The 51,066-nt window shown below is 47.4% G+C and overlaps 2 protein-coding genes across 3 annotated transcripts in view; one reads left to right on the top strand and one right to left on the bottom strand.

The window, feature by feature from the left end:
• Nucleotides 1-7,323: 7,323 nt before the first annotated feature.
• angl1 (Angiopoietin-related protein 1) lies at nucleotides 7,324-43,552 on the bottom strand. Its single transcript, NM_001173952.1, is given in 4 exon segments — nucleotides 7,324-8,210; nucleotides 8,344-9,361; nucleotides 21,280-22,146; nucleotides 43,465-43,552. Coding segments are annotated over 2 exon segments (1,032 nt in total). The 5' UTR covers nucleotides 22,082-22,146; nucleotides 43,465-43,552; the 3' UTR covers nucleotides 7,324-8,210; nucleotides 8,344-9,131.
• A 6,737-nt stretch (nucleotides 43,553-50,289) lies between these two features.
• Nucleotides 50,290-51,066, top strand: part of LOC106600410 (transcriptional adapter 1-like) — a 19,596-nt gene continuing 18,819 nt past the window's right edge. The window contains exon 1 of one of the 2 annotated variants that reach the window (XM_045714770.1): nucleotides 50,290-50,396. In XM_045714770.1, the coding sequence (XP_045570726.1) occupies nucleotides 50,290-50,396 (107 nt within the window). The remainder of the gene's footprint in view (nucleotides 50,397-51,066) is intronic. The other variant, XM_045714771.1, reaches the window with a different exon arrangement.

Below are 51,066 nucleotides of genomic sequence, written 5' to 3'. Positions count from 1 at the left end.
TGGTAATCCATGTTTCTGTCAGCGCCAGGAAGTCTAGGGACTGGAGGGTAGCATAGGCTGAGATGAACTCAGCCTTGTTGGCCGCAGACCGGCAGTTCCAGAGGCTGCCGGAGACCTGGAACTCCACTCCATTATCTATGTCCTCACATATTTCTAGGGACTGGAACTACACAAATGTACATGCCCTATCCAGAATAGCCTGCAATCTCCCTTCTTTGACAGCTGGTGCTGCTATCCTTTCATTCTCTTCCATGGCTGTTAGCTAGCTACATACAAATGCATTTGGAATTTGTTTTCAATTTACAATGATAAATGCATCAAGATAGCTAGCAAATATGAAGTTAGGTGGCTGGGGATATTTAAATCACTTAGCTAGCTATACAGTATGTGAAGTTGGCTAGCTAGCTATGTTAGCAGCTCATTTGAGTTAGCTACAGTGCAGGCTAACTAGATAATAATACATTGTTTTTTTGTACATTTTCAAAATATATTTACTTACTTGAATAGGTTCTCCAATCCAGGGGGACAATCCAGAGGTGGTCTGCCAATCACTGGGATGACAACCCAACTTGGGATGTGGGGGGGTTGTGGAGAGAGTGAACCAGGATGTGGGCAGGTTTCTGCGGTCCTATTGCCAGGACCGGCCGTGGGAGTGGGCGGAGTTCGTGCCCTGGGCCGAGATTGCACAGAACTCACTCCGCCACTCCTCCACTAACATCTCTCTCTTCCAGTGCATACTGGGGTACCAGCCGGTTCTGGCGCCTTGGCATCAGGGTCAGACTGAGGTTCCTGCGGTGGACGACTGGTTCAGGCGCGAGGAGGAGACATGGGAAGCCGTCAGTGTTCACCTTCAGCAGGCCGTGACGCGTAACCCCTCATTCCATGTGTCTCTCCTCAGGCCGGTGGTGGCTGGCCCGCTCCAGGAGTCTGAGGTGCGGGATGTTCCTCCGCCCCCTCTGGATATCGGGGGGCCCCGGCGTACTCCGTTCGCTCCATACTGGATTCGAGGCGCCGGGCGAGGGGCCTTCAGTATCTCGTGGAGTGGGAGGGGTACGGTCCGGAGGAGAGGTGCTGGGTTCCGGTCGAGGACGTGTTGGACCCATCTATGCTGCAGGAGTTCCAAAAGTTCGTCCGGATCACCCTGCGCCTCGCCCTCCGGGTTGTCCCCGAGGCCGGTGTCGACACGCTGCTGGAGCCGTGAATGGGGGGGGGGTACTGTCACGACTTCCGCTGAAGTTGGTCCCTCTCCTTGTTCGGGCGGCGTTTGGCGGTCGAAGTCGCCGACCTTCTAGCCATCGCTGATCCTCTTTTTATTTTCCTTTGGTTTTGTCTTGTCTTCTATCACACCTGGTTCCAATCCCATTCATTACATGTTGTGTATTTAACCCTCTGTTCCCCCTCATTGTCCTTGTCGGTGATTGTTTGTTTTGTAAGCTATGTGCAAGATATGTTCTGGTGTGCGACGGGTTTTGTACCCACTTGTATTATTTTGTATATTTTGGTTTTCAGAGTTTTTGAGCACTTATTAAACTGCTCCTTTTTATACCAAGTTCGATCTCCTGCGCCTGACTTCCCTGCCACCAGCACACACCCTTACAGTCCTTATTGACTTGCTAAAACTATAGTTTGTTAACAAGAAGTTTGGAGTGGTTGAAAAACAAGTTTTAATGACTCCAACCTAAGTGTATGTAAACTTCTGACTTTAACTGTATATACTGTATATACAAAAATATATATGGGGGATTCGAAATTATGCAGACAATTACATTGATGGAATCTACAATCTATAGTCACTATTAAGCTGATCTATCCCCTAATTATTAATAATAATTATTATTAAAAAAAAGGTTATCCCAGCCATGTGGACGATTGGAGACAGGCCAACAAAGTTTGTTTGTTGGTTTAGAGCGTTTGACTACTTACCTGTGTATAAATTAATTAAACAGAGAATGGATTAAACTATTTACCCATATAATAACCAGACCTTCATACAAACTTGCTATGCTGAATTCTTGATGCACAATCGAACGTGGTGCTATATGCTGTGAAGCCTCTGGATGCATGCAGAGGCCAAATCGAGCTCTGTACTGCATCACCGCGCACCTCTCAAATTTTGTAACAATGCAGAGCTCCGTAGTTCCACATTGACATTATTCGTTGATGGTTGGTTGGGGCAGTACGTCCTGTATAAACACAATCTCACTTCCTTGACAACTTCCTTCACAATAACTCGGCTCTGCCCCACTGAGCGCAAGAACTATGAAAGCCCTAACGTCTGCGGAGACTGCATCGCAGTAAATACCGTACGGTCACTTCAGATTGACCATGCATAGCCTTTTACTCAAGGCATAACAACGTGTGCATCATTCAGAGTCACACAGTGATAGAGTGGGTGCCATAGGATCTGCGACATTAACCACAACAGACAAGGCACATTTATATTCCTTTTAAATTACATTCTAATCCTACAGATGTCTTTAACAAAGTGGACAAAAGCAAGGCGCTTGCTAATGTACTATTTGACAGGGACAGTATGGTAATACGTCATTGATTTTGGTGGGGGTAATAACTCGCCGCTTTTTTAATTGCAAGACTGTCTTTTGTCTTGGATATTTACATGAATATTCAGTTCATTTCCCGTCTGTTGACAGAAGTAGAATCCAGTTACAAAGTATATACTGATAATCAAATGACCGTTGAGTGTTAATACAGTGGCAGGAGTAGATCCACCGCGCGCTGTCTTACCGCTTAGTAGTAGGTCAGCAGAAGTCAAACGTCATCCAATGGCAACTTCACTTCAAAGCAGGTGGGATACACTAATCATTTTCTGTGCTACAACATTACAGATTGTCGTTTTATTTGCATTCGATAATAGAATGCAGAATTATTTATTCATTGGGATTTAGTACCATTTGTTCAGTAGCCTATCTGATGTAGGCCTATGTAATGTTTTTGAAGAAGGCAAGTAACTAGTTTTGCCACAAGGAGGGGCCACTGGCTTCAGGGAAAATATTATCGGTAGGCTACTGTTTATACATTCTTCATGACCGTTACTTCAGCTGTTTGGACTTAACTTGGCCATAAAAACAGCTGAGCAATAAGCAGGAGGGCAGTATTGGCTCTATTACCAGGGGCCAGACAGACATACAGGCATCTAGCCCCAAATGTGATTCTTATTATGTCACACAGTAAGGAGTCACATTAGGGGCAAGCAGACACTTAGGCCACTGCCAAGTGACAAAGCTGTCTGCCCAACTGAATGAAGATCAAACTTCTGTTTAAACGATTGATGTTCTCCGGGTTTCATGGTTTGGGGAATAACATTTCGTAAAAAAATATATGAAAATGTGTTGTTTTATCTAGCATCATCTACAATTGCATGCCATGCTCTGGCTGTTGAGGGAGCAAACATAATATATATGTTTATGTATAGGGACTGTGGAAAGCTCTTGCTGACAACTGATATGCTTTGAAGGACAGCTAATAGACGTCTAATAGACTAAATACCTTCTAAATGGCAGCCGAAACTTGGCTTGAAGAGACGAGAAACGCTCTTTTCATGGCTCAAGGCTCTCTTTTATTTGTTGTCCTTGGATACGTTTTCTGTGCTTGGATTTGCTCTTGTGTGCTATTAAAATAAATTGAATTGAACCTTGGCAAAGGCTCCTGTGTTTCACATCTCACTGAAATATCATACCACGTTTTAATGTTATTTGAGTGAGAGGAAAACTCCTCCGGCAGCTGCCTTTAAATGAAACTTCCCAGCTCTCACTGGATGACTAGGAACTAAAACTGTATGTCTTAATGGAGGAGTTGCTCAGTCCAGACTCCAGACAGAAATGAGCTCTGTTAGCTAATTGGTTATATTTTTATACAGGGATATTTTGATTGTCGGTGTGCTGCCTGTGACAAGTTTAAGAACAACTAGGCCGGGATGGATAAATGGATCTCTATGGAGATTCCCAACTGTCACCAGGAACCTGTTGGTTGAAGGTTCCACAATTATTTTCCGCTTAGCACTGTCATGGTGGTCAAAGACTCTTTTCACCCCTGAAAGCACTGATGGTTTCCTGGAAGACCACCAGCCGTCTCCAGAGCCTGGCTGTAGCCAGTGCCTGAGTGTGTTCTCCTCACAGGACCAAGGATCTCACCTTTTCCCTTCAGGCTCCTGACAGCAGTGGCTCTCTGGCAGAGGGTGGCAGGTGTGTGGCTAACTGGCTATGTAAAGTTTGAGGGTTTAAGGTGCAGACAGAGTGACGGGAAGATTCAGGGTGGATGTGTTTTACAAACGGTGGACGTGAGCACACACACACACACACACACACACACACACACACACACACACACACACACACACACACACACACACACACACACACACACACACACACACACACACACAAAGAAAGTGTACAGTACAGTGTAAAGCTGTGGAATCTGAGTATGTTAACAGCTGCACCAGCCTCATTCATACACACACACACCTTTAGGAGAGGCCCCAGCGCCATCCAATGCAAATATTAGAGAATCTGTAAAAAAAAAAATGTACAGTACCTCAGGCCTCCGGTGGAAATCTCTTTCTCTCTTCCCCACTGTACCATACCACTGCACACAGCGCACACAGAGACGCAAGCAACCCATGCAAATCAGTTGAGGGCGAGAAGGTCTCAGAATGTAGATCACGGTAATGCTCAATCTGCTGAAATACATATAGAACTGACCTGTTCTCACATAAAGAGAATAACCTTGGATGACCTCTCTTAGTCGTCCACTCCCTTGTTGTCTTAAGCTGCCGTATTTTGGGGGATTTTTCCCATTAGAAGCAAAGTGTCCCACGTCATCTGTTCCAATGGGCTTCTAAAGGGCGAATCGGCAGTTGAAACAATAACAAAGTAGTCACCCACCTCTTTTTTTGGTAAGAAGCTGGGGATGGGAGTGGAGAAACGAAACCACTCGGAAGTTCATAGACAGGGCTAAATATGCAAGAATTGGCCATCCGTTATATCAAAATTCAAGTTTTAACTATGTTTTGAAGCTATACCGTGTTTGTTTACATTTGCAATGTTTACAAACATTGGAGTAAAACAAGCTTATATTTTGGGTTCTGACTGGGTGTGACAGTTGAACTAACCTCATGAGGCATTTATAAGACATGTTCTTCAAGAATCAATGGGTATATAATTCATTTTCAAAAATGGATGTAGAATTTAAGGGGTGGCAGGTAATCTAGTGGTTAAGAGTGTTGGGCCAGTAACCCAGAAGTTGCTGCTTCGAATCCCTGAGCTGACAATTCTGTCAATGTGCCCTTGAGCCAGGCACTTACTCCTAATTGTTCCTGTAAGTCACTCTGGATAAGAGCGTCTAGTAAATGTAAAACACTGTTGTAATAGTTTGTGAGTAAGCATTGTTGCGGCATAATTGGGGTGAGCTGTTTTAACTTCTCAAGGGCTATGTTCTGCTCTGTGTTGGACTGTGATATTATGCATTTCATAGACTCCTGTTATCTCTGCAGCCTAACACAAGGACATTGTGTTCTGGAATTGTTGCTTGTATAAAATAACTGTTGCGTAGACAACATGATTGTATTATCACCTCCCACTATATAAGGGACATTGAAGGGGTTAAACCAAGGCCTGATACCTTTTAAAAGGTTAATAAATTGTGTTATGATAAACTGTAAAGTCTCCTCTTTAGGAGACCTCTGTGTGTGTGTAAACACCTGTTTTGAGTGTTGTGCCCTTCAGACACTATCGGAAGACGGAAACTACCTACGCTCATATTCTTCCTGTCTGGGCCCCACTGTGGCTATCTGAGATTCTGAGAATATCACTGGTTTTCTGAGAACACAAGGCCTGATGAAACCAGCCCCCTGTCAGAAGATGCTTAGACTTGTTCACCTTGTTATGACCCGATACTTGTGATGAAAGTTCAAGTTTCGGTCAAACCCACTTCTGAGCTTTTAATTGCTGACAAGATGGTTGCTGCTGTCAGGGTTAGATGTATTAAAATGTTGTTGCCAGGGAAACTCACGCAAGTAGGACTGGGGAGGCTATATGAGTTACAGGATGTCTCAGACACTTTGCAGAACCTGGAGAGAGCTATCATATACTGTACTCTGTTCCAACTTCTGCCTACAATTGTATTACTAAAGGATAATTTTAATACTTAAACAAAGAGTCTGTGTTTCCATTCTACTACTAATATACAGTTGAAGTTGGAAGTTTATATACACCTTAGCCAAATAGTAAAAATTCCCTGTCTTAGGTCAGTTAGGATCACCACTTTATTTTAAGAATGTGAAATGTCAGAATAATAGTACAGAAAATGATTTGTTTCAGCTTTTATTTCTTTCATCACATTCCCAGTGGGTCAGAAGTTTACATACACTCAATTAGTATTTGGTAGCATTGCCTTTAAATTGTTTAACTTACACTTAGGTTGGAGAATTTAAGTTTATGTAAACTTCCGACTTCAACTGTATATAAGTTTGATAATTATATAGATCTGATCATCTGTTGAAGAAATTGACTAACAACATGTAACCAGTTACTCTTCGAGCTCCTTCCCTGACTGAGATCAGAGAGGGATCTACCTTCCAGCTGCTTGCATTAAAAGATTCACTATTATACTTTAAATTTGTCTCTGCCTTAATCTTTGGATTGAGTATTGGCTCTGAGTTTTTGGTCTGTAAACATGTCTATAAAACAGTACAAAGAGCCTGTTTGGTTCATTCTGACTGGTTTATATTAAAGTCTGGTGACTTAAACTTGAATATTACCCTTCATCTTGTGTCCATGTGTGACAAAAATACAGCAAAGCTCATTATAATCGTATGTTTTGTTGAAGTTTATGCATGTCTCTTTCCCATTGACTTTAATGTGTGATACAGTATGTCTTTAGTAGTGTGCCATGTGCTGCAGACCCATCAGTCAGAGGAACCCCCTGGTCTCTCCTTTGGGGTCAGTTTCCCTCCAGATCTAGCCTGTTCTACCGGTGATTACAGACCACAGGGAGTCGTGACTTTTTCAATGAAAAATAATTAAAAAACATACAGCCCAAGCACTTTTGTACGGAAAGAATGTACGTTTCTCTGTATTTAAAAGGAAGAAAAAAAGATCACTTGAAAATGTGGACAGAATCCATCCCAGTCCCTCCCTCACTACCCCTTTCTCTTTCCCTCTCCCCCTCTCTCCCTTCTTCCCTTCACTCTATCCTGTGGCTTTCAGCCATGTGTTTCTCGTTGTTTGTTCCGATACTTCATACTAACTCTCTGCTTCGTGTGCATTTTTTAAATCTCCAAAAACCACACAAAACAAACCGTAATTCCTTTCCTTTTTTTTCTTGTTTTGTCTCTGGCTCGTATTGAGATTTAATCAACTGCAAAATGAGAAAAACATTCATACAGGCTACAGTACATAAATCAGCTGTGAAAGCACAATAAATGGTGCATGATCCACAAATATAGACAGTGAATAGAAAACCCAATGTTTTCTATAGGATAATTTACAGCTTCTCCCTGGTTTATTTCAAATACATGAAAAAATATCTTGAGGGATGCAAATCATAAAGCATCTCAAGATGGAGAAGTTGAAACAAAGTAGATTGAATGCTTATATAAGATGTTATTAATATATTTACACACCTCTAAAATAGGCAAGCTTTTACCTCTAGTAACATACACAGATATCAATTCCATACCATATGGTCAGTTGTTTTGCTCTCCATGGTAACCGATAGGTCTGGCACTCCTTGCTCTAAGTCTAGTGCTGCCAGTGAAGCCCAGACATTAGTAGTCTCTACAGGAAGTGCTGAGGGTCTCGAGGCCTACAGAAAAAACCTTTCGTCTGCCTGCAAATTAGCTTCACATGTAAAATACCTTACCACCTCACAATACTTTACCATCCCACAATGAGGTCAGACAATGTTTGTACTCAATCTCTGTGAGTGAGTAGGTCTGAGATAGGCAATACTGTACATGTGTTGGTTGAGGGATAGGATGGTCATGTCTCTCCCTCTGTAGTCTCAGTCTATAGGTCTAATCATCATGCGGACTCCCTTCATAGAGTAGAATCCTCCGCCGTAGTCTGCCCAGAACATTCCGTCCTGGAACTTGCTGCGGTAGACCCCGCCAGTGTACCAAACACCGTTCAGATTGGCCTGGCCACAGGAGTTGTACCACCAGCCTCCCTTAAGGAAGTGTGCACAGTTACCTGCATAGAGATAAAGTAAATAGCCCATTTTTTTGTCTCATGTGCTTTCTTTAGGACCTACTGTATATCTTATGTATTTAGCCAACAGTATATGAATTGATTGATTGATCAACCGGTTGATTGATTGACCCACCTGAGAAGGCATCCTTGTCTCTGTCCAGTGTGGTGAACTGCTTGCCGTTGTGGCTGCTGAGTGAGTCGCCAGCGTTTCCCTGGTAGTTGCCCAACCTCAGGCGGTAGCCCTCGTTCTCATGCTCCAGGTGGAAGCTGCTGTAATCAGCATACACCTTCTTCCCCACCCAGTCCTCCAGCTCCACTCGAAGTCTGTAGTCTCCCTGCTTCCCTAAATTGTAGATCCCCAGCAGCCCCAGCCAGTACTCCCCATCTATGTTGCCAAATCCATTCTAAGAAAGATCAATTAAAAGTTAGTTGTTGGTTTTGTATAGTCTGAGTGGTTTAAAAAGAGGAACGTTAAAAAAAGGAATACTATAAATCAATTTTTGTCAGGAAGTACCTTTGGAAGACAAATGCATCTACATCACTTTTTGGTCTGTTCAGGTGAACAGCTTTAATCTCTTTGGCCATGATAATATATAAGACAAACAATAATTAGAGAGTTCACTTCAGATTGAATTAGTGCACTGTAATTAAAGAAGATGTACTTAGCAGAGCTGTGGTAGTTTGGAAGTAAACTTTGGAGATTGAGCGGTGGAATATACCTTCTTGTTGGGTCTTCACTTCATTCATAATGGAAATCTCAAACTAAATCACTTCAGCAATAATACACTGACACACACAGAATAATTTATATTATAAGTGAAAACACAAGGGGTCCAGGCCTTGGAAAGGATCCTGAGACACCAGACCAGACAAGTTTCTTTGGATAGGTCATATAACGGCGCCGTTGTTGTCTCTGGCTTATTAGATTTCGGTGTCGTTTGTCTTTTTCATCATCACCTTGTAGGCGTCCCAGTTCCTGAAAAAGTTGACAGAGCCGTCCCTCCTGCTCTGGATGACGGTCCAGCCTCCGTTGTCCAGGCCCTGCTCACACCACACCTGCATGGGCCTCTCCGCTTCACCAGGTTTCAGCAGGTACATACCGCTGGTGCCATGGCCAGCCTCCTGGGCCTGGAGACAGTCACTGAAAGGACCTGGGGGAGGATGGAGGGTGGGATGGGGGGAGAGATGGAGGGAGAGATGGAGGCATAAAGGGAGAGATGGAGGGATGAAGGGAGAGATGGAGGGATGGGGAAAGAGATGAAGGGACAAAGGTAGAGATGGAGAGATTTATCAGTTACAAACTGTTAATCAAATCAAATTGTATTGGTCACATACACATACACTGCTCAAAAAAACAAAGGGAACACTTAAACAACACAATGTAACTCCAAGTCAATCACACTTCTGTGAAATCAAACTGTCCACTTAGGAAGCAACACTGATTGACAATACATTTCGTATGCTGTTGTGCAAATGGAATAGACAACAGGTGGAAATTATAGGCAATTAGCAAGACACCCCCAATAAAGGAGTGGTTCTGCAGGTGGGGACCACAGACCACTTCTCAGTTCCTATGCTTCCTGGCTGATGTTTTGGTCACTTTTGAATGCTGGCGGTGCTTTCACTCTAGTGGTAGCATGAGACGGAGTCTACAACCCACACAAGTGGCTCAGGTAGTGCAGCTCATCCAGGATGGCACATCAATGCGAGCTATGGCAAGAAGGTTTGCTGTGTCTGTCAGCGTAGTGTCCAGAGCATGGAGGCGCTACCAGGAGACAGGCCAGTACATCAGGAGACGTGGAGGAGGCCGTAGGAGGGCAACAACCCAGCAGCAGGACCGCTACCTCCGCCTTTGTGCAAGGAGGAGCAGGAGAAGCACTGCCAGAGCCCTGTAAAATGACCTCCAGCAGGCCACAAATGTGCATGTGTCTGCTCAAACGGTCAGAAACAGACTCCATGAGGGTGGTATGAGGGCCCGACGTCCACAGGTGGGGGTTGTGCTTACAGCCCAACACCGTGCAGGACGTTTGGCATTTGCCAGAGAACACCAAGATTGGCAAATTCTCCACTGGCGCCCTGTGCTCTTCACAGATGAAAGCAGGTTCACACTGAGCACGTGACAGACGTGACAGAGTCTGGAGACGCCGTGGAGAACATTCTGCTGCCTGCAACATCCTCCAGCATGACCGGTTTGGCGGTGGGTCAGTCATGGTGTGGGGTGGCATTTCTTTGGGGGGCCGCACAGCCCTCCATGTGCTCGCCAGAGGTAGCCTGACTGCCATTAGTTACCGAGATGAGATCCTCAGACCCCTTGTGAGACCATATGCTGGTGCGGTTGGCCCTGGGTTCCTCCTAATGCAAGACAATACTAGACCTCATGTGGCTGGAGTGTGTCAGCAGTTCCTGCAAGAGGAAGGCATTGATGCTATGGACTGGCCCACCCATTCCCCAGACCTGAATCCAATTGAGCACATCTGGGACATCATGTCTCGCTCCATCCACCAACGCCACGTTGCACCACAGACTGTCCAGGAGTTGGCGGATGCTTTAGTCCAGGTCTGGGAGGAGATCCCTCAGGAGACCCTCCGCCACCTCATCAGGAGCATGCCCAGGCGTTGTAGGGAGGTCATTCAGGCACGTGGAGGCCACACACACTACTGAGCCTCATTTTGACTTGTTTTAAGGACATTAAATCAAAGTTGGATCAGCCTGTAGTGTGGTTTTCCACTTTAATTTTGAGTGTGACTCCAAATCCAGACCTCCATGGGTTGATAAATTGGATTTCCATTGATTATTTTTGTGTGATTTTGTTGTCAGCACATTCAACTATGTAAAGAAAAAAGTATTTAATAAGATTATTTCTTTCATTCAGATCTAGGATGTGCTGTTTAAGTGTTCCCTTTATTTTTTTGAGCAGTATATTTAGCAGATGTTATTGCGGGTGTAGCGAAATGCTGGTATGTAACGGTCGTCGTATGTAGTAGACCAAGGCGCAGCGGGTTGAGTGCTCATCTTAAACTTTTATTGAACACTTTCAAAAACAAAACAAGAAAACGAACGAACTCACAGTATTGCAGGCTACACACACAGATATGCAAAAACAACTTCCCACAAAAGACAGGTGAAAACAGGGCTACCTAAGTATGACTCCCAATCAGCAACAATGATGTACAGCTGTTCCTGATTGAGAGCCATACCAGGCCAACAAAGAAATACACATTATAGAAAAACCATAGAAATACAAAACAGAATACCCAAAAACCCCGGAACACATAAAACAAACACCCTCTTACATAAATACATATCCCAACAAACCCCGAACCACATAAAACAAACACCCCCTGCCACGTCCTGACCAAACTACAATAACAAATAACCCCTTTACTGGTCAGGACGTGACAGTACCCCCCCTCCAAAAGGTGCAGACCCCGGATGCACCTCACACAAAAAAACACAAAAATAACCCCCCAAAAAATAATCCCAAACTAAAGGGAGGGAAGGGAGGGTGGCCACCATCACCGACGGTTCTTGTGCTACACCCCCCCCTCCCTAACCCACCTACTATGGAGGTGGCTCACTCCCCCACCTAACCTGTCCACCCCCGCAAAATAATTATTAAATGTTACCCTTCCCGAAGTCTCTGGGCTATGGCGCATCGCTGAAGACCTCGGGCTGATGTACTTTGCTGGAGACCTCAGGCTGATGCGCGTCGCTGGAGACCTCGGGCTGAAGGGCGACTCTGGCTGCGCCGATTCCGGAATGTAGGGCGACTCTCGCTGCGCCGATTCCGGACTGTAGGGCGACTCTCGCTGCGCCGATTCCGGACTGTAGGGCGACTCTCGCTGCGCCGATTCCGGACTGTAGGCTGTCTCTCTCGGCTCCGGACTGTGGGCCGTCTCTCTTGGCTCCGGACTGTGGGCAGTCTCTCTCGGCTCCAGACTGTGGGCCGTCTCTCTCGGCTCTGGACTGTGGGCCGTCTCTCTCGGCTCCGGACTGTGGGCCGTCTCTCTAGGAGGCATTGTTGCCGGAAGCTCTGGACGAGGCACTGTCGTCGGAAGATCTGGACGAGGCTCTGTCGTCGGAAGCTCTGGACGGGGACTGCGCACTGAAGGCCTGATGTGTGGGGCTGGCTTAGGACGCGCCAGACTAAGGACACACACCACAGGGCTAGTGCGAGGAGCAGGAGCAGGACGAGCTGGACTGGGCTGACGCACTGGAGGCCTGGTGCGTGGGGCTGGTAGTGGAGGTACCAGACTGGAGACACGCACCCCAAGGCTAGTGCGAGGAGCGGGCACAGGACGTACTAGACTGGGCTGACGCACTGGAGGCCTGGTGCGTGGTGCTGGCTTTGGACACGCCAGACTGGAGACACGCACCTCAGGGCTAGTGCGAGGAGCAGGAACTGGATACACTGGGCCATGTGTAGGCACTGGAGGTGTGGAGCGTACCTCCTGCACAACACGTCCTGGCTGGATGGTAATAGCAGCCCTGCACGAGCGGAGTGCTGGCACAGGGCGAACTGGGCTGTGCAGAGGCCTGATGGTTGCCGTGCGTAGAGTAGGTGTAGGGTAGCCTGGGCCTAGGAGGCGCACCGGTGGCCAGATGCGCTGCGCAGGCATCCTCCTTCCAGGCTGGATGCCCACTCTAGCACGGCACTTGCGAGGGGCTGGGATCGCTCGCACCGGACTGTGCGTGCGCACGGGCGAGATCGTGCGCACCTCCGCATACTCCGGCGCTCTCCACTCCATACACTCCCCATAATAAGCCCTGGGAGTTGGCTTAGGGCTCACCCTTGGCCCAACCAAACTACCCGTGTGCCCCCCCAAAAAAATTCTCGGGGGTGCCTCTCGTACTTGCCCCTCGGCGCGTATAATGCCTCATAACGTCGTCGCTCCGCCTTGGCTGCCTCTATTTCCTCCGTTGCGCGACGGTATTCACCAGCCTGGTGCCATGGTCCAGCCCCGTCCAGAACTTCCTCCCATGTCCATGATTCCTCATATTTCATATAGTTAATCTGCTGCTCCTTACCCCACTGCTTGGTCCTTTGGTGGTGGGAAGTTCTGTAATGGTCGTCGTATGTAGTAGATCAAGGCGCAGCGGGTTGAGTGCTCATCTTAAACTTTTATTGAACACTTACAAAAACAAAACAAGAAAACGAACGAACGAACGCACAGTATTGCAGGCTACACAGACAGCTATGCAAAAACAACTTCCCACAAAAGACCGGTGAAAACAGGGCTACCTAAGTATGACTCCCAATCAACATTAACGATGTACAGCTGTTCCTGATTGAGAGCCATACCAGGCCAACAAAGAAATACACATCATAGAAAAACCATAGAAATACAAAACAGAATACCCAAAAACCCGGAACACATAAAACAAACACCCCTCTTACATAAATACATATCCCAACAAACCCCAAACCACATAAAACAAACACCCCCTGCCACGTCCTGACCAAACTACAATAACAACTAACCTCTTTACTGGTCAGGACGTGACATGGTATTATATTTTATTTTAATTTTAAATTTTTTTTGTTTACACACAACATTTTCTGGGCTAATAATGTAAGAAATAACACACAAAATAACAAAATATCACACACCAGATTTAGGCAGTTAAAGCAGTGATTTGTTTAGAACACATTGAGTATTAGGATTTATCTCTATCTACCGTTCATTTGTTATACATTTGTCTTAGAGCAGATGTGAACAGTTAAACTATTGTGTTTGTTTAATGTGAGATGAATCTTTGCCTAGTTTATAAGTGAGGATCGTTATTAGTCTCAGCAAGCGGTGGTGAAGTAAACCAGATGTGCAGATACTTTGTGGTCAGGGGAAACCATGTCATTTCAGCCTAGGTTCTGTCCATGCTTAGCATGAGAGGGAGCCATCCTGGAGAGGGTTCACTTTCATACACAGCTGCCTTCAAATCCCACACGTTTTATTTTTCTTGGCTCGGAACAAACTAAATGTGTCAGGAATTTCTGTAGATGAGTAAAATGTTTCTTTTCTGTGTTTCTTTTTTCTCTTTTCCTTCTTCTGAACTTAGAATGCTACAACCTTTTTCTTTCCATCGAGGTCTGTGTTCTTTCTGGTGAGCTGCACCAAACCTAGTTGTAGCCGAATATGAAAATGTTACATAATAAAAAATCTGACTAAGAAGAAAATGAACACGCATTGGTTTGAGGTTAATTTTGAAATAAGTCTATGCTTTATCCTTGGTACCAAACAACCAACCAACTAACCACCCATCCACCCCCTCACCAACCACTTCACCCACCAACCTACACTACATGACCAATAGTATGTGGACACCTTTTCGTCGAACATCTCATTCCAAGATAATGGGCATTAATATGGAGTTGGTACCCCTTTTGCTGCTATAACAGTCTCCACTCTTCTGGGAAGGCTTTCCACTAGATGTTGCTGAGGGGACTTGCTTCCATTCAGCCACAAGAGCATTAGTGAGGTTGGGTACTGATGTTGGGCATTTAGGCCTGGCTGGCAGTCGGCATTCCAATTCATCCCAAAGGTGTTCGATGAGGTTGAGGTCAGGGCTCTGTGTAGGCCAATAAAGTTCTTCCACACCGATCTCGTCAAACCATTTCTGTATGGACCTCGCTTTGTGCACGGGGGCATTGTCATGCTGAAACAGGGAAGGGCCTTCCCCAAACTGTTTTCACAAAGTTGGAAGCACAGAATCGTCTAGAATGTCATTGTATGCTGTTGCGTTAAGATTTACTTTCAATGGAACTAAGGGGCCTAGCCCAAACCATGAAAAACAGCCCCAGTGTCACATGCGTCGTTGTAGGTGGACCAAAACAAACAGGCACCAAGCTCTGGGCCCCATGGCTAGTGGTTCCTCTTCTCTTCTTCTGCTCCTCTACAACCAGGCGGACTGTGTCACTGGTGCACCTAAAACATAGGCAGGGGAGAGCGAGTCAATACGTGGTTGAATTCTTAGCAGTGGTGTGTGCACTGCAGAACAGACATGCAGAAATATGTTATCACAACTCCAATTCTGACTTAAGTTCATTCACTCTTGGATATTCCTTCACGCTACTGCCCCTAAACAGGCTATATCATATCTCTGGGTGTGTTTGGTTAGCCTTGGTTCTCATATTCCTAGATCTCCCCTGCTTACTCAAGCTTCTCCAAAAGCTTCCAGATTGTGTCTTTGGGTTTTAACAAAGGGCTATATAGGACCTATGTATTATTATAATTAAGTGGAGGGATACCCCCTGCCACGCCCTGACCAAACTACAATAACAAATAACCCCATTTACTGGTCAGGACGTGACAGTACCTCCCCCCCCCCCACCCCCAAAAGGTGCAGACCCCGAAATGCACCTCAAACACAAAAACCCCACAAAATAACCCCAAACTTAAAGGGAGGGAAGGGAGGGTGGCCACCGTCAACGACGGCTTCCGTGCTACACCCCCCCCAATCCTCCAACTACGGAGGTGGCTCTAGCTCCGGCCTTAGTCCCCATTCTAACCTGCCCACCCCCGCTGAAGGCTCAGGGCTGTAGACCACTGCTGAAGGCTCTGGGCTGAGGTGCGTCGCTGGAGACCTCGGGCCGAGGTGCGTCGCTGGAGACCTCGGGCTGAGGAACGTCGCTGGAGACATAGGACTGTGGGCTGTCTCTGCAGGCTCCGGACTGTGGGCCGTCTCTGCAGGCTCCGGACTGTGGGCCGTCTCTGCAGGCTCCGGACTGTGGGCCATCTCTGCAAGCTCCGGACTGTGGGCCGTCTCTGCAGGCTCCGGACTGTGGGCCGTCTCTGCAGGCTCCGGACTGTGGGCCGTCTCTGCAGGCTCCGGACTGTGGGCCGTCTCTGCAGGCTCCGGACTGTGGACCGTCTCTGCAGGCTCCGGACTGTGGGCCGTCTCTGCCGGTTCCGGACTGTGGGCCGTCTCTGTCGGTTCCGGACTGTGGGCCGTCTCTGTCGGTTCCGGACTGTGGGCCATTTCTGTCAGTTCCGGACTGTAGGCCGTCTCTGTCGATCACGGACTGTAGGACATCGCCGGAAGCACTGGACGGGGAACTGTCGCCGGAAGCTCTGGAAGGGGAACTGTCGCCAGAAGCTCTGGACGGGGAACTGTCGCCGGAAGCTCTGGATGGGGAAATGTCGCCGGAAGCTCTGGATGGGGAACTGTCACCGGAAGCTCTGGACGGGGAACTGTCGCCGGAAGCTCTGGATGGGGAAATGTCGCCGGAAGCTCTGGACGGGGAACTGTCACCGGAAGCTCTGGACGGGGAACTGTCGCCGGAAGCTCTGGACGGGGAACTGTCGCCGGAAGCTCTGGACGGGGACTGCGCACTGAAGGCCTGATGCGTGGGGCTGGCTTTGGAGGCGGCAGACTATTGACACGCACCTCAGGTCTAGTGCGAGGAGCAGGAACAGGATGTACTGGACTGGGCAGGCGCACTATGTGCCTGATGCGTGGGGCTGGTTTTGGAGGCGCCAGCCTAGTAACACGCACCTCAAGGCTAGTGTGAGGAGCAGGAACAGAACGTACTGGACTGGGCAGGTGCACTATAGGCCTGATGCGTGGGGCTGGTTTTGGAGGCGCCAGCCTAGTATCACGCACCTCAAGGCTAGTGCGAGGAGCAGGAACAGGACGTACTGGACTGGGCAGGCGCACTAAAGGCCTGATGCGTGGGGCTGGCTTTGGAGGCGCCAGACTATTGACACGCACCTCAGGTCTAGTGCAAGGAGCAGGAACAGGACGTACTGGACTGGGCAGGCGCACTATGTGCCTGATGCGTGGGGCTGGTTTTGGAGGCGCCAGCCTAGTAACACGCACCTCAAGGCTAGTGCGAGGAGCAGGAACAGGACGTACTGGACTGGGCAGGCGCACTATAGGCCTGATGCGTGGGGCTGGTTTTGGAAGCGCCAGCCTAGTAACACGCACCTCAAGGCTAGTGCGAGGAGCAGGAACAGGATGTACTGGACTGGGCAGGCGCACTAGAGGAAGAGTACGAGGAGCAGGAACAGGATACACTGGGCCATGAACCCTCACCGGCGGTCTGATGCTTGCAACTTGCATCACCGGTCCTGGCTCGATGCTGGCTCTAGCATAACACCTGTGAGGAGCTTTCATCAAGCGCACCGGGCTGTAGCTGCGCACTGGCGATACCGTGCGTATCTCCGCATAACATGGTGCTTGCTTAATCCGTCGCTCCCCATAATAAGCATAGGTGCCCCTTCGTGCCCTTTCCGCCAGTACCTCTCTCCGGAATCTCGCGTCAAGCTCCTCGCTTGATTCCTTGACTGGCTCTTTTTTTCTCCACGGCTTTCTCCTGTATGCCCGGGAAGTTAGGTCAGGGCTCCCGCTGACTCAACTAAACTCCCCGTAAGCCCCCCCGAAAAAATGTATTTGGGGCTGCCTCCTCTCCTCCTGAAATGGAGGATATAATGCCTCATACCTCCGTCGTTCCCTTTTAGCTTCCTCCAGCTCCTCCTTCAGGCGCTTTTACTCCCCAGCCTGGTGCCATGGTCCCTTTCCATCCAATATCTCCTCCCATGTCCACGACTCTAAGTAGCTCTCCTGCTGCTCCTTCCTCCGCTGCTTGGTCCTTCTTTGGTGGGTGGTTCTGTCACATGCGTCGTTGTAGGTGGACCAAAACACAGCGGGTATATTTATCATCTTCTTATTTATTGAAGGAAAAATCACATAAACAAAACAAATGACGAAAACAGTCCCGTAAGGTACACAGACTATACAGGAAACAACCACCCACAAACACAATAGAAAACTAACCCACTTAAATATGGCCTCCAATTAGAGGCAACGACAACCAGCTGCCTCTAATCGGAGATCGTTGCCAAAACCCCAACATAGAAATAGAAAACTAGATAACCACATAGAAATAGATAACATAGAACAAAACCCCGAAAAACCTGAAACACACAAAACAAACACCCCCTGCCACGCCATGACCAAACTACAATAACAAATAACCCCTTTTACTGGTCAGGACATGACACCCAGACCATTATTCCTCCTCCACCACACTTTACAGTTGGCACTATGCATTGGGGCAGTTAACCTGTTGGGGCTAGGGGGCAGTATTTGCACGGCCGGATAAAAAACGTACCCGATTTAAACTGGTTACTACTCTTGCCCAGAAACGAGAATATGCATATAATTAGTAGATTTGGATAGAAAACACTCTAAAGTTTCTAAAACTGTTTGAATGGTGTCTGTGAGTATAACAGAACTCATATCGCAGGCCAAAACCTGAGAAGATTCCATACAAGAAGTGCCCTGTCTGACAATTTGTTATCCTTCTGTTGCATCTCTATCGAAAATACAGCATCTCTGCTGTAACGTGACATTTACTAAGGCTTCCATTGGCTCTCAGAAGGCGCCAGAAAGTGGAATGAGGTGTCTGCAGTCTCTGGGCGAATTACAGCAGCTCTGTTTGTTACTGGTCAGGCTGGGGACAGTGACACTGGAGATGCGCATTCATGAGAATTCTCCATTTTTTTCTTTCAGCCTTTGAATGAATACAACGTCGCCCGGTTGGAATAGTATCGCTATTTTACGAGAAAAATAGCATAAAAATTTATTTTAAACAGCGTTTGACATGCTCCGAAGTACGGTAATGGAATATTTTTAAAATTTTGTCACGAAATGCGCTCGTGCGTCACCGTTTGGATAGTTACCTGAACGCACAAACAAAACGGCGGTATTTGGATATAACTATGGATTATTTGGAACCGAAACAACATTTGTTGTTGAAGTAGAAGTCCTGGGAGTGCATTCTGACGAAGAACAGCAAAGGTAATCCAATTTTTCTTATAGTAAATCTGAGTTTGGTGAGGGCCAAACTTGGTGGGTGTCAAATTAGCTAGCCGTGATTGCCGGGCTATCTACTCAGAATATTGTAAAATGTGCTTTCGCCGAAAAGCTATTTTAAAATCTGACACCGCGATTGCATAAAGGACTTCTGTATCTATAATTCTTAAAATAATTGTTATATTTTTTGTCAACGATTATCGTGAGTGATTTAAAAAATTCACCGGAAGTATGTTAGTTCTGAACATCACATGCTAATGTAAAAAGCTGGTTTTTGATATCAATATGAACTTGATTGAACAAAACATGCATGCATTGTATAACATAATGTCCTAGGAGTGTCATCTGATGAAGATCATCAAAGGTTAGTGCTGCATTTAGCTGTGGTTTTGGTTTTTGTGACATATATGCTTGTTTTGAAAATGGCTGTGTGACTATTTTTGGCAGGGTACTCTCCTGACATAATCTAATGTTTTGCTTTCGCTGTAAATCTTTTTGAAATCGGACAATGTGGTTAGATTAACGAGAGTCTTGTTTTTAAAATGGTGTAAAATAGTCATATGTTTGAGAAATTGAAGTTATAGCATTCATGAGGTATTTGTAAGCGTCCCACCTTGCCCAGGGAGGTTAATGTTCTCCTGGCATCTGCCAAACCGAATTTAGTTTGTCGGACTGCCAGATGGTGAAGCGTGATTCATCATTCCAGAGAACGTGTTTCCACTACTCCAGAGACCAATGGCAGCGAGCTTTACACCACTCCAGCCAACACTTGGCATTCCGCATGGTGATCTTAGGCTTGTGTGCAGCTGTTTGGCCATGGAAACCCATTTCATGAAGCTCCCGACAAACAGTTCTTGTGCTGACGTTGCTTCCAGAGGCAGTTTAGAACTCGGCAGTGAGTGTTGCAACTGAAGACAGCTTCAGCACTCAGCGGTCCCGTTCTGTGAGCTTGTACGGCCTAGCACTTTACGGCTGATGCGTTGTTGCGCCTAGACTTTTCCACTTCACAATAACATAATTTACAGTTGACCGGGGCAACTCTAGCAGGGTAGAAATTTGACAAACTGACTTGTTGGAAAGGTGGGATCTTATGACGTTGCCACGTTGAAAGTCACTGAGCTCTTCAGTTAAGCCATTCCACATGACAATGTTTTGTCTGTGGTGATTGCATGTCTGTGTGCTCGATTTTATACATCTGTCAGCAATGGGTGTGGCTGAAATAGGCAAATCAGTAATTTGAAGGGGTGTCCACATACTTTTGTATATACAGTGCATTCGGAAAGTTTTCAGACCCCTTCACTTTTTTGTCACGTTACAGCCTTATTCTAAAATGGATTAAATCGTTTTTCTCCTCATCAATCTACACACATAATGACGAAGCAAAAACAGTTTTTTAGACATTTTTGCAAGTTTATTACAAATAAAAAACTGAAATATCACATTTACATAAGTATTCAGACCCTTTTCTCAGTACTTTGTTGAAGCACCTTTGGCAGGTATTACAGCCTTGAGTCTTGGGTATGATGCTACAAGCTTGACACAGAGACTTGTCCCGAAGTGACTCCTGCATTGTCTTGGCTGTGTGCTTAGGGTTGTTGCCCTGATGGAAGGTGAACCATCGCTCCATTCTGAGGTCCTGAGCAGGTTTTCATTAAGGATCTCTCTGTACTTTGCTCTGTTCATCTTTCCTTTGATCCTGACTAGTCTCCCAGTCCCTGCCGCTGAAAAACATTCCCACAGCATTATGCTGCCACCCCCATGCTTCACCGTAGGCATGGTGCCAGGGAATCTTGTTTCTCATGGTCTGAGAATCCTTTAGGTGCCTTTTGGCAAACTCCAAGCGGGCTGTCATGTGCCTTTTACTGAGGAGTGGCTTCCATTTGTGGCTTTCCAAATCATGTCCAATCAATTGAATTGACCACAGGTAGACTCCAATCAAGTTGTAGAAACATCTAAAAGATGATCAACGGAAACAGGATGCCCCTGAGCTCAATTTCAAATCTCATAGCAAAGTGTCTGAATACCTATGTAAATAAGTTATTTCTGTTTTTTATTTTGTATACAGTTGCAAAAATGTCTAAAAACCTGTTTTCACTTTGTAATTATGGGGTATTGTGTGCAGATTGATGAGGGAAAAAAACGCTTCAATCCATTTTAGAATAAGGCTGTAACGTAACAAAATGTGGATGAAGTCAAGGGGTCTGAATACTGTCCTAATGCACTATATAGTGTATCTAACAATCAGTTGCCTCACCCTCTGCACTGAAGTTGCCCTGCGGAGCCTTCTGGAGCTCCAGGGTGCTTCCTGTGGGTGCTGGCCCTGCTTGGGAGCCCCTGTCTCTGGGAAATGCCCGGCCATGGTCCCTCTGGATCTCGTTGGTAAATCTCGGGATGCTAACCGGTATGTTCTCTGGCACCACCTGCACCAGTGGTGGGCCCTGGGGAGACTGCTCCTGCCGCCGGCCGTACACCTGCAGACAGCGCTCTTCCAGGGCACCAACCAGAACTGACTGGCTGTTGACCATGGCGGAGAGCGCAGCGTATCGGACCTCTAGGTCACGATAGCGGGCGGCCAGACGTAGGGACTCTGCTGTGGCGTTCAGAATGCGTCCCTCCAGCTGAGCCAGCTCCAGAGAGTTATCTCTCTTTCTGATGATCTCGTGCAGCAGCTGCATGTAGAGCTGGGTCACCCTGGAGTTCATGTTCCTGCTCTCCTTCCTCAGCAACTTCATCTCGTTCACCATGTTCCCATCAATGTTCACCACCAGCTTCAGGGTATCCATCTCCCGTTTCTGTTTGGAGAGCAGGTCCCTCACCGCCGCTACGTCCATGCGGGTCACGCGGTCCTTGTCCGTGTGTAGGCCCCGGCTGGTGCAGATTGGCCCTGTGATCTTCTGCTCAGGGACCAGGAAGGTATACGAGCACTTTTTGGGTGGTTCTCCTTTGTCCTCCAGGTACCTCCGTCTCCGGGTCAGGATGGGGGATCTGAGGCCCTCACTGCTGCCCCAGACGGACAGCCCAAGCAGGACAAACAGGCACCAAGCTCTGGGCCCCATGGCTAGTGGTTTCTCTTCTCTTCTTCTGTTCCTCTACAACCAGGCTGACTGTGTCACTGGTGCACCTAAAACATAGGCAGGGGAGAGTGAGTCAATACGTGGTTGAATTCTTAGCAGTGGTGTGTGCATTGCAGAACAGACATGCAGAAATATGTTATCACAACTCCAATTCTGACTTAAGTTCATTCACTCTTGGATATTCCTTCACGCTACTGCCCCTAACCAGGCTATATCATATCTCTGGGTGTGTTTGGTTAGCCTTGGTTCTCATATTCCTAGATCTCCCCTGCTTACTCAAGCTTCTCCAAAAGCTTCCAGATTGTGTCTTTGGGTTTTAACAAAGGGCTATATAGGACCTATGTATTATTATAATTAAGTGGAGGGATACTGTTAAAAAATCTGTACTCCTTCATAATAAAAGTCTGAAAACAAGTAGGAGGTTTTTGTTTGGAATTAGATGAAGGCAAACATGAAGCCCCAATTCTAAATAAAAGAAGTTATCTAAAAGAAGTACGTGCATAAGTGTACCTATAATAAGATTATGCCTGTGCATCTCTTGGGCGCCAGTTGGAGGCCAATGATTGTTTCAGACTGACCCATTTTATTCGCATCCTATTTCTCAAATGAAAGAGCTGGATGTATGAGACTGGCTTATAAATAATGTTTTCTGGAAATCTATTTTTTATCAGAACTCAGGATAAGACCCAGATGCAGACAGCTAGAGTCACAGATGTTTATTGACCCAAACCGGGTGCATGCAAAAAACAGGTCAAAGGCAGGCAGAGGTTCTTAATCCAGGACAGAGTCAATAAGGTACAGAACAGCAGACAGGCTCGGGGTCAGGACAGGCAGAGGTTCGTAAATGGGTCAGAGTCAAGCAGGTACAGAAAGACAGGCAGGCCCGGAGTCAGGGCAGGCAGGAGACAAAGGGCTATGAGACATAGGTTTAATCCTAGACACATGAAAAGTTGGATGAATACGGAGGGTACAGGGCAACAGAACAGACAAACAGCAGAGGCTAATAATCTTGGAGAAATTTGCGGTCCGCTTGTCGTCGATACCTGGAGGTGGTCTTGAGAAGAGCCGACCAGTCTCTCTTCCAGGTACGGCAACAGAAGCGGACAAACATCTGGGCCGAGGGTATGCCGACCTCTTCCTCTTGCTCCGGGAAGAGCAGGGGTTAACACCCCAGGGAACACTCGAGAGGTGAGAGCCCAGTGGCAGAGCAGGGGAGGGTGTTGCAGGCATATTCAACTCACACGAGTTGCTGACAGAGTCATCTCCAGGTCTCCCTCCGACTGTCGTGGTGGACTGCTAGTGGAACTCTGAGGACAGGCATGACCGACAACCCAATGAGCGTGCACAACGTCTTCCAGGACTAGAACTGAGGGCCCCGGTCGGAGACAATGTGCACCGGGAGTCCATGGATCCGGAAGACATGCTGCACCATGACCTGGGCCATCTCTTTGGCAGAGGGTAGGTTGGGGAGAGGAATGAAGTGGGTGGTTTTGGAAAATTAGTCCACTACTGTCAGAATGGCGGTGTTGCCATCAGATGCGGGAAGACGCGTGACAAAGTCCAAGGATATGTGAGACCAGGGATGGTGAGGGACAGGCAGTGGTTGAAGAAGACCAGCCAGAGCTTGCCAAGGAGTCTTGTTCTGCGCACAGATCGTGCAGGCGGCAACGAACGCGGAGACTTCCGGGACCATGGTAGGCCGGCCACCAAAAGCGTTGTCGCACAAAGGTCAGGGTCCGATGGGAGCCCAGGTGGCTGGCAAGCCTGGAGGAGTGGGCCCACTCCAAGACCGAGGAGTGGGCAGCGTCAGGCACACACAAACCCCCCGGGGTTTGGCTGGGAACGATGCGCCTCATGGACCTGCTTCCCTGTTCCCCAGCTGAGTTCCGTTGCCAGACACGAGGTGGGAAGGATGGTCTCGGGTGTGAGAGTGTAGCCACGGGGCTATAGCAGCGTGACAGTGCATCCGGCTTGATGTTCATGGATCCTGGTCGGTAGGAGAGGGAGAAGTTAAACCGGGTGAAAAGCAGGGCACACCTAACTTGCCTGGAATTGAGATGCTTGGCAGTGCAGAGATATTCCAGGTTATTGTGATCCATCCACACAATGAACAGAAGTACCGCCCCCTCCAACTAGTGTCTCCACTCCTCCAACGCCATCTTCACCGCGAGAAGCTCACAATTCCCCACATCGTAGTTCCTCTCCGTGGCATTGAGGCAATGGGAGAAAAAGGCGCATGGATGTAACTTGAGGTCCAGGGCAGAACGCTGGGACAGGACAGCCCCCACTCCGACATCCGAAGCATTGGCCTCCACCACGAACTGACGGGACGGGTCAGGATGAGCCAATATGGGAGCAGTGGTGAAGCAGTGCTTGAGGTCCTGGAACACCCGGTCAGCAGCTGGGGACCATGTTAACGGAACCTTGGGGGATGTGAGTGCAGACAGGGGGGAAGCCAAGGTGCTGTAACTGCGGATAAAGTTGGCAAATCCCAGGAAACATTGCAGCTTCACTCTGGATGTAGGCTGGGGCCAATCCACCACCGCTCCATCTGTACAGTCCCTGCAGCAATGATGTAACCAAGGAAGGGGACGGTGGAGCGATGGAATTCGCATTTCTCCGCTTTCACAAAAAGCTGGTTCTCCAGGAGGCACTGGAGGACCTGTCGGACATGGAGCATGTGTTCTTGGGCTGAGTGGGAGAAAACGAGGATGTCATCGATGTAGACAAAAATGAACCGGTTCAACATGTAGCAGAGAACGTCATTAACCAAGGCCTAGAACACAGCAGGGGCGTTGGTAAGTCCAAATGGCATGACCAGGTATTCGTATCAGCCGCTGGCCATGTTGAAGGCAGTCTTCCACTCGTCCCCTTCCCGTATCCGCACCAGATGGTAGGCGTTCCACAGGTCCAACTTGGAGAAAACGGTGGCCCCCTCGAGCGGCTCGAAGGCCGAGGGGATGAGTGGTAGCGGGTAGCGGTTCTTCACCGTGATGTTATTGAGGCCCCGGTAGTCGATGCACAGGGTTCTGTCCTTCTCCACAAAGAAGAACCTTGCAGAGGAGGCAGAAGGATGGATACACCCTGCAGCTATAGGGAGTCCTCGATGTAGGTCTCCATAGCCATGTCCATGCCCAGAAAATGCTTCGTTTGGACACTGCTGGATAAGGGCTTGTCCCAGTTGCATTTGGCTTTGGACCGCTAGGAGAAATTGCTTTCCTGGGATGGTGAGAGAGGGGAGTGTCTTCCTGTTGAACCAGTCCCTTTTGGCACTGCCACCCACCACGGGTGCGGGCCACTCAATATTGAGTCTGGTCGCTGATCGTTTACAAACATCGATTAGCCCATATTTGTCATTGGGTACTGAAGTTCTACTGAGGGAGAAAGGCAAACTTGAGCCTAGGGCCTGGGCTTCTTCTTCCTCAATTTCTTCCTCTGGGAAGATGCCAGAATTTTGGCCACCATTAAACTCGTCAATGAGAAGGTCCCCTTCTCCTTCATCCGCTACCTCTGCCCAAGTGGGTTGCGATTGCGGGGTCTCCTCATCGCCCTGTTTAGAGGGTGAAGGGGTAGCACGGTGAGTGCTTTACGCAGCCTTCACTTGCGGGTGGGACCCCCAACTAGGCGGTACACAAAGAGTGTGTGCTTGTCTGAAATCGTAGCCCAACACGGATAAGGGTGTTCCGGTAGAGGGAGCAGGGGCAGGCACCCCGCTTGGTTCTCCCTGTGAGGGGTTAGCCGGCTCCATTGCTCAGAGAAATAGTACATGTGAACTAGTTAGCATTCGCCTTGCGGTTAAATAGCCTAGCTATTAACCACACTGCTTGCCAGAGAAAAGCATGTGCTTCGCTTGTCTCTCAACGAACAAATCGTGTCTCTCAACCGTCAGGCTGTGAAGCGAGGGTGGTCGGTCTAGTCAACATGATATGGGTGAAAGTGGGTGGGCTAAATGTGAGAGGAGAGCTAGCAATTCTATCCTTGCAAGTGAAAAAGCTAGTTTGGGGTAGCTAGCTTTGCGGAGACCCTTACAAAAATGTACCATGTAAAGGTACTGGTGCAAATACCATGGTATTTTCCTGCCACTGCAGTGACCAAAAACCATGATGACCATACTATGGTATTTATTTTATTGTACTACCATGGATGGAGGGAATATACCATGGTTTTACACTAACAGCATGTAAACATGAAAGCTTGTTAGTTATAATGTATTATCATGATGTTCTGCGTAACAATATTTACCGGGTTAAGTGACCAAAAATTCTATAATTTATGGTACTCACATAATGCAACATTCACTACTCGCTCTGCCATTAAAAAGCGTAGGCCTAGTGGACACTCTTAAACCCCTTTAGCGCATAGTGAAAAACAACAACACACATTCTTGTGTAGTGTACCCTCTTAAACCTTGGGACCTGGATATGGTGTGGTAAGAAAAATGAAGGGAGACTGACACACCGTGAAGATAAGGTTTAAAAAAATGTGTTTTCTGGTGCTTCTCTCTTCAATACAGCTATCTCTCATCAATGGCAAGGTTAATCTTATACAGTACATAGCCAACATACTAAAAACTATTTGTAAAAGGTATTAATAATAATCTTATCTCAAAGATACATTTTCATCATTTCATATTCATATAATCATGATAATGTCAATGCAAATAACAGCAAGTTACAATGTTCCCCTTTACACTCTCTAAGTTTATAAAAGACAGGTGAAACAGATCAGGGAGTGACCGTGTTCAAATTTGTTGGAGTCCTCTGTTGCCTTGATTACAGGCTAGCTTGACTGGAACTAAAGTTAAACAATTTTAGCTTTTTTGCTAACATACTTTTCTAAATCCATTCAATTATCAAAACGTCATAAAAAAGAACAATAATATAATTATTCCCAGCCTAACTTTGTTTTATATCCTATGCTTTATAACTCGCTCACCTTCAAGATAAGGTTGAAAATAATTTGTTTATCTAGTGCTTCTCTCTTCAATGTTCAGTTGGCTCTCTCTCATTCAACTGACTGACTAGGCAGGCTTAGCGTTCGCAACTGTTTTTCAGTGAGATCTGGTATTGGCTCCTTGATTTGTCGCTAGTAGTGGGCTAGATGACGTTTGCGGTTGCCTTTCTCCAGTACTGCTGCGGTCCGGACATAGTTTCTTCACCCCTCTCCCTTCACACACCCCCTCCCCTTGTGCTTATCTGCCTGTGTGTGTGTCTTGCACAGACAGCTTCTTCCACTCTCGTTTGCAGCAGAATTTAGTGGGAAAAGTCGCAAAATTTGATCAAAACCACAGAATGCCTGTGTCAAAATTCCCCAAAGACAGCCTAAAAGTAACAACATTTGTCACTGGAGGGGCCTAAAAACTCACAAAATATAATCATGATAATGTCAATGCAAATAAATACATTATTCAATCTATAATCTCAATCAGTTTGATCTCAGGATTGATCAATTTAGCAAATAATAATTACGTTTCATATGTCATACTTCCAGGTTTGTCTTCATATGTACATGTAATTTTGTTACATTTTAACCATATATCAGTGGCATAATTGTCCCATGATGATCTGTAGGGCCTTGATCATTGTCCATTGATATAACACAATAGGTTTGAAGCATGCGCTCCAAGCTGCGCTCCGTGGTAATAACTATAAACGATAACTGATGTCCCGCTCTCCCGAGAGTAACAGATAGTTCAGATGAAAGATAACAGATTCTGTGGATGTATGTAGATTTGTGCGTGCACACAATGTCTGGATTAGATGGAGTTTGGGGGAGAGAAAGCAGCGAGGTCGGGCAGTGGAGATTTCCTCCTTTTAATGAGTTGAGATCTGTCAGACATTTCAACCTGACCTAATTAAAGCGCTCTGGTCAAGCTGGGAAGTGGCTATGAATTAAAGGGAGATTTCACCAACTCCATGGGCCTTTTCCACAGCCACCCCAGAATTTTGTTAAATTCCACACTCCTCAAAATGCTCATCCCTCCACGTCCTCTGCCATCTCAGGGAGAGGAATTATTCGGACAATAGGCTGGATATATGTCTGGTTCTTTACCTGGATCTCCACTGATCTAACACGACCGTTTGTAGTTCAGTATTCCTTTAACCTATATCAGGACGGTCCGCAAGACGGTTTAAGTGACAGTTTGGTCACCCAGGACGGCTTGTAAGGCAATTTGATCTCTCGCTCCCATGTTCCTCCAAAATGAGCTCCTCGAGGGTTGAATTTGAAGGACAATTGTTGGCTCCATCAGTTGATCCTGGAGGGTTGGTTCCATTGCTTGGAAGGTTTCCTCCAACTTGGCTTCTCCTGCCTTGAAGTTTGTGCCTCTGTCAGCCAGGAATCTTGTAGGGTTTCCCCCGTAGGGGGCTAAACCGCCGTAGGGCCATGAGGAAGGCTTCCACATCGAAACTCTCCAGTAGTTTCAGGTGCATACATCTAGTTTTCAAGCACTTGAACAGAATGCCCCAGTGCTTCTCCACTGGATGATCTAGCTTGATTGTAAAGGGCTCAAAACAATCTACTCCTGTTGACCAGAAGGGGGGTGTCACGCCCTGACCATAGAGAGCCCTCTGGGTTCTCTATAGTGTTTTAGGTCAGGGCGTGACTAGGGGGGTTTCTAGGTATTATATTTCTATTGTCACAGCTGTCTTCAGAAATGGACAAAAATGCAGCAGAGTTAGTATGCATCCTTGAATTTAATTAGAAAGAACACTCTACAAAAACAAAAACAAGGAAACTGACAGCCAACAGTCCTGTCAGGTGCAACCACACTAAACAAGAAACAATTATGCACAACCCCAAAGAAAAACACACACTACTATATAGGACTCCCAATCAAAGGCAACTCAACACACCTGCCTTGAATTGGGAGTCCAATCACCAACACAACACTTAACACAAAAAACCCTGCCACATCCTGACCAAAACTAATCCAATTGCTCCCTCTGCTGGTCAGGATGTGACAGTACCCCCCCCTCAAGGTGCAGACCCCGTAATGCACCTTAAAAAAGAAAACACAACAAAAAATCTCAATACCCCAACAAAACCAATAAACAATAACCCCTAAACAAAAAGGGAGGGAAGGGAGGGTGGCTTCCGTCAACGACGGCACTGTGCTACACCCTCCCTCCCCAACCCACCTATCCTGGAGGTGGCTCCGGTGCGGGACGTGGACCTCGCTCCACCTTCGGCGTTGCCCACTTCGGTGGCGCCGATAGCTGCGCCAGGCAGACGGGCCACTCGGGCTGGGCCGGACGACAGGCGGGCCACTCGGGCTGGGCCGGAGGACAGGCGGGCCACTCGGCTGGGCCGGAGGACAGGCGGGCCACTCGGGCTGGGCCGGAGGACAGGCGGGCCACTCGGGCTGGGCCGGAGGACAGGCGGGCCACTCTGGCTGGGCCGGAGGGCAGTCGGGCCACTCTGGCAGACCCGGAGGGCAGTCGGGCCACTCTGGCAGACCCGGAGGACAGGCGGGCCACTCTGGCAGACCCGGAGGACAGGCGGGCCACTCTGGCAGACCCGGGCAGTCGGGCCACTCTGGCAGACCCGGGCAGCCGGGCCACTCTGGCAGACCCGGGCAGTCGGGCCACTCTGGCAGACCCGGGCAGTCGGGCCACTCTGGCTGATCCGGGCAGTCGGGCCACTCTGGCATCTCCGGGCAGACGGGCCACTCTGGCATCTCCGGGCAGACGGGCGGCTCTGGCGACTCCTGACTGGCGGGCGGCTCTGGCGACTCCTGACTGGCGGGCGGCTCTGGCGACTCCTGACTGGCGGGCGGCTATGGCGACTCCTGACTGGCGGGCGGCTCTGGCGACTCCTGACTGGCGGGCGGCTCTGGCGACTCCTGACTGGCGGGCGGCTCTGGCGACTCCTGACTGGCGGGCGGCTCTGGCGACTCCTGACTGGCGGGCGGCTCTGGCGACTCCTGACTGGCAGGCAGCTCTGGCGACTCCTGACTGGCAGGCAGCTCTGGCGACTCTTGACTGGCGGGCAGCTCTGGCGACTCCGGACTGGCGAGGCTGGGCTGACACACTAGACGCCTGATGCGTGGGGCTGGTACTGGACATGCCAGCCTGGAGACACGCACCTCAGGGCTAGTGCGGGGAGCTGGCCTGGGGCTCCATTCTTGCCCCGCAAAACTGCCCTTGTGCCCCCCCAAAACAATTATTGGGGCTGCCTCTCGAGTTTACTAAACTCTTCCATAGCCCTGGAAATGCTCATCCTTATCTCTGCCCACGTCCATCCTTCCTCCTCGTTCCTCTGCTGCTTGGTCCAAGTTTGGTGGGTAATTCTGTCACAGCTGTCTTCAGAAATGGACCAAAATGCAGCAGAGTTAGTATTCATCCTTCAATTTAATTAGAAAGAACACTCTACAAAAACAAAAACAAGGAAACTGACAGCCAACAGTCCTGTCAGGTGCAACCACACTAAACAAGAAACAATTACCCACAACCCCAAAGAAAAACACACACTACTATATAGGACTCCCAATCAAAGGCAACTCAACACACCTGCCTTGAATTGGGAGTCCAATCACCAACACAACACTTAACACAAAAAACCCTGCCACATCCTGACCAAAACTAATCCAATTGCTCCCTCTGCTGGTCAGGATGTGACATCTATGTTGGTGTGTATGTATGGTTCCCAATTAGAGGCAGCTGAATATCATTACCTCTAATTGGGATCATACTTAGTGTGTCCTTTTCCCACCTGCTATGTGTGATATTGTTTTGTATGAGTGCCTATGTGCGCTACATTTTTCACGATCGTTATATCTTTGTTGTTTTGGAAGTTTCACTATTATTAAAATGTGGAACTCTACTCATGCTGCGCCTTGATCCAATTATTTATACGACGGTCATGACAGAATATCCCACCAAGTCAGGACCAAGCAGCGTGCCCAGGAGGTGAAGGAGAGTTGGTCATGGGAAGAGATACTTGGTGGATGCGAGACTCTTCCTTGGCGGGAGTCGCCGAGGAGTAAAGGAGGACAGCGACGACGCCGGGGTCCGCGGCCACAAACAACCCAAGGGCAACCCCAAGATTTTTGTTGGGGGGGGCACAAGGGGCGGTCGGCTGAGCCGAGGAGAGAGCCAGAGACCGTCTGGGAGTCGATGGAGCAGTTTGAGGAGGGATATCGGAGAGAGATGTTGGCTAGGAGTATGCTGCAGCGCAGGCGTTTTGAGGAGTGTGTCATCAGTCCCGTGCAACCTGTGGCGGCTCCACGCACCAGGCCTCCAGTGCGCCTCCCCAGCCCGGTACGTCCTGTGCCGGCTCCCCGCACTCACCCTGAGGAGCGTTTCATCAGTCCGGTGCAACCTGTGCCGCCTCCACGCACCAAGCCTCCAGTGCGCCTTCCCAGCCCGGTACGTCCTGTGCCGGCTCCCAGCACTCACCCTGAGGAGCGTGTCATCAGTCTGGTGCAACCTGTGTCGGCTCCACGCACCAGGCCTCCAGTGCACCTCCCCAACCCGGTACGTCCTGTGCCGGCTCCCCGCACTCGCCTTGAAGAGTTTGTCACCAGCCCGGTGCAACCTGTGCCGGCTCCATGCACCAGGCCTCCAGTGCGCCTCCCCAGCCCGATACGTCCTGTGCCGGCTCCACACACTCGCCCTGAGGAGCGTGTCATCAGTCCGGTGAAACCTGTGCCGGCTCCCCGCACCAGGCCTCCAGTACGCCTCCCCAGCCCGGTACGTCCTGTGCCAGCTCCCCGCACCCGCCCTGAGGAGCGTGTCATCAGTCCGATGCAACTTGTGCCGGCTCCCCGCACTTGCCCTGAAGAGCGTGTCATCAGTCCGGTGCAACCTGTGCCGGCTCCATGCACCAGGCCGCCAGTGCGCCTCCCCAGCCCGGTGCATCCTGTACCGGCTCCCCGCACTCGCCCTGAAGAGTGTGTCAACAGCCCGGTGCAGCCTGTGCCGGCTCCACGCACCAGACCTCCAGTGTACCTTCCCAGCCCGGTACGTCCTGTGCCAGCTCCCCGCACTCGTCCACCAGTGCATGTGTACAGTCCGGAGTCTCCAGCGATGGTCTACAGCCCGGAACCTCCATCGACGGTTCACAGTCCAGAGCTTCCAGTGACGGTCCACGGTCTGGAGCCTCCAGTGATGGTCCATGGCCCGGAGCTTCCAGTGACGGTTCACGGCCCGGCGCTTCCAGTGACGGTCCACGGCCCGGAGTTTCCAGTGATGGTCCACGGCCCGGAGCTTCCTGCGCCGGTTCCATGGCCAGAGCCTTCCACTGCGCCAATGCCCAGTCCAGGCACGGCGTCCAGTCCCACTCCATGGCCGGAGCCTTCCTCTGCGCCAGTGCTCAGTCCAGGCACGGCGTCCAGTCCCGCTCTATGGCCGGAGCCTTTCTCTGTGCCGGTGCCCAGTCCAGGCACGGCGTCCAGTCCCGCTCCATGGCCGGAGCCTTCCTCTGCGCCGGTGCTCAGTCCAGTTATGGCGTCCAGTCCCGCTCCATGGCTGGAGCCTTCCTCTGCGCCGGTGCTCAGTCCAGGCACGGCGTCCAGTCCCGCTCCATGGCCACAGCCTTGCGCTGTGCTGGTGCCCAGTCCAGGCACGGCGTCCAGTGCCGCTCCATGACCGGAGTCCTCCTCTGCGCCAGTGCCCAGTCCAGGCACGACATTCAGCCCGGCTCCATGGCCGGATCCGTGGCCTGAGCGGGTGCTACTTCCCGCACCGGAGCCGCCACCGATGCTAGTTGCCCACCCTAACCCTCTCCATCTAGTTTCAGGTTTTGTGGTTGATACTGTCACACCCTGACCATAGAAATCCCTCGTGGTTCTCTATGGTGTAATAGGTCAGAGCGTGACTAGGGGGATTTCTAGTGAGTTTATTTCTATGTTGGTGTATGTGTATGGTTCCCAATTAGAGGCAGCTGATAATCGTTACCTCTAATTGGGGATCATACTTAGTGTGTTCTTTTTCCCACCTGCGATGTGGGATATTGTTTTGTGTGAGTGCCTTTGTGCGCTATGTTTTGCACGATTGTTATATCTTTGTTGTTTTTTGAAGTTTCACAAGTAATACATAATGTGGAACTCTACTCACGCTGCGCCTTGGTCAAATTATTTAAACGACGATCGTGACAGATACAACCGGGACTGCTGATGAGCTCACTGTGGCCTCGTTGGCCTTGTCCCCTACTGTCCCAGACCCTCCATTGGTGGCAGCCTGAAATTAGTGAGAGTTGATGGTTGATGACTGGCCTGGTCCAGGCCCTGGACGAGAGGAACGATTTGCTGTTGTTGTTAATTAGCAGAAAGGCGAAGGAGAGGTGCTTTGGCTAGATGGAGGGGGAATGCTAACTTGTGTCGCTGGCATAGAGGGCATTGGCGGAGCGGCCTGTCCCCCCGTGGTCCATGCTGGCTGTTGACCTCGGAGCCTCCGGGGACTGTGTGCCATGCTGTACCAGAGGAGCAGATTGGCAAAGAGAGGCAGACATGTCAGGTCCATGTGGAGTGGTGGTCAGGTCAATACCCGGTTTGTTCCTCTCCAGGAAGGATGAGTATGTATCCCACTTCCTCAAATGTAGCCGTCTGAAAATTAGGATTGTCTAGGCTAGGATTGTCTAGGAATGGTTCCATGAACATGATAGTTAATTCACATTACTGCAGTGGCCTGCCCAGTCACCAGATCTCATTCCCATTGAGCATCTGTGGGATGAGATGGAACGAGCTATTCAGAGTTGAGATCCACTACCAGATAATTTGAAACAACTGTGGGAAGCATTGTAGTTAACATGGGCCAGCATCCCTGTGGAACACTTTAGACACCTTTTAGAGCCCATTCCCTGACAAATTGAGGCTGTTCTGAAAGCATAAAGTGATGCATCTCAATATTAAAAAGGTGTTCCTAATGATTTGTACACTCAGGTTATATATAGGGTATATACATTAAGTATACCAAACATTAGGAACCTTCCTAAAATTGAGTTGTACCGCAATGGCAGTACCTTGGTAGTACCATCATACTTCAAGGCTAAAACCATGGTACATTTCCACGATTCAGACTATACCATGGTATAACCCATACAGAAAATGCATGTATTATAATACACTATATATACAAAAGTATGCGAACACCACTTCAAATTAGTCGATTAGGCTATTTCAGCCACACCAGTTTCTGACAGGTGTATAAAATCGAGCACACAGCCATGCAATCTCCATAGACAAACATTGGCAGGAGAATGGCCCGTACTGAAGAGCTCAATGACTTTCAACATGGCGCTGTCATAGGATGCCACCTTTCCAACAGGTCAGTTTGTCAGATTTCGGCCCTGCTAGTGCTGCCCTGGTCAACTATAATTGCTGTTATTGTGAAGTGGAAACCTCTAGGAGAAACAACGGCTCAGCTGCAAAGTGATAGGCCACACAAGCTCACAGAACGGGACCGCCAAGTGCTGAAGCAAGTAGCACGTAAAAATTGTCTGTCCTCTGTTGCAACACTCACTACCGAGTTCCAAACTGCCTTTGGAAGCAACATCAGCACAATAACTGTTCCTCAGGAGCTTCATGAAATTGGTTTCCATGGCCGAGCAGCCGCACACAAGTCTAATATCATCAAGCGGAATGCCAAGTGTGGAGTGAGTGTAAATTCATCCTGGAGGCCAGCATCCTGGAGTCGCCTCTTCACTGTTGACGCTGAGACTGGTGTTTTGCTGGTACTATTTAATGAAGCTGGTAATTTAGGACTTGTGAGGTGTCTGTTTCTCAAACTAGACACTCATTTGGACTTGTCCTCTTGCTCAGTTGTGCACCGGGGCCTCCCACTCTTTCTATTCTGGTTAGAGACAGTTTGTGCTGTTCTGTGAAGGGAGTAGTACACAGCGTTGTATGAGTTCTTCAGTTTCTTGGCAAATTTCTCACATGGAATAGCCTTCATTTCTCAGAACAAGAATAGACTGACAAGTTTCAGAAGAAATGTATTTGTTTCTGGCCCTTTTGAGCCTGTAATCGAACCCACAATGGCTGATGATCCAGATACTCAACTAGTCTAAAGAAGGCCAGTATTTCAGCTGTGCTAACATAATTGCAAAAGGGTTTTCTAATGATCAATTAGCCTTTTAAAATGATAAACATGGATTAGCTAACACATGCCATTGGAACACAGGAGTGATGGTTGCTGATAATGGGCCACTGTGTAGATATTCCATCAATAAATCTGCCGTATCCAGCTACAATAGTCATTTACAACATTAACAATGTCTACACTGTATTTCTGATCAATTTTATGTTATTTTAATGGACAAAAAATTTGCTTTTCTTTCAAAAACAAGGACATTTCTAAATGACCCCAAACTTTTGAACGGTAGTGTAGCTCTGGGTCTTCTTTTCCTATGGTGGTCCTCATGAAAGCTAGTTTCATCATAATGCTTGATGGTTTTTGCGATTGCACTTGAAGAAACTTTCAAAGTTCTTGAAATTTTCCGGATTCACTGACCCTCTGGTCTTAAAGTAATGATGGACTGTCATGTCTCTTTGCTTATTTGATCTGTTCTTGCCATAATATGGACTTGTTCTTTTACCAAATAAGGCTATCTTCTGTATACCACCCCTACCTTTTCTGATTGGCTCAAACACATAAAGAAGGAAAGAAATTCCACAAATGAACTTTTAAGAAGGCACACCTGTTAATTGAAATGCATTCCAGGTAACTACCTCATAAAACTGGTTGTGAGAATGCCAAGAGTGTGTGGCTACTTTGAAGAATCTCAATAATAAAAATCTATTTTGATTGGTTTTACATTGTTTTTGGTTCCTATGTGATTCCATATGTGTTGTATCATAGTTTTGATGTCTTCACTATTATTCTACAATATAGAACATTTTAAAAATAAAGAAAAACTCTTGAATGAGTAGGTGTGTCCAAACTTTTGACTGGTACTGTATATGAGTAATACATGTATTTCCATATATGTATTTCAAATATTAGTACATATGTAAATATATTAGGCTTCCGCATTGGGAAGTGAAAGTACCATAGTAGTACCATGTTATTGTCACGGGATACTAGGAGTGGTGGTTGGAGTCAGGTGCAGAGAGCAGAGGTAAAGTACAACGTCCTTTATTTCTTCCGGCACAAAACCGGTCACGCCAAAACAGACGGGCGCATAAAACAAACAACCAACCCAAAACAACGGGCAAACAGTCCGGAGAGAGAAAATAAGGCGTCAGCCAGCACATCCAAAATACAAGACAGCAAAAATAATCCCGCACAAACCTGGGCGGGCTAAACAGGCTTAAATAAACACAAATCAAGAAACGCAATAGGGAACAGGTGCAACCAATAAGACCATACAAACTGAAAAGGAAAAAGGGATCAGCGGTGGCTAGTAGGCCGGCGACGACGACTGCCGAGCGCTGCTCGAACAGGCAGGGGAGCCACCTTCGGTGGGATTCGTGACAATACCCCCCCCCCCGACACGCGGCTCCCGCAGCACGCCGCCACCGGCCTCGAGGGTGTCCCGGAGGACGAGGTGCAGGGCGATCCCTATGAAGGCGGTGGAAGTCCCTCAGAAGTGAGGGGTCCAAAATGTCCTTCACTGGTACCCAGCACCTCTCCTCCGGGCCGTACCCCTCCCAGTCCACGAGGTACTGTAGGCCCCCCACCCGACGTCTGGAGTCCAGAATGGCGCGTATAGTGTACGCCGGGGACCCCCCAATGTGCAAAAGGGGTGGAGGGACCTCCGGCACCTCACCTTCCTGCAGGGGACCAGCCACCACCGGCCGGGGGGAGACACATGAAATGAGGGGTTAATACGGTAGCAAGAAGGAAGTTGTAACTGGTAACACACCTCGTTTATCCTCCTCAGGACTTTAAACGTCCCTACACACTGCGGCCCCAGTTTCCGGCAGGGCAGGCGGAGGGGCAGCTTTCGGGCCGAGAGCCAGACCCGGTCCCCTGGTGCAAACACACGGGCCTCACTGTGGTGCTGGTCAGTGCTCTTCTTCTGCCGTCCACTCGCTTTCGTTAATGCGTCCTGGACGGCTCTCCAAGTGTCCTTCGAGCGCTGTACCCACTCCTCCACCGCAGGAGCCTCGGTCTGGCTCTGGTGCCATGGAGCCAGGACCGGCTGGTAGCCCAACACGCACTGGAATGGTGACATGTTAGTAGATGAGTGACAGAGGGAGTTTTGGGCTACCTCTGCCCATGGGACGTACCTCGCCCATTCCCTGGGCCGGTCCCGGCAATACGACCGCAGAAACCTACCCACATCTTGGTTCACTCTCTCCACCTGCCCATTACTCTCAGGGTGGAAACCCGAGGTCAGGCTGACCGAGACCCCCAACCGTTCCATGAACGCCCTCCAAACTCTGGACGTGAACTGGGGACCCCAATCAGAAATGATGTCCTCGGGCACCCCATAGTGCCGGAAGACATGGGTAAACAGGGCCTCCGCAGTCTGTAGAGCCGTAGGGAGACCGGGCAATGGGATGAGACGGCAGGACTTCGAGAACCGATCCACAACGACCAGGATCGTGGTGTTCCCCTGAGATGTGGGAAGGTCGGTGAGAAAGTCCACAGACAAGTGCGACCACGGCTGCTGTGGAATGGGAGGGGCTGTAATTTCCCTCTAGGCAGGTATCGAGGAGCCTTGCTCTGAGTGCACAGCAAGCAGGAGGAGACATAAAACCTCACGTCCTTAGCCAATGTGGGCCACCAGTACTTTCCCCTAAGACTCCGCACTGTCCTCTCGATCCCAGGGTGACCCGAAGAGGGAAGATTATGGGCCCATCGAATCAATCGATCACGGACACCAAGCGGCACGTACTGAGCACCTGCTGGACACTGAAAGGGTGCAGGTTCCAGCCGTAACGCCCGCTCGATCTCCGCGTCCACCTCCCATACCAATGGTGCTACCAAGCATGACGCTGGGAGGATGGGAGTTGGATCGATGGCCCTCTGCTCGGTGTCATATAGGCGGGACAGCGCGTCGGCCTTCGTGTTTAGGGAGCCTGGCCGATAGGAGATTGTGAAACGAAATCGGGTAAAGAACATGGCCCACCTGGCCTGACGCGGATTCAGTCTCCTAGCTGCCCGGATGTACTCGAGATTACGGTGGTCAGCCCAGATGAGGAAAGGGTGCTTAGCCCCCGCAAGCCAGTGTCTCCACACTTACAGAGCTTTGACTACAGCTAACAACTCCCGGTCCCCCACGTCATAGTTCTGCTCCGCCGGACCGAGCTTCCTTGAAAAGAAAGCGAAAGGGCGGAGTTTTGGTGGCGTGCCCGAGCGCTGTGATAGCACGGCCCCCACCCCAGTCTCGGACGCGTCCACCTCCACTATGAATGCCAAAGAGGGGTCCGGATGAGCCAGCACGGGAGCGTCGGTAAACAGCTCCTTCAGACGACTGAAAGCTCTGTTCGCCTCTGCTGACCAGCGCAAGTGCACCGGCCCCCCCCTTCAGCAGTGAGGTAATGGGAGCAGCCACCTGACCAAAGCCCCGGACAAACCTCCGGTAGTAATTGGCAAACCCTAAGAACCGCTGCACCTCCTTTACCGTGGTCGGAGTCGGCCAATTACGCACGGCCTTAATGCGGTCACACTCCATCACCACCCCCGAGGTGGAAATGCGATAACCCAGGAAGGAAATGGCTCGTTTGAAAAAAACACACATTTCTCAGCCTTAATGTACAGGTCATGCTCCAGCAGTCTCCCAAGCACCTTGCGCACTAGGGATACATGCGCGGTGCGTGTGGCGGAATAGATCAGGATGTCATCAACATACACCACCACACCCTGCCCATGCAGGTCCCTGAGAATCTCCTCTACAAAGGATTGAAAAACGGCTGGAGCATTCTTTAACCCATACGGCATGACGAGGTACTCATTGTGGGCCGATGTGGTACTAAACACGGTTTTCCACTCGTTTCCTCCCCGAATACACACCAGATTGTACGCGCTCCTGAGGTCCAGTTTCGTGAAAAAACGCGCTCCGTGAAAATGATTCCACCGCCGTAGCGATGAGAGGTAGCGGGTAACTAAACCCCACTGTGATGGAATTTAGACCTCGATAATCAATGTAAAATACTCGAGGAGACGGGTGACATGGAGGGCCGAATGTACCCCTGTCTCAGAGATTCAGTGACATATGTCTCCATAGCCAACGTTTCCTCTTGTGACAATGGGTACACGTGACTCCTGGGAAGTGTAGCGTTTACCTGGAGGTTTATCGCGCAATCCCCTCGTCGATGAGGTGGTAATCGGGTCGCCCTCTTCTTACAGAAGGCGATAGCCAAATCGGCATATTCAGAGGGAATGCGCACAGTGGAAACCTGGTCTGGACTCTCCACCGTCATCGCACCGATGGAAACTCCTTTGCACCTGCCTGAACACTCCTCTGACCACCCTCTGAGAGCCCCCTGTCTCCATGAAATATCAGGATTGTGATTGGCCAGGAGGGGAATCCCCAGCACCACCGGAAACGCAGGCGAATCAATGAGGAAGAGACTAATCCGTTCCCCATGATCCCCCTGTGTTACCATGTCCAGTGGAACCGTGGCCTCCCTGACCAGCCCTGACCCTAATGGTCGGCTATCTAAGGAGTGCACGGGGAAAGGTTGGTCCAACGACACCAGGGGAATCCCTAGCCTTAATGCGAGCCCACGATCCATAAAGTTTCCAGCTGCGCCTGAATCGACTAGCGCCTTATGCTGAAAAGAGGAAGAAACCTCAGGAAAATGTATTAGCACAAACATATGGCCAACAGGGAGCTCTGGGTGAGGCTGGTGCTTACTCACCTGGGGTGAACGAGGAGTTCTCTGCCTACCATCCCGATTCCCAGAGGAGCTCCTCCAGCACCGGTCGGCAGTGTGTCCTCTCCGACCACACCGGGTACAGGAGGAGCCTCCTCCTCCGGTCCCCCTCGATGCGGCCCCCCCTAGCTCCATGGATGGGAGCTGGAGGGCCTGGAGGTGGAACCCACAGGGCCCGTTCTGGACGCCCGCAGGCAGCCAGCAGATTGTCGAGACGAATGGACATGTCAATGAGTTTGTCTAGGGAGAGGGTAGTGTCCCGACAGGCTAGCTCCCGGCGGACGTCCTCCCGGAGGCTACAACGATAGTGGTCCATCAGGGCCCTGTCGTTCCACCCCGCCCCAGCAGCCAAGGTCCGGAACTCCAGAGCAAAGTCCTGTGCGCTCCTCATCTCCTGCCGCAGGTGGAACAGCCGTTCACCCGCCGCCCGGCTTTCTGGTGGGTGGTCGAACACGGCCCAGAAACGGCGGGTGAACTCGGGGTAGTGATCCCTCTCCGAGTCTGGGCCATACTACACTGCATTGGCCCACTCCAGGGCTCGACCCGTTAAGCAGGAGACGAGGACGCTGACGCTCTCCTCTCCCGAGGGAGTCGGCTGTAGCAGGAACCCCTGGCACCCAGCCGCCGCTCCATTGTACTCCCTGGGGAGAGCCAGGCGTAGGGCCCCGGATCCGGACGCTGGAGGAGGGGTAGTAGGTGGAGGCGGAAGAGGAGCTGGGGATGAGGTAGGGAGGCCACTCCTCTCCCATCGGCCCATCCTCTCCATCATTTGATCCATGGCTGAACCGATCCGGTGGAGAATTCTGGTATGATGGAGGACTCGTTCTTCCATCGATGGGAGAGGGGGCGTGGATGCTCCTGCTGACTCCATAACTGGTGCAGGATTCTGTCACGGGATACTAGGAGTGGTGGTTGGAGTCAGGCGCAGAGAGCAGAGGTAAAGTACAACGTACTTTATTTCTTCCGGCACAAAACCGGTCACGCCAAAACAGACGGGCGCGTAAAACAAATTACCAACCCAAAACAACGGGCAAACAGTCCGGAGAGAGAAAATAAGGCGTCAGCCAGCACATCCAAAATACAAGACAGCAAAAATATTCCCGCACAAACCTGGGCGGGCTAAACAGGCTTAAATAAACACAAATCAAGAAACGCAATAGGGAACAGGTGCAACCAATAAGACCATACAAACTGAAAAGGAAAAAGGGATCAGCGGTGGCTAGTAGGCCGGCGACGACGACCGCCGAGCGCCGCTTGAACAGGCAGGGGAGCCACCTTCGGTGGGATTCGTGACAGTTATAAATTAAAGTACCATAGTAGTACCATGGTACATGTTTGTATGGGCAGTTATCCAGGTTAGCTAAGCCTCGCGGCGAGAGCTAACCCTTTGTAGTGTGGTTAGCTAGTTTTACAGCTAGCAAGACGAAAGACGGGAACTAGCAACACTACTGTTGTTGTAGGTAGTAGTGCTGGTGTGGTTAGCTTGCATTACAGCAAGCTAGCCAGGTGGGAAAAGCTAGTCCTTTGCTTTCGTGTTTAGCTAGCCTTGCAGCTGGTTAGTCAAGTTAGCTAAAGCCTTGTGGTGATGGTTAACCAAATCTTGACAGCTAGCCATGTGGAATTAGCTCAAGAGAGACTGATGAGTAGAAAATGAATTCTACTCGAAGCAAAACCTTTTGTTCTGTACTCAACACTATCAACAGGAGCTGAGGTTCTACATTTGGCAGTGTTAACCTCACGGTTTACCTGAGGACGTTTCAGTAGGAAAACAGAAATCCAGCCGTGATGAGGAGAGCTTTAGTCAATGCAGTCACTTCGACAAGGATGAGAGGTGAGAATGACCAGTTTGGCGGGCGAGTGGCTACCTTTATGGAGAAAGGGCACTCTCCTCATTCGCCCATCGACCTGTCTGTCTCTAACAGATGTTGTTTGATTGGTTACTTCGAGCTTGTGGCCACGCCCAAGCATATCCCATAGTGAGATATTGAAACAAGTATTTGAAATAGAACCCTCATCCATCCAACACTTTAGACAGGTGCAAAATATGACCTACTTCACATCAATAGGCTACCCATAAAAACAAATCCTCTGGATTCAAACATACTGAGGAAGTAAGGACTCAATATGTCTTGGATGGAAAAAGTAGTGGGGGCACGCAATCATTTCTGCCTGCGGTCTTCTCTGAAATGTTCTGAGGTGCATTGAAGGGTCCCATCCCAACCATACTTAATGGGAGGGGTCCAGTAGCATTACTTAAACCAAAACCAATGTGGTGGCAAAATTGTTCACTGTCAACAGAGAGAAACATTGTATTACTGCCTGACGTCAAGCAGAAGGCAACATCAGATGTTCTTTATTTATATATGTACTATTGATTAAGTGTTATTTATCATTACCAGTCCAGCACTGGAAATCCATAAATGTCCTTTGAGTCAGGCTTTCAGGCAAATCAAATCAAAAACATCCAAAAACATACTTACAGATGGAGAATAGTTTTGAGGAAAATTGGAGAAGGAGAGATTTAGAAAGAGATATATTAGAACTTTAAAGCCATAATAAGTCAATGAGACTTGGGACGTGAACATGAACTATGCGCTCCCTCCCTCTCTCTCTCGCTCTCTCTCTCTCTCTCTCTCTCTCTTTCTCTCTCTCTCTCTCTCTCTCTTTCTCTCTCTCTCTCTCTTTCTCTCTTTTATCAAAACCCTTATTCATCATCACTATCAATAATTAGGCTTCAGCGATTAACCCTACTTAAAAGTTAGTCCCAAACACCAATTTAGATAAGTGACAGTGTTTACAGAAAAGGATCAATATAGCAGGACTATTAATCTAATAGTGTGTTATTACTGCTGTATAGTATGTCTCTGTTGCTAACACCCTAGGCCTGCTACTCTTCATTAAGTCAGCCACATTCAGAGCATTACATTTTTCATTGACTTATAAAAAGCAAAACAAAGTCTCCAAAGTAAATTTTCTCCCTCAGGTAGAGCCAGACCGATAGCTCATTTATATTAATGGGGCGGTTTGCATCCAGACTGGTCAAACTTGCGATGACTGTCCTACAGTAGGCTGGCAGAGGACAGTCTTTGGGGTGACTGTCCTCCAGTGCCAGTGGGTCACTGGATGTTCTGCTGTGACTGAAGTGTGTCTGTCCAGTCACAGGCAGACCCAGGGGGGATGTTTACTCAGTCTTTTCTCCTTACCCAGCGTTTGTCTAATAATGGCTCACATTTGTAAGTTAATAAACCATTGATAACAGTTAATAAACCTTTAACATCAGCGAATAAAGTGTTAATAAACAGCAGGAGTGTATTAAAATAGATGAACAATTCATTGTGGTTAATGGTTTAAGTTATGGGAGGCTTCCATTAAAATACAAGCCCTTTGTAATGACATTTCCACTAAATAAATGAGTTACATAATGATAATAGAACCCAATTTCAGAACTATGTTTCTCTTGAGGATGACAGATACGATCTACAAACATGTTGTTATCTCTCATCTAAATAATACCGTAACTGGAATTTGCTGTTTAACTTAGTTGAAGAAAAGACAAACAGGACAGGATAAGCTACAGGAAAGAGGAGTGTGTACACACCTGTAGCTGTGTGAAGACAGTCTATGCGTCCCAATGGCGTTTGTTCCTCCTGCTGGTCTTTGTTACAGGCTTGTCGGAGCCGATGTCTCAGTCTCCGTTGTGGCTCCTGTATAACTGCATGCTCTTGACTCTCATGCCTTCTCCTTAGTACTGGTCTCTCTGTCTCTCTCTCTCTGGCATTCAAACACACATGCATGCACACACACACTCACAGTAGGATGGAGGCTGGTCCAAAAAGATTGAGCTAGCCTGGGGTGATGGTAATTTTTCACTGTGGAGTGGGAGGTTGTCCTGCCAACTACCTTTGATGTCATAGTGCTTCTAAAGGAAAACAAAACTCCTAATATAAGGTTTCAACTGCTAATGGTAGGAAGGTATTTTGGTATTTTGTTAGGATCCCCATTAGGTGTTGCGAAAGCACCAGCTACGCTTCCTGGGGTCAACACAAAACATGAAACATGACCAAATACAGAATATCAATAGACATGAACAGCTCAAGGACAGAACTACATACATTTAAAAATGGAACACGTAGCCTACATATCAATATATACGCACAAACTAAAAAGGGGAGAGGCGCTGTGCCGTGAGGTGTAAAGGAAGGAAGGAGGGAAGGAAGGAAGGAAAGAAGGAAGGAAAGAAGGCAGGAAAGAAAAAAGAAAAGATCGAAACCCACTGTGCCTGGTTGCCTGGAATTGGTGTGTGTGGTGATGACACTTAAACCCGCTCTGGATCACACATACATACTCACATTTGCTCTTGTTGCAGCTTAGTGCTTGGTATTTGCTTCACTCACACACGCTCTCAATCAATCTTAAACTTTCAATCTCGTGGTTAAGCTTTGAAACTTTCCCATATAACCCACTTATCAACAACTCACTCTCAATCACTTTCAACATTTCTCTCATACATACTCTGTTTCTATTTCCAGAAGTCCCATTAAAAGAACTTATGATCTTGATTATCCAGTGTTTTGGCTCTTATAAAAGAGGTTTCTGTGAGGGATGGGTGTGCGTTTATGTGTGTTTGTCCCACAAGGCAGGGTGTGTATATTGTGGCCATCTCAGTGCTATTGGCAGCTGTGTTTATTTGATTATGGACACAATATGTGGTCTTAGCAAACAAAGAGGGCTTTAGGCAAAATGTTTTGGACATAAAACCCAATGGAAGAAATACTTGTGAGTGTGGGAGAAGGGTACTACTTGGAAAATACTGGGATAGGGAACTTTCTTAAACTTTCTTGTCTGCTGTGTGTGTGTGTGTGTGTGTGTGTGTGTGTGTGTGTGTGTGTGTGTGTGTGTGTGTGTGTGTGTGTGTGTGTGTGTGTGTGTGTGTGTGTGTGTGTGTGTGTGTGTGTGCGTGCGTGCGTGCGTGCTTGGGTGTTTCATTGTCTCTCAAAGGTGGTTGTTTGTATGTAAAAAGAGGTAACTCTTAACTTTGGAGAAAAAGTCCCTTATGAGAGTGAAGAAAACACAAAGCATGTAGCATTCCTTGTCTGGAATTGATTTACATTTAAATTAATACGTTCTCTACCCCTCAACACTCTTTAAGTAACCTGTTACCCATCACACACACACATTTATTTTATTATTAAGAGTCATAGTCTTCAATAAAGACAAAGGTATTATAGCCAATAATAGTTTTTCTTGCCCTATTAATAATTCTGTTGCTTTGTTGGATTTGGACACTGTAGGCCAGTGCTTCTAATGTACATTTTAATTTAATTTAGTTTTTATATATATTATTTTATATTATTATATATTATATATATTATTTTCCTCCAGTCTATACTAGTATGGATCAGCCACAATAATATTATTGATTGCCAAAGTTGTACATCATTAGAAGTGATTTTAATTTCCATGAAACATCAAACAAAAGCCTTAGTGATTTTCTATGAGTGCAAGAATGGGTATTATCATGTCTCGTTGTCTCGAGATTTTCTTAATGTTTGCGGTGAAAAGATGGTCTCTCCCCAAGGCAACTTGTACATCTATACACTGGATTGAAAAACTGTATATTTGATAGGCATATATTGAATCACAAAATGTCATATTTAACCCAATAACAACCAATCAATAGAGAACGAGGAAATTGTCTCACACTAAAATAAAGTCAGATTTACTGATCCTAGATCTGTGACGAATGACAACTTGTACCTGGGTCCAGACATTTTGCACATCACTGGAGCCAAGCTTCCTGCCATCGTACCCCCTGTATATAGCCTCGTTATTGTTATTTTGTTGTGTTATTTTTCAATTTATTTTTTTACTTTAGATTATTTGGTAAATATTTTCTTAACTCTATTTCTTGAACTGCATTGTTGGTTAAGGGCTTGTAAGTAAGCATTTCACGGTAAGATCTACAGCTGTTGTATTCAGCGCATGTGACAAATAACATTTGATTTGATTTGACCAACATCAAAGATTTCTATAACCCAGGATGGACCACAGTCTGTCGTTTCCAATGGGAGCAAATTAAACACAGTGGGCAGAACAAGCAAGGAGGTGGGCAGAGCCAAGCACGAGCTAGCGAGGTCCTATTGGTGTGTTCTAGCATGTATTCACATATCCGTTAGGGAACACCTACTCTGTGAAGTGCGTGGGCAATAACTCAATTCGCCCTTAAACTCCTCCTAAACAAAGCCATTTTTTTTCTTTGGCAAAGGGTTGAGTCTACAAAACTTAGTCCACTCTGTTTGTAAGAAATTATAGTTTTGGGAACAGAAAACTGTATTGAGATCAAATGTTTGATGAGAAAATGTGTAGAATGTCGGCCAAAATCCATATCACCCCATCTTCTCCCACTGCCGGCCACTGGGCTTCCTCTCATCACCATAGTTGGTGGTGAGTGGAAATGCCAACCGAATGCTTTAGATTTATACATCCGGTGAAACATCTGGTTCATTGTTTTATTTGTGCCTAAATGCTATGTTCATTGGGAGTCGTGTAAAGCTAAATCAGGAATAGGCAACTTTGATGGGGGTGGGGGTCCACAAAAAACACAGAACCCATCATGTGGCTTGCGCAAAACATTTTAGCAGCCCCCCTTGTATAGAGAAAATGTTTTCATTTTAAATTAAGTTGGCTGCAATTCTACATATTTTGCCAGGTAATATCAGTAATATCTAACAATATCAGTAATATCAGTAATAGTGCAATAATATCTAACAATACACAACAACACACATGAATCTGAAAGTAAAAGAATGGAATTAAGAAATGTAGAAATATTAGGACGAGCAATGTCGGAGTCCACAGTATAAATATATACGGAACAAAAATATAAACACAACATGTAAAGTGTTGGTTCCATGTTTCATTAGCTGAAATAAAAGATCCCAGAAATGTTCCATACACAAAAAAAAGCTTATTTCTCTCAAATGTCGTGTGCAAATTTGTTTACGTCCCTGTTAGTGAGCATTTCTCAGTTTCCAAAATAATGCATCCACAGACAGGTGTGGAATATCTAGAAGCTGATTAAACAGCATGATCATTACACAGGTGCACTTTGTGCTGGGGACAATAAAAGGCCACTCTAAAATATGCAGTTTTGTCACATAACGCAATGCCACAGATGTCTCAAGTTTTGAAGGAGCATGCAATTGGCATGCTGACTGCAGGAATGTCTACCAAAGCTGCTGCCAGAGAATTTAATGTTAATTTCTCTACCATAAGCCGCCTCCAATGTCGTTTTAGAGAATTTGGCAGTACGTCTAACCGGCCTCACAACTTCAGACAACGTGTAACCACGCCAGCCCAGGACCTCCTCATCCGGCTTCTTCACCTGCGGGATTGTCTGAGACGAGGCACACGGAGAACTGATGAAACTGAGTATTTCTGTCTGTAATAAAGCCATTTTGTGGGGAAAAACAAATTCTGATTGTCTGGGCCTAGCTCCCCAGTGGGTGGGCCTGGCTCACAAGTGGGTGGGCCTATGTCCTCCCAGGCCCACCGATGGCTGCGCCCCTGCCCAGTCATGTGAAATCCATAGATTAGGGCCTAATGAATTTATTTCAATTGAATGATTTTCTTATATGAACTGTAACTCAATAAAATTGTTGAAATTGATGCGTTTATATATTTGCTCTGAATAAATACGGTATATGTGATGGGATGTATAGACATTATGGACACTATGTGGATAGATTATGTAGTATATCTGTAAAAAACATAGGATAGAATTGTATATGTACAGCAATTGTTGAATAGGATGGTCTTGACTAGAATACAGTATTATACATAATGAGTAAAACAGTATGTACAGTGCATTCGGAAAGTATTTAGACCCCTTGACTTTTTTCGCATTTTGTTACCTTACAGCCTTATTCTAAAATGTATTAAATTGTTTTTTTCCCTCGTCAATCTACACACAATACCCCACAATGATGAAGCAAAAACAGGCTTGTACAGCGCCTTGCAAAAGTATTCACCCCCTTGGCGTTTTTCCTATTTTGTTGCATTACAACCTGTAATTTAAATGGATTTTTATTTGGATTTCATGTAATGGACATACACAAAATAGGCCAAATTGGTGAAGTGAAATTAAAAAAATAACTTGTTTAAAAAAATTCTAAAAAATTCAAAACAGAAAAGTGGTGCGTGCATATGTTTTCACCCCCTTTGCTATAAAGCCCCTAAATAAGATCTGGTGAAAACAATTACCTTCAGAAGTCACATAATTAATTAAATAAAGTCCACCTGTGTGCAATCTAAGTGTCACAAGATCTGTCACATGATCTCAGTATATATACACCTGTTCTGAAAGGCCCCAGAGTCTGCAACATCGCTAAGCAAGGGGCACCACCAAGCAAGCGGCACCATGAAGACCAAGGAGATCTCCAAACAGGTCAGGGACAAAGTTGTGGAGAAGTACAGATCAGGGTTGGGTTAGAAAAAAATATTTGAACCTTTGAACATCCCACGGAGCACCATTAAGTCCATTATTAAAAAATGTAAAGAAAATGTCACCACAACAAACCTGCCGAGAGATGGCCGCCCACCAAAACTCACGGACCAGGCAAGGAGGGCATTAATCCGAGGCAACAAAGAGACCAAAGAGAACCCTGAAGGAGCTGCAAACTCCACAGCGGAGATTGGAGTATCTGTCCATAGGACCACTTTAAGCCATACACTCCACAGAGTTGGGCTTTACGGAAGAGTGGCCAGAAAAAAACCATTGCTTAAAGAAAAAAATAAGCAAACATGTATGGTGTTCGCCAAAAGGCATGTGGGAGAAGGTACTCTGGTCAGATGAGACTAAAATGTATATTTTTGGCCATCAAGGAAAACACTATGTCTGGCACAAACCCAACACCTCTCATCACCCCGAGAACACCATCCCCCACAGTGAAGCATGGTGGTGGCAGCATCATGCTGTGGGGATGTTTTTCATAGGCAAGGACTGGGAAACTGGTCAGAATTTAAGGAATGATGGATGGTGTTAAATACAGGGAACTTCTTGAGGGAAACCTGTTTCAGTCTTCCAGAGGGGACGGAGGTTCACCTTCCAGCAGGACAATGACACTAAGCATACGGCTAAAGCAACACTCGAGTGGTTTAAGGGGAAACATTTAAATGTCTTGGAATTGCCTAGTCAAAGCCCAGACCTCAATCAAATTGAGAATCTGTAGTATGACTTAAAGATTGCTGTACATCAGCAGAAACCCTTCCAACTTGAAGGAGCTGGAGCAGTTTTGCCTTGAAGAATGGGCTAAAATCCCAGTGGCTAGATGTGCCAAGCTTATAGAGACATATCCCAAGAGACTTGCAGCTGTAATTGCTGCAAAAGGTGGCTCTACAAAGTATTGACTTTGGGGAGGTGAATAGTTATGCACGCTCAAGTTTTCAGTTTTTTTTATTATTTCTTGTTTGTTTCACAATAAAAAATATTTTGCATCTTCAAAGTGGTAGGCATGTTGTGTAAATCAAATGATATAAACCCCCCCCAAAATGTATTTTAATTCCAGGTTGTAAGGCCACAAATAGGAAAATGCCAAGTGGGGTGAATACTTTCGCAAGGCACAGTAGAAATGTTTGCTCATTTATCAAAAAAATTGAATGAAAAATTACATTTACATAAATACTTCCTGAACAAGGCAGTTAACCCACTGTTCCTAAGCCGTTATTGTAAAACAGAATGTGTTCTTAACTGACTTGCCTAGTTAAATAAAGGTTAAATAAAAATAAAAAATAGCTGTGCAGCGACGCTCCCCATCCAACCTGACAAAGCTTGAGAGGATCTGCAGAGAAGAATGGGAGAACCTTCCCAAATACAGGTGTGCCAAGCTTGTCGCGTCATACCCATGAAGAGTTGAGGCTGTAATCACTGCCAAAGGTGCTTCTTAAAATACATTTGAATTTAATACATTTGATTTCTAACACATTTGCTAAAATGCCTAAAAACCTGTTTTTGCTTTGTAGGGTATTGTGTGTAGTTTGATGAAGGGAAAAAAACTATTTAATGAATTTTAGAATAAGGCTGTAAGGTAACAAAATGTGGAAAAAGTCAAGGGTTCTGAATACTTTCCGAATGCACTGTAATTAATAATACACAGCACTGTCTCTTGAGGCATGTGTGCTCTCTGCTGGCAAGAAATGGTAATTTCAGAAGCGTGTGTGTATGTGTGTGTATGCATGTGTGTGTGTGTGTGTGTGTGTGTGTGTGTGTGTGTGTGTGTGTGTGTGTGTGTGTGTGTGTGTGTGTGTGTGTGTGTGTGTGTGTGTGTGTTTTCTTATATTCCAAGTTCATAGATGGCGCTATTACACCTTTTGCTGATGCACACACTTCCGATAACAGAAGAAGAAGATGCAGCCCAGGCGCGGAATGATAACGTCGAACACTTGTATAGACGTCGTTATGGCAGCCCATACTACTGAGCTTGAAATTGCCAAGAAACATTTAACTGAAGCAATTGGTGATAATGTTAAACAGTAAGTAAGCAACCATTGGTTGATTTGATGTTGTCTTTGCACTTTATTATTTTATTTTTTTACTTTCCTATTTCGAAAGTTGTTAACTAAAACTAGTATCTAGCTAGCTGAAGCCTGTTTCCCAATCTATTGACCCAGTCGGTATTATGGCTGCGTTCGTAAATTCACTCTGGCTATCTACTCGATTTCAGAGCGTCTTGCCTGAGTGTGCAGAATAACTGATGCATTTCCGAACGCGCAACACCCGTTTAATATGACCGGTGTCTGTAAATTTCGGCAAAAAAAGTAATTAAAATTGTTGCCATGAAAATCAGCCCCGCAAGGGTGAGTGAAATGGTCAGACTGTTCTCTTATTTGTGTCTGGAAGTAGCTAGCAAACTAGCCAACTTTATTTAGGTTAGGTGCTTTTAATTTTTTTTTTTTTTTACATTTAACCTTTATTTAACTAGGCAAGTCAGTAAAGAACAAATTCTGATTTACAATGATGGCCAAACCCGAATGACGCTGGGCCAATTGTGCGCCGCCCTATGGGACTCCCAATCACTGCCGGATTATGATACAGCCTGTATTCGAACCAGGGACTGTAGTGACGCCTCTTGCACTGAGATGCAGTGCCTTAGACAACTGTGCCATTCGGGAGCTTAAAACGGCTTGACTGCCGGTTTGAGTT

The sequence above is a fragment of the Salmo salar genome, chromosome ssa03 (genome assembly GCF_905237065.1).
Source record: "Salmo salar chromosome ssa03, Ssal_v3.1, whole genome shotgun sequence".
NCBI classification, from domain to species: Eukaryota; Metazoa; Chordata; class Actinopteri; order Salmoniformes; family Salmonidae; genus Salmo; species Salmo salar.
This window is presented reverse-complemented; position numbering and strand designations above follow the sequence as displayed.